Source organism: Carassius auratus, chromosome 6 (assembly GCF_003368295.1).
Source record: "Carassius auratus strain Wakin chromosome 6, ASM336829v1, whole genome shotgun sequence".
NCBI lineage: Eukaryota > Metazoa > Chordata > Actinopteri > Cypriniformes > Cyprinidae > Carassius > Carassius auratus.
The window spans coordinates 15528707-15600269 of record NC_039248.1 but is presented as its reverse complement, the minus strand read 5'-3'; the positions used below and the strand labels follow the sequence as shown (position 1 = coordinate 15600269).

The 71563-nt window shown below is 36.0% G+C and overlaps 5 protein-coding genes across 12 annotated transcripts; 3 read left to right on the top strand and 2 right to left on the bottom strand.

Annotated features, from left to right (window-relative positions):
• Positions 1-24989: 24989 nt before the first annotated feature.
• Positions 24990-31155, top strand: LOC113098321 (E3 SUMO-protein ligase CBX4-like). Its single transcript, XM_026263353.1, has 5 exons — positions 24990-25306; positions 25502-25545; positions 25980-26045; positions 29200-29266; positions 29373-31155. The coding sequence occupies exons 1-5, from the start codon at positions 25238-25240 to the stop codon at positions 30744-30746; spliced, it is 1620 nt and encodes a 539-aa protein (XP_026119138.1). The 5' UTR covers positions 24990-25237; the 3' UTR covers positions 30747-31155.
• A 4709-nt stretch (positions 31156-35864) lies between these two features.
• On the top strand, positions 35865-38729 carry cbx8b (chromobox homolog 8b). Its single transcript, XM_026263336.1, has 5 exons — positions 35865-36051; positions 36160-36203; positions 36466-36531; positions 36615-36681; positions 36857-38729. Exons 1-5 carry the CDS (start codon positions 35983-35985, stop codon positions 37691-37693), a joined length of 1083 nt encoding a protein of 360 aa, XP_026119121.1. The 5' UTR covers positions 35865-35982; the 3' UTR covers positions 37694-38729.
• A 117-nt stretch (positions 38730-38846) lies between these two features.
• On the bottom strand, positions 38847-41298 carry c6h17orf67 (chromosome 6 C17orf67 homolog). The gene is made up of 4 exons (XM_026263345.1): positions 41121-41298; positions 39846-39934; positions 39485-39622; positions 38847-39088 (listed from the first exon to the last, which is right to left on the bottom strand). Exons 1-3 carry the CDS (start codon positions 41176-41178, stop codon positions 39506-39508), a joined length of 264 nt encoding a protein of 87 aa, XP_026119130.1. The 5' UTR covers positions 41179-41298; the 3' UTR covers positions 38847-39088; positions 39485-39505.
• A 2819-nt stretch (positions 41299-44117) lies between these two features.
• On the top strand, positions 44118-54142 carry LOC113098295 (diacylglycerol kinase epsilon-like). Of its 2 annotated transcripts, XM_026263324.1 has the most exons (12): positions 44118-44448; positions 44547-44990; positions 46444-46600; positions 48259-48378; positions 48520-48663; positions 48938-49095; positions 49186-49234; positions 49402-49515; positions 50317-50388; positions 51997-52124; positions 52314-52425; positions 53236-54142. In XM_026263324.1, exons 2-12 carry the CDS (start codon positions 44557-44559, stop codon positions 53455-53457), a joined length of 1710 nt encoding a protein of 569 aa, XP_026119109.1. In that variant the 5' UTR covers positions 44118-44448; positions 44547-44556; the 3' UTR covers positions 53458-54142. The 2 variants fall into 2 exon arrangements, with proteins under 2 accessions (XP_026119109.1, XP_026119101.1); XM_026263316.1 differs by having other exon boundaries at positions 44118-44990.
• Positions 54143-58273: 4131 nt separating this feature from the next.
• On the bottom strand, positions 58274-68090 carry LOC113098250 (E3 ubiquitin/ISG15 ligase TRIM25-like). Of its 7 annotated transcripts, XM_026263267.1 has the most exons (12): positions 67416-68090; positions 66446-66541; positions 66061-66294; positions 65703-65871; positions 65564-65590; positions 65346-65420; positions 63185-63247; positions 61944-62054; positions 61732-61779; positions 61414-61512; positions 60091-60150; positions 58274-60008 (listed from the first exon to the last, which is right to left on the bottom strand). In XM_026263267.1, the coding sequence occupies exons 1-12, from the start codon at positions 68007-68009 to the stop codon at positions 59476-59478; spliced, it is 2109 nt and encodes a 702-aa protein (XP_026119052.1). In that variant the 5' UTR covers positions 68010-68090; the 3' UTR covers positions 58274-59475. The 7 variants fall into 7 exon arrangements, with proteins under 7 accessions (XP_026119052.1, XP_026119072.1, XP_026119058.1 ...); XM_026263287.1 differs by lacking the exon at positions 61414-61512; XM_026263273.1 differs by lacking the exon at positions 63185-63247.
• Positions 68091-71563: the final 3473 nt, after the last annotated feature.

Here is a 71563-nt window from a genome sequence, read left to right as displayed (position 1 = left end):
ACGGTAGATGATATAATAAGCATCATCTTCTGCCTCTCTCCTCCTATCATCTCACTTTCCACTCCTCCCCCTGCATCCCTCTATCCATCTCGTCTCCTGTCCCCTCACTCTGTCTCCTCCCACCTTCTGCTATACTCTCTGCACCTCTGTTGTTTAATGCTGCCCTCTCTCTCTCTTTCTCCTTCTCTCTCTCTCTCTCTCTCTTTCTCCTTCTCTCTCTCTCTTTCTCCTTCTCTCTCTCTCTCTCTCTCTCTCTCTCTCTCTCTCTCTCTCTCTCTCTCTCTCTCTCTGTCTCTCTCTCTCTCAGCCAAATGTCCCTAGACACCCATTAGCTCTTGTTAACCCTGTCACATTGGCAGCAGGAATTAAATGTTTCCAGATATGCATCCTCACATGTTCCTGGGCCCTGAATGCAAAAGATCATTCGTTTTCTCCATCAGACATTCAGTGCCAATTTTGCCTTTTTTTTCTGATCTAAAGGGTCCAGGGCACCTCTGTGTCAGTCTGTTCTTGTAGGTAGAAGCTTATTCATAAATGTGATCATCCTGAATGATTCTAGAGTTTCTGTTTAATTTTTAAAACATGCTCTTGTGTTTAGCTGAGGAGAGCAAATACTGTAACGAAATAATAACACACTGGCAGATTTCCACCATTACACAAGAATCTTTGAATTTGAATTGAATATAAACAACAAATCCAGTTTTTTAAAGTTCAACTCATTTTACTAGACCAAAAACATATTATACCCTCTACCCAGGTGGCAGTAAATTCAATAAAGGCAGATTTTGCTTGAATGCTTCATGTTTTTGAATGACTGTATTTTGAATGTTAATCTTTAGATCACAGAAAATGCTTTATCTACATTCCAAACACAAGCTGCTAAGTGATCTAATTACAGCAACCATAATCGCTCTGTGGATGATCTGCTTTAAAGTCTTTATTTGTACTGTGAAGAATAATTCTCTGTTCTGCCTCTTAAAACAATGTGTAGAGATTAAAAACCAAATGTCTTGTTATTCTTTATTTTTGTCTTTATTGTTATAAAATAAAATTGTATGTATTAAAAAAAAGTATATTTTGTGTGTTTAAATGTTTTGGTATTTTGCAGTATAAAAGCTCCAATTTATTGAATACTTTTGAATTGACATGTTGGTTCATTGTTTGTTCTTAAATAAAGCGTGTTTGATCACTCCCCTAGGCAAATTCCTTATAGCATGCAGTCAATGGGACCTTGAATGCACTGTTACAGTAATCTCAGAATCTCTTGATAAGAATGAAAGGGATTATTGTTTGTGCTTTACTGCGGTTTTTCTGTTGACTCTGCTCTTCGCTTTTCAGTGAATCTCACGTTTGCATGCTGTTTGTTGTAGAAAGGTAAAATGGAGGGTTTGTTTCAGTCAGAACCTAAGCTGTCCTCTCCTGATCCATTCAAACTTAGCAATGACATTATACTGGAACATGAATCCATGAACTCTGATGCAACTGTGGAGAGAGAAATGAAATGCTTTTTTAGGGGTTCAAGCACGCAGTGCTGAAACCCTATTGTATCTATTAGGATTTTTTTTATTATTATTTTTCTCCGCTAAAACTGATCGTGCAGACCAAACCGTAAGGCCTAGAAAGCTGAAACTTGGCCAGAAGGTAGAGCTCCCCGAGGGGACATTCTGACAAAGTCTCAACCCAATTGGCCAAACGGGGGCGCTATAGCGCAAAAAACAATTTTTTTTGACATTTTTGGCCGTAAATCAAAAACCGTTAGCCATAGACTCAAAAACATAGCATCGTTGCAATCCTTGGGTTAGCCCGAGAAAAAGTGTGTGGTGCCTTTTTGGGGTCTACGACGCACCGTTTTCTCGCAAAATCGAGCTATATCCAATACCTACTTTTGATAAATAGTCCTAGGATTTTCAACCAATCAGAACCAAACCACTTCATAAATATTCCCTGGACACTCAATATCAATAATTATTGAAATTTCAATTGTTACGCGAAACAGTACGCCAAAAAGCGTCTCTGCTAACGTTAGTCAAATACTATTTTGACTATAACTCTTGAACGGAATGAGATATCTTCACCAAACTTGGTACACATATGTATGAGCTCAAACTTTGGTCAAATAAAAAATTGCGCATCTCTGCCACTTGGGGGCGCTATAAGATAGAAAAAATACATAAATGGCTATAACTAGGCAACCGTTGGCTCGATCGACTTGAAAATTGGTATGCAGTGTCTTGGTCTGAAGGGGCACAAGTACCTATGAGGACATTTGCATATCTCAAAAAACATGGCTGCCATTGGCCAAACAATTTTAAGCACCTATTTGAAAGGGTTAACGGATGTTGATCGGAACGAAACTGGGTATGTTCGACTCATGAACCTTAAGGTCTGTAAGAATTTTGAAAGAAATCGGTCACTAGTTGGCGCTAACGAGTTTTATGGCTCTGTAATCACGTGGTGTTTCACATATCAACACAATATGCATATCATTTGATAGATCTCCTCATAATGCACAACTTTGCCTCAAGAACCATTGCTGTCAATCAAATCGTTCAATTGTAATTCACAAATATGTTAAAAACCTACTTTTGCGAACTAGTCCTAGGCTTTTTTGCCCGATTGGAACCAAACCACTGCAGTAATATTCTGGGGACTCTATAAATCAATAATTATCAAAAAAAATTAGAATTTTGTCCTTTGGTTAGCTGTAAAGGCGTAATTTAGAAAAAGGGGTGTGGCCAAACATACCCCAAAGCCTATAAAACCTAAATGAAAACTCAAAAATTTATGAAACTCAGAGAAATCATGTAACAGGTGACTCTTGACAAGGCTGCAAAGTTTCATGGAGATCGGACCATAGGTGGCGCTATAACGCTATAACAAAACACAAGATTTATATGGTAAATGGCCTCAAATTGTTTGAAATGCTCATATATTCACTCAAAAACACTAAATCTTCATATCATATGATAAATCTACTCATTCTGAACAACTTTGCCTCTGGGACTGGGATTTTAAAAAGTTACTTTGGCAAACTAGTGATGGGTTTTAAGATGAAAATCAATAAAACCACTGAAGTACAATTCTCTAGACTCTGAAGGTCAATAATTATCAAAAACATGTTGAACAATTGCATTTGGACAACTATAAACCAGTAATTTTATAATATGGTATTTGCATAGTGTACACAAAGGCCTATTAATACAAACAGAAAGCCCACAAATTATCAAAACTGTGTAAAATAATGCATAATTTCATTCTAAACAAGCATGCAAAATTTAAGAGAGATTGGGCAAAAAAACAACAACACTATAACTGTTATGTTTAAAAACACAGTGTTGTTTGAGTAAATGCAATTTATAACCACTAGATGGAAGCGGAAGACTACTAATGGGCTCATTCAGCTAGGTTAAACAGTACTGTTTTCATGAATTCATGCCAAAACATTAATAAATTAACTGTTATAACATTTTAAATCTCATTGAATTGATGTTTTCCATTTTGTTCATACAGATGTATCAGTTTTTTTAAATTTTGCCACATTATGATTACAGTGAAACCTGAAAATGACATCTAAAATCTTAAAAACTAGTTTAATCATTTAATTTCAGTGTGTGTGTCTGTATGTTAGCCTATTCTCCATTTTGGATGTGTTTAACGGTCATCCATACGTCCAGTTTGGCTCTGACCACCTCAGATGCCTTAAATGCTTGAACCCCATAAATGCTGCTTGCAGCTTTAATTGTTTTTGTAATTTCTTCTCTCCTATTGTTTATCTTTGCCTCTGTTTTTGTCTTCTCTCAGCATATTCTCTCTCACACAGTTTCCTTTTTCTGCTGTCCTGTTGCCTTTCACATTTTCACACATGTAGTCAGAGAGCTTTATTTGATATTGTGTGAACACACAACATGTTCTTTATATTTATGTTTAAAAAAAGTGTGTTTGGTGCAGATATAATGTTATAATCAGCTACATGGAGCTACTTGTTACATGCAGCACTGTAAAGTTGTGCTGTGACATGTGTTTGTGTAATGACTGTAATATGGTCATAAATCGAAATCAGGCAGCTCTAACCAAACTGTCAAATAAAATACCACAGCCACAGCCAGAGAGAGTGAGCGAGCAAAACACAGCCTAAGAGAGAGTGTGTATGAGCCATGGAAGTGCTCTGTATGTCAGGTGACAATAATTATTTGTCACTACAATGAGTCTACCAGAGGTAAATGAATCAGTGTCATTATCTCCTGTAGACACTTTCACAAGATTTTACATGAGTGATCATGTCTGTGTAAGGGAAAATGAAATTGGAGTGCTGTGAGTGCATGAATCATCCTTATGAGGAATTTTTTTATTTTATTTTTTATGTGCATATGTGTGTTTGTATGTGCATGTGCATATTATCGACATGAATGTGAGTGTGTTTAAAGTGGGTGAACGTGTAAGTTAAATGATCCTATTGTCAGAACTGTGGGACCCCTGCCCTCTCAACCTGTGTAAGTGTGTGTGTACGTGTCTCATTAGCCACATATCTGTGTTGCTATGGCCTTAAATTAGGACAGTGAGATAAAAATGGCATTAGCATGTGAAAGCCAAGCTCTCTCCTCTGCAGTCAGAGCTGGTAAACACATTCTCTTCTCAAGGCGGAAGGGAAAAACTGCTGTAATTTGACCATCTCATCTCTATTCTGATATTACAGTAAACAAAGCTCCTTGCTCTTATAGAAGCTGAATGAAAATACAAATCTGAGAGCAGTCAGTATGTTTGGGGTTGGGACCAAGAGAATTTTACAGATCCTGGTAGTTTTCTGAACATGAGACAAAATAAATTATCTTAATTACCATGCTTCGGCTGTATTTAACAAGCATGCATTATACATTAAAAATAATGTTTTTAAAGATAATAATCAAGCTGCTTGCAGAGAGAAGGTTTTTGGTGTATCCTGTGCCTGTTTCATGGTGCACATATATGTATTTTATGTCTCTGTTTGTGGGGATCTGTGTGTGGATGAGTTTGCAGGTGGATGTTTGTCTGTAAGTATAGGCTATGCAAGTATGCATGAAATTGCAATAATGTTAATCTGTGTATGAATCCATTGTCAGGTTCTGCTAAAAGGATGATGACAGAAAACTGACAGAATATTAACAGAACCACAGCCATGAGGTGTAAAGATCTAATTACACTTAAATACACAAGCCACAATATGTCTATAATAACTTTAAGATACAATAACATAATCCCTTCATTATCTTCAAAAACAACAACAACGCTGAGAAAATATAAAGGCAGCCAGTTGGTTTTTAGGCTTTGTTCCATGAGACACTCAGAATGCTTTGAGTCTACTTCACACAAGAATAGCTACAGAATATATGCTTCATCCGAATTCCTGGACTTGCACATCAGTATGTGCTGGATTGAAGTAATTTCTTCTCAATTGTTGATGTGATCTGTCGTGGCCTAGTGGTTAGAGAGTTTGACTCCTGACCCTAAGGTTGTGGGTTTGAATCCCGGGACGGCAATACCATGACTTAGGTGCCCTTGAGCATGGCACTGAACCCCCAACTGCTCCCCGGGCGCTGCAGCATAAATGGCTGCCCACTTCTCCGGGTGTGTGTTCACTGCTCTGTGTGTGTGCACTTTGGATGGGTTAAATGCAGAGCACGAATTCTGAGTATGGGTCACCATACTTGGCTGAATGTGTCAAGTCACTCACTCATAAATATACCCTGACATGTTAACACTGTCCTCTGACCAGTGTGTTCTTTTACCTGACATGCACAAAAGTGATTGAACATTACCATTACATTATCATCAACAGTTAAATTAGAGTTTCTGAACATTACCTGCCTGCCTGGAAGTTTCTAGTCTCTGTGGTAAGACCGGGATCAACGGTTAAATTATGAAATTCATAAATCATAGCAGATTTTTATATTTAAATTTTTTTACTTTTTGTATTACTTTAAAATATATACAGAATCCAAAAACAAAAAGCACACTTAAAGTGATGGTCACCTAAAAATGAAAATTGTGAATCCCAGGCTCTTCAAAATGCAAAATGATGTTATGTTGCTTCTTGCTTGTTTCCTGCCACTTCTGAAGCGAATGTAAAAAAAAAAAAATGGCAATAAAAGTGTATTCAGTTTTAAGTAAATCCCAAATACATGAATATGAATGTGTCAACATTTAGAGTTTTCTATGGGTTTTAATGTTCAGTTGGAATCTGTTAGCATATGCAAATGTGAAATAAAAACACATTTGCAGAATCAATTATGCAATTTTCTGCTTGATTCCACACATCTTTGAGTTCTGATATAATATCAGTGCTCCACATTGCAAGTGCAATCCTGTACCAGGTGAGTTTAGAAAAGCCATACAAATGGAGCTGGTTAATAATGCAAATGTAAACATGTATTAATTAGTTTTAATAACATAGTATTATGCAAGGGACTGTTCAGAAATAAGCCTTTATTAATCGATAATCTGTGTCATCAGAGTTTGAAAAGGAATAAAAGCTATTGCCATTTTTGGATGATTACAGAGGCATGTTTTTACATTGAGCCTAGGTTGCAATTATGTCTTTATTCACTTACCTAAATTACTTGCTTTAATCTGTGGAACACAAATCAAGATACTATGAATAAAATATGTCAGTTTTGCTTTGTTTATTGTTTTTTGTTTGGCCATAATGGAAGACAGTGGGGTCCAAACAATTCTTTGAAATATCTTCTTTTGTGTTTCACGGAAGTAATAAATGCACACAGGATTTGAACAACATAAGGGTGAGTAAAAGATGTGACGAAATTAATATTTTGGGGTTTGAATTCAAGTTTGAATTTAGCCTTTATGTTATTCAGACTGCAGGCATTTAATACTGTGAGGGGTTAGAAATAATCCTAACTAGAAGGTTTAATATCAGTCCTGTACTGTAAGCACTGTAATATGAAAGCACCACAGTTCCATTGTGTGTATGTGTGTGAGCAAATGAATCTGTGTGTGTCCTCTGCTGGGCAGAAATGTTTCTTTTGTGTGTGTTCTCTCATAGCCTCTGTGTCTCTGTCAGGGCACTGGGTCAGCAGCAGTCTGTGTAATACTGGCCCATAGCAGCTGGCAGAGCGAGCTGAAAAACCTTTCCCTCTCCATTTTAATTACCTGCACCCATGACCTCCTAGAGAGGGGAGAGAGGGAAGGAGCAAAAAAAAAAAAAGAGCAAAAGCTAGAGGGGGAGGGTAGGGGAGGTTGTGTGTGTGTGTGTGTGAGAGAGAGAGAGAGAGAAACAAAAACAAAAATATTTTCAGAGGAAATTGTAGTCTGGCTTTGGTTAATCTAACTACCCAGCTTCACTGGCAGGACAGAACTGACTTGCTCACGGGAGAAGCCACACACTAGATAGAAAATACATAACAAAAGGATTTCCAAACCCCTGTTTGTCACAGGACAATGTAGCTTAATGCGGTCCATACAATGAATTGAATGCATGTAAATATACTCTAAAATGAGCCTTTTTCATTTCTGAATTTAAATACATTGAAGCCAAAATGATATATATAGCAAACAAAAACTCTTATTTTGTATGCGATTAATCCTTTGACGGCACTAATGTAAGTGTATTTGTAGTATACTGGGCATGATATTTAAAATACAACATTTTCAGGATTTCTCAGAGGGCAGGCTTCAAGTATAACTCGTTTGAAGTAATGGCGCTTCATATAACATTATCCAGAGAAACAAATGTTAATGATAAATCCCCTGTTATGTTTGTACTGGCTACTGTATACAGGCCACCAGAGCACCATACAGAATTTATTAAAGAGTTTGGTGATTTTACATCCGAGTTAGTTCTGGCTGCAGATAAGGTTTTAATGGTTGGTGATTTTAATATCCAGGTTGATAATGAAAAAGATGCATTGAGATCAGCATTTATAGACATTCTGAACTATTGGGGTTAGACAACACGTTTCAGGACCTACTCATTGTCGAACTCATACATCAGATTTAATACTGTCACATGGAATTGATATTGATAGTGTTGAAATTATGCAGCCAAGTGATGATATCTCGGATCAGCATTTAGTTGTGTGCAAACTTCATATAGCCAAAATGTGTTACAAGTATGGAAGAACCATCACTTCTACCATAAAAGACTGCTTTAAGTTATCTTCCTGATGTATCCAAATTCCTTAGCAGATCGAAAACCTCAGAACAACTTGATGTAACAGAAACTATGGACTCTTTTCTAGCATTTTAAATACAGTTGCTCCTTTATGCTTAAGGAACTGTTGTGTTGCCGACCTGTTGTGTCGGCATAGATCCACCAGCACCATGGCCGCATCACTGCCAGACACAGCCTGATCGAACACATTCCTAAGTTCACTTCTGAAAGTTTGGAAATGAATCTAGACAACGATGTCACTGCTCCCATACTGCTGTTCCCCACAGCACCGCTCTACCTGATAGCAGCGTGATGACAAGTGCAACCTTGGATTCCTCCGTGGGAAATGATGATGGCTGCAGAGCGAAGAACAGTAAACATTGAGTCAAATGCACAACAGAGTTCGGGCTCAGAGTTGAGACCTGCACTACCAATGCCTGAACTGCTCGACCGGTTGCCGTGATCTGTTCATCCTGATGATCAAATTGAATGTTGTGCCTCTTAAAGATCACTCGTACTTCGGTTACATTTGCTGGATCCATAAGGGTCAGATCGTTATGTCAGGGTAAGAAACACTGGATCCAGTTGCAAATGAACAATAGTCTTTATTAAATGTTCAAGAGAGCAAAAGAAGCCAGATGGTAGTAGCAAGTCTCCGGTTGGCAGTCACTCCTTGGCAGCACAGGGACTGCAGTGGGAAGATACCTTGAAGACAGGAACTGAAACAGGAACAGCAAAGGAGCAATGCAAACTCAAACCCGTAACTCCAAGCACTACGGCAAGAAACTCCAAACAAACTGGAATATATGGCACTGCAAGGAGCAAGAACAACAGAGAACCAATAACAACGATCTGACACCAGACAAGATAAACACAGGACTATAAGTAGACCCACAGAAACAAGACGCACCTGTCACTGATTGCTGATGGCCAGTCAGAGCAGTGACAGAGAATGAGCAAACGGATCTGCAAAACGTGACAGTAATTGTACTTTTTTTAAATAGTACTTTTAGTTGTAATTGTACAACTAATTTTGAATTTTATGCACTTTAATTGTGTGGAAGTAGTGCTGAAGTCCAACTAAAGATGCACTGAAGTATCTTGTGTCAAAATGTAACTATTGCAAGTATACATTAGGTTAATTTTAAATATCTTACATTTAAAAACTGATATTATTCAAAGATCATACAATCCTTAATATTAAGAAATGTGCATTGTGCTTAATTATCATTATAATTATAAGTCTCAAGCGATATGTCAGTAAATATATTAATAGATTTGAACTATACTTATAATAAATTAAAAAAAAAAAAAAATTAGTGAGGGATTTAGTGCACAATTGTAAGATAATTTATCTCTTTTTTGTGTGTGTGTGTGTGTGTGTGTGTGTGTGTGTGTGTGTGTGTGTTTTCGCATGTATCTTCAGTTTTGCTACTGAAGCCAAGGCTGTGAAGGATGTACTTGCTTTTCTGCTGAGCTCCTCAGCACTTGGATATAATTGTTTTGGTTAGTATTGTGACGCAATTGTGAGTAGGAGACTGCTGCTTTCTGATAGCCTATAATAAGCCTGTGGGAGTGAAGCCAGGCCAATGGTTGACTCACCAACCCAGCCTGAGTCACTCACACCTGAGGACTCTTTTTTTTTTCAAACAAATAAAATTAATTGTAGGAGAAACTGCATGCTTAGATTTTCTCAATTATTTAACATTAATATATATTATTAATTACTATATAGACTGTGCATGTTTACTGTATGTCTTAATGTGTACCTGCTTCCTTTATAATTGAAAAGAATATCCATCTGACATGACATTCTCCACGTTATAAAAGGTCATGATAGAAAACAAAAAACATGCAAAATACATTTTAGCTTGGAATGTCACAGTGTCAATATTCTGTTGGGTCAAACTCTGGAATGTTGCTATTCCTGTGATCTGCACTTAAGTAAATGCTGCAGCTCAAAAGGACCTTACACTTTAAATTCCAAATGCAAAGTGTGTGTTCATGTTACTAAATTGAAGATATGAAATGATCTTGTAGAACAATCCATACACGTGGTTCAACAATAGTTTTCTTGTTTCACAGCTCAGCTCTAGAAGCAGAATTTGCATTATCTACAGTGACTTCTTACCCCTTCGGTCTAATGTGTGTAACTGCTCTAAAGAAAGCAGGGTGTCTTTTTTAGTCCAGCAGGTTCACACTGTGAAGATAAAGATCTGTTTGCTTCAGCTTTCCTATGAGCGTTGCACAGTTCTCCTCCCTGCTTCTTTAAAGGTGTGAAGATTTTACACCCACATATATTTTCAGTATGAGTAGATATTGATGTATGACCTCAAAATAAATACACAACCCTACCACATCTGCAGAGAGTGAGAAACGACAATAACAATAGTAGAGAAACAGAATTTGGAACCATTAAAACAAACAAGCAAAAAAAAAAAAAAACTATATGATGTGTGTGAGTATCGATCATAATCTGTGAACTGTTCTAATGGCTGCAATATGATGAATTATTAAAAAAAATAAACCTAGAAACATGATTACTGGTAAAATTTTAAATTGTTAGAATGCAGTGTTTTCCTTGAATTTTCTGACTTTTATGTAAAATTCTACCTTCCTTTTGTGGGCCTGCTCACTGCACCTCTTCTTTGCTCCTTCTCCCCCTTCATCTCTGGCAATCTAAAGTCCACCAGCAGTGGGAAATTGTTCAAAATCCTTAATCCTTAAAAACACACACTGACACACACACACCCCTAGTTCTCTGGAACAGCTCACTTGAAAGAACCAGTCATGAGAGGTTTGAGTGCAAATACAAGCATATGGAAATGCAGAACACACAAGCGTGCACTTGGATAGCACTAAACACCTCCTCTTGCTTCACATTACTATGGAAATGCAGATGTACTGTGAAAATCAAAATATAGGCACCCTTAGACAAGAATGTCCTTCAAACACACATACACATGTCTGACAGATTCCGGGGCCTTTCATAAGCACTCAGATTGATGTCACATTTCCCAGTGTGCTCTGTGTGTGTGTCTGTGTGTAAGAAAGAGAGAGAGGGGGGGAAAGAGAGAGAGAGAACTTATGTGAGCGTCTGTGCTAACTGGTGCCAAACCAGGGTTGGGTTACACACTGTTAGTTCTGCAGGATCTGAGTTGAAGCCAGAGGAGGCCTTTTAGCCCCTCTTAGGCCTCTGCAGGCACTCTCTGTTCCAGCTTAAAGGAATAGTTCAATCTAAAATGAAAATTCTGGCATTATAATACTCAATATTGGTGACCATTTTCAAACCCATTACTTCTCCGTGGAATACAATGAAGAATTAAGAAAAATGTTTATGCAACTCTATTCCCCACAGTGATTTGGTTTGTTCTCATGACATCTGAACACGAGACATACAGGAACCAGTCATGTTTGATGTTACAAATGTCCAGCTTTCACTATAGTCATCATAAACAATTGAACTGCTGAATAATGAGTAAATAATTATTTAAATTGTGGTCCTTCTCTGAGTTTTCTTTCATCTTTATTTGTCATAGCTTCTGATCACACTTTTGTTTGTCTCCTAGGTTATTGATCAGTCCTCATGGGTTACATATGTGTATCATTTGGTTTTCTTTGTTTGTTCCTTTGTATATATAGCCCTCAGGTTTAGTTGTTCCTGGTCTGTTCTTTTCATTACTTGATTAGTTTGTTTTTCATCTTCTTTGATTGTCTTTGTTATTTTGTTAAATATGCTTAAATTGCTGCATTTAGATTCTGTGTCTACTTGCTTTCACTGTTTAATTGCTTAAAACCTGTTAATTGTTTAAAAGTATGATCCCTTACTAAATATGGTGAAAAACATCAATATATGAAAAATGACATGTCATTTGATGGTACAGTGTTTGAAAGTCAAAGTTTGTCATCTAATAATTAAAATAATAATAACAATAATAACAATAATAATTTACATTCATTCAATTCTCTGTCACTTAACATTTGATGTTTTTTTTCTTAGAATTTCACTGTTATTTACATTAGGGATTTGTTTTATTTCTTATGTTGTTAAATTAATGTTTTTTGCATTTAGCATTGTGTGTTTCCATCAGCCGCGGCGCTACCATTAGGTCCGGGCCCACCCATTTTGTCCCAGGCCTATGAGTAGTGAGAGATTTTCATTCTAGCAGTTCATCCAATAAGCAGCCTGAGGAAAGCTTTGAGTTAAAGCTTCTCAGCCAATCAGCGGCTTCTTACCCCACGTGCGGACTCTGCATCGTCAACAGCAAGTGATCCAATGAAAAGAATGACGTTGGCGGATTTCATGTCGAATCATTCTGAATTTATAAGAAACTGGAAGCGATGGAATGGAGATGATGGAAACTGTTTTTTTTTTGTTTTTTGTTTTTTTGGGGGGGGGTCTTAATTTATTCCAGTTTTCTGGAGGCCCACCTACAATAAAAATCCTGGCGCCGCTAGTGGTTACCATAATGGTGTTTTATGTTTGTGTATGCAAATTCTTTATTAGTATTTACCTCAGCAAGAGGAAAGGGTACCCCCTGTGTTCCTGTGTTTTTAGGGTGGTTGTCAGTATATACATCATACACACACACACACACACATATATATATATGTATATAACAAAAACAGTTTTGGTCATGATATACATTTTGTGTTTTGCAGATTTTGCTGCTTCAGCTGTGGTGGTGTTCATTTATCTTGTTCATAGATTATTGTGCAGAGTTATCAGGTGCATTTTAAATAATTGCTAAAAGCTTCATTGCCCCCCCCCCCCCCCCCCAAAAAATAAATAAATAAATAAATAAAAAAATAAAACTTTTAAATAAAAATTACTGTTTTTGATTCTGACACAAAATGACCAGCTAACATTAATTTAATAATCATATAAGCAGCACTCGTGAAAGAGTGAATGAGTATTAGTCAGGTAAAATCACTATCATATTTATTAGATTATATTGCACCTGAAAGAACCATTTACTGGATTATACATGTCATAAAAGCATCTGCTAAATGCATAAATGTAAATGTTAAGACGTTTGGAGAACGGAATGGAGTCAAGAAGGGAAGCAAAGAAGCCATTTCTTTCTAAGAAAAATGTCAAGGACAGACAGAATTTCTGCAGGAAGTACAAGGATTGGACAGCAGAAGACTGGTGCAAAGTTGTTTTCTCTGATGAAGCTCCCTTCTGACTGTTTGGGGTCATCTGGAAAATCGATTGTTCGGAGAAGAAAAGGTGAACTCTACCATGAGTCCTGTGTTGTGCCAACAGTAAAGCATCCTGAGATCATCAATGTGTGGGGTTGCTTTTCAACCACGGGAATGGACTCTCTTATAATTCTGTCCATGAACCCTGCTATGAATAAATAATTATATCAAAACTTCCTGCGAAAGCGACTTCTTCTAATGATCTTGTAAATGAATTTAGTGAGGATCTTTGTATTTTCCAGCATGATGGAGCACCGTGTCACAAAGCAAGAGTGATAAAGAAGTGGCTCGAAGATCATTACATTACATTTTTGATCTGTGGAAAGGCAACTCCCTGTATTTCAGACCCATAGAGACCCTGTGGTCAGTCCTCAAAAGGCGAGTGGACAAGCAGAAGCCCAAAAATTTTGATCAGCTCTGAGAAATAATAAGGTAAGAATGGTCAGTCAGGATTTGGCCAAGAAACTATTATCCAACAGAGCAAATTGCAGAAATTATGAAAAACAAGGGTCAACACTGTAAATATTGATTCATTATATTTTTTTTCCCAATAAAACTCTATAAAACTAATATGCTTATCATTGTTTTTCAGTATACCATAAAAACGTGGGAAAATTATCTACAAATAATGAAGCAGCAAACTTTGCAAAACACAAATTTTATGTCACTGCCAAAACTTTTGATATGTGTGTGTGTGTGTGTGTATATATATATATATACACACACATACATGTGTAGCTGGGTTTATTAGATTAAGTTATTTTATATATAGGCTTTATTTTTTTATTTTTACAGTTTTAAACTGTAAAATGTACAGGTTCTGTAAAGTTTTTAAGTTACATCTGTACAGTAACACTTTACTTTAGGGACCAATTCACACTATTAACTAGATTCTTAATAGCACGCATATAACTAGCTTGTTTGCTGTTTATTAGTACTAAAGCACATATTGACCCCTAACCCCTAATCTTAACAACTACCTTACTAACTATTGATAAACAGCAAATTAGTAGTTTATTAAAGCAAAAGTTGATAATAGTGAGAATTGGTTTCCAAACTAGAGTGTTCCTCACTTTTTAATGACTATTATTATTTTATTCTGGCAACCACAGCTGACATTTTAGTAAAAACAATTTTTTTGTTGTTTTTGTTTTTTTACAGTGTGATAATTTACAATTTTGAGTACTAAGTAACTGAAGCTTCTTTTTGTTTGTTTTCCTCAGAGAAACACAGCGCATTTAAGTTATGTGACATGAGCACCTCTTTTTTGTATAGAGTCACATGAGGAGCAGATTAAAACACTATTAAAACAGTCTGAAATCAAAAAGGAACGCTTGAGATTCATTGACTGATTTAATGATGTTTTTGAGTCCTGTGATCTGGTAGCAAGTGTCCATGTTTTTTTCATGTCTTTGTTTGAGATGGGAGGTGGGTTAGTTATAGAGTGGCAACAAAGTGTGTGGGATTATGCGAGAAAGAGGTCGGGGTCATATAAATCAGGACCGCACATTAGGACATGTCCTTCTCTCTCTTTCTGAATTACAGTAAACATCACAGGAAACATTCAGATGTATTGATCCTTTCTGAAATCAATAATGTGCATTTTTCCATTTTGCTGAACACGTTTTTGGCAAAATCATTGAGGCTGGACCAGCTCCCTGTCTAACTTGGGGAAACAAGGTTCACTGAAATTTAACACTCAGGAAGGAGATAATTTAGCCATTCAGCCAAATCTGGATATGTACTGGATTTCGTCGATTCAGCTCTAGTTGTCCATATCAGATTAGTTCCATTCACAAATACTCATTTGAATTGGAAATGGACAATGCAGTTGATTACAATTTGAATTCATGATGTATAATATATAGAAATTGTAAAAAGAGAAAAATTTCATTACTCACAATTTTTGTTACATGACATGAAAGTTACTTTGGTTGGTGTAAACTTATACAGCCAGGTTGACTGATTGATATTTAATCTTATTTTTTATTTAAATGAATCCATTTAATTTAAATTTTACAACATGAATCAAATTTTTAGGTTAACTAAAACAACACCACACATTTTATAGTTTGGATAAATATTTAGATTTCAACAAATAAACAAAAAAATATTGTGATCAATATGAAGATAAACTACATTTGGTTTTTAAAGAGTAGACTTATGCGAAACATTGAAAAATATACTTTTTTGGTTAAACTTTTGGTTTTGTTAATAATACGTTTCTCATTAATCATGACATTTCTCGGTAAACATATTGCTTTGCAAGTACTCAAAAACAACCACCATGCATTTCACGTTTAGTCATTTTCCTGAAATATGATAATCCAGCATGTAATTGATATGAAAATTACTTGTCTCCAGTCAGGACTTTGCTGAGGGATCATTTGTGGCAAGCTGCTGATGAGTTTTGACTGTAAGTAAATCTGTTCCTCTTTCTCTCTCTCCTGCTCCAGTATATTAACATGCAAACAGGCAAATTATAGCCTCCCCACAAGTTAGGTACTCCCAATCAATGGCCTTGTTCCATGGGCACGACAGAAAACCAAGGATTTGCATGACAGAGGTGATGGGCACTGGTGCATGAAAGGGATTCAAGTGTGCTAAGTTGGAGATGTTTCAAAGATATGAAGTCCTATGGCAGGTGCACAGGCTTACAGTAATATGTGCTTATTTTAAGTTCACACAACTTATTGTAAAGAGTGGTAACATGTTTGTTACATTAAAGAACTATTAATGCTAAAAACTAGGTTCATGGAAAAGCAGATTTGTGTTTGTAAAAACAGCAGGGTTTGCAAGTGCATTTAAATGAAAAGATATTTAAAAAAACAGTCTGATGTTGATCAGTTTTCCTTTTAATTGACTCTAAACCAGGGCTGTCAGGGTGAAAGGTGGTGACGATTATTGGGGCCCACGACTAAGTAGGGGCCCGAGCAATCTCAGCCAACTGACTGAGGCCAGCCTATAAAGACGCTCAGGACAGATGACAGGTCGACGATGACGATGCTCATCGTCACAAAATGTTATCATTTGCACAGGTTTTTAAGCCTTGCCAATTTAAATATTCAAAAGAGGCTAAAGCATTCAACTACAAGACGTGAAAAAACTCAATTGAGTACTTTCACGCTATGTTCGTGCTTAATTAATGTTAATCCAAGAAAATGAAAGAGAGAAAACTACTCTCTTGACTGAATTAATTTGTAGTTTTAACAAGAATTAATCCCCAGTCAAATAAAAATTTATTCACACACCAGATATACAGTACTTTTTTATATTTTTACTGAGTGCAGGATATTATAGTTTATTTATGTAAGTGAGTATAACAATATAAAGCAAACTGAAATATTATACACAAATATTATATCTTCATACAGTGGACTACCAGTAAAATTTATAAATAAAAAAAATGGGACCAAATCATATTCAGACACTTTGACCTGACCAGTGTTTTTTCTTTAATTACTAATGCAACTTTTTTACACCACAGACTGAGCAGAATGAAGCATTGCTTGGTAATTGTTCAACAAAGTATAATAAAGTATTATAAAAATGTTCATACTAAACGTTGTCTGAATTTTTGGTTGATTGTAATACATTACATATCTTTCTATCAAAGTTATCTGACATTATCAAGATGAATTTGTTCTGACAGTTTAACTCTGAGTTCTTGTCATATTTTATTACCATTTTCTAAACTATACCAAATAAACTATGATTATGTGAGAAATGTTGAAGCTGTATATTTAATTTTTACAGTGAAGACTATGCAGTGCCATTTTAAATGGAAAATAAAACTTAAACATTGTGTAAATAAATAGAACAAACATACAAACTGAACAATTTCAAATAGGACCCACATGGTACACCATGCACTAGGGTCTCACAAACCCAATGTATGGCCCTTTCTTAAACAGTCTTGGAGTGCAGTATTCCAAAATAAACATCAAACACTGTTCTTGCACTTCTTTTGTTTGAGGGTTACCTGCAGGTTGTGGATATGTGCACGACCGCACACACTTTGCTTCAGAACACATTTTGCTCACTTTCTTACCCTGTGGCTGCAAAGTTCTCAATACAGTATTGACTTGTTCTCCACGGCAACCTGCAGAATTCCATCGACTCCCCTCCACGAGCCTGGCGGTCCGTCTCTCCACCCCTCCCTCGTTCGCTTGCTCTGTCTCCATCGCTTCTCCCATCCCCCCATCTCCAGCTCCAGGGATGTGGTGACAATAAATGTGTGTGTAGTTGAGAGTGTGTGTATCATGACTTTAGATGTGCATCATGCATGTGTATGTGTCTGCACACCATGTGTGTGTGTGTGTGTGTGTGCTGTGCGGGTGGCTCATTGCGTAGTGCTGCAGGCAGTGCATTTTAAAGGCTCAGTCACTCCAGCAGTCGTGGTAACAATGACTTCAGCACAGCCATTTCAGAGCGCTAATCCAGAAAACACACACAACCATCCGCATCTGTAAATCAATTTTTCTGTCAATAAAATAGCTTAATAAATTCTGTAAAAATGCATGTGGTGTGAGGTGCACATAATTGCTTTCAAATTTGCACATCATTCGGAATTAGATTTTCTGTATCTTACCGCTGTGCATCTGATTTGATCTCTCTCAATAGAAGGAGAGGGACACAGAGGGTCTGCCTGAGGGATGCAGTCCCGTGAAATGAGTATGTCATTATAAAATGCTTGTTATGGAGCCGAGTACTGATCACGCTGCTCCGTGTTAATGTGGAAATGTGAGGGTGAGTGTAAGCTAATCACCTCCTGCTGATGTCTGACTGCCACACTCGAGGCCATTCCAAACATTTCTCTTAGTCTCCATCTCACTCATTACATGACATTATTTTCCAAAAATTCTTTCAGTTTTAACATAAAGCTATATTAATCAAATGTACACATGTAACAGTCAAGAACCACATGGACTGATGTCTAAGTGTTCTGCTTTCTAATTTTCAACCATTTAAATATAGTAACAGTTGTGATGTGCACTTAAATACCATTATATAGACATTATAGAGTATTAGGTACATTATTAATGACAAGCTGATGGGTGAGTCAGCTGTAGCTACATATATTAACTACACTCTCAGAAAAAAAAGGGACAAAGGCTGTCACTTGAGCGGTACCCTATTATCCTTTAAAGGGTTAGTTCGCCCAATCATCAGAATTATGTAATTACAATTTTTTTCGATTTCTAAACTACAGTGAGCACAAATGGAGCAACATGCGCAAAACTCTAACTACAGTCTGCACTACCAACAGTCACCTGAGCTAAACAGTTCACATCACCTGCAAAACTCATTCCAAGCAACACAACTCTTAACATATGGCTTAAAACAGGCTCAGTGCAGCCAAACACTACACACAACCCTCACTGAGATAACACACACTGTCACTCAGAACATACTGAGAGGAAAAACACCAGCATCAAACACCAACACAGAAAATACTAACTTTTCATCTTTACAGTTTGAACAATTTCAGTGACTAAATACAAAGTAATATTTTTTCAAAGAAAAGAGTGACACTCTTTCACATTATTTATTTACATTTTTTAGAATATAACAATTATTTAAGGTAAATGAAAATTAGCAGTTTGCTTCAATAGTCTGTAGTAATTTATGGAATTACAGTAATGAGGAAAAAAGGTAGAAACTAAAAGAACATACTGTAATTCGAACAAATAATTTTCAGGGCTAATCCTGAAATTGCAATCAGCAGTGTTTGAAATCTATTCTGTTTCAAATGTGGGGTTCACAGTTTTGACAGCAGTGTGTTAGCATTTACAGTTTTTTTCAATCGCTAACAAGCGCTTAACCATACTTCAGATACTTTTTCTAAACTCTTAACACAAACTAACACCTACAAAACACAATTGGCCAAATGGATAATTTTCTTCTCAAAAACACATTTTGTTAAATATATACTAAATCTTCATTTCAAAATAGAACACATCTTTCTCTGCACACACCAACTTTACCAAAACACTGGAAATCTGACTCAAAATTAAATTATTCTGTCAAAGAATAACACTTGTTTTCACCTCAAAAGGTACATGCAGTCAATCAAAGTACACCAGGTTTCAAAATACTGGCTATTGTTGACATTACAAAAACTCAAAAACTTTCAGTCTCAGTTTTACAGGTATTTGCATGCAAAACATGCAATTCTCTGTTTTAAAATAAAACAGAGGGGGGTAAAATAAAAACAATCTCTCACTGCTCCTCTCACTGCTCCTGCTCCTCTCACTGCTCCTCTCATTGCTCCTGGTCCTCTCACTGCTCCTCTCACTGCTCCTGCTCCTCTCACTGCTCCTCTCATTGCTCCTGGTCCTCTCACTGCTCCTCTCACTGCTCCTGCTCCTCTCACTATATCTCTCACTGCTCCTGCTCCTCTCACTGCTCCTCTCACTGCTCCTGCTCCTCTCACTGCTCCTATTGGAATCAGCTGTGGTTGGCCCAATTTACACAACATAATTCAGCTAAGATAAATTGTTTTTGAACTGATATCATTGCAGAAGCAGAGGTTTTTATACTGTATCTAAGGTTTGGAACATTGTTTTTGCTATTGTGGGATGTTGTGTGTTAACATTTGTAAATACTACTAAAAAAACGATCCATAATTTTGTTGGGAGGTATAGCTTGTCTGTTCAGAAAATGTAAGCATTGTGGAAATGTGTTCAATGACTCCATTTTGTGTGAAAACGACATGAAATGTGTGAATGGTATGGCCACAATAGATAGATGCTGTGCTAATTGTGTGTAGAGTTTTGAAAATTGTGTTCAAGCAATGAAAAACGAACTAGAGTTTGGTCCACATTAACTGCTGCTGTGCAGACTGTAGTTAGAGTTTTGCACATGTGACTCCAGTTGTGCTCGCTGTCATTTAGCAAAAACTGTATTAACTCACCCTCATGTAGTTCCAAACCAGTTAGACCTCCGTTTATCTTCAGAGCACAGTTTAAGATATTTTAGATTTAATCTGAGAGCTCTCAGTCCCTCCATTGAAACTGTGTGTACGGTCTACTGTCCATGTCCAGAAAGGTAAGAAAAACATAATCAAAGTAGTCCATGTCAGTAGTAGTCAGAGAATCAGTTAGAATTTTTTGAAGCATCGAAAATACATTTTGGTCCAAAAATAGCAAAAACTACGACTTTATTCAGCATTGTCTTCTCTTCTGTATCTGTTGTGAGAGAGTTCAAAACAAAGCAGTTTGTGATATCCGGTTCACGAACTAATCATTCGATGTAACCGGATCTTTTTGAACGTGTGCACAGAATAATAGTGTTCCACAGTGAATCATTCTGACTGGTCATCATTGTTCAATAATCATGAACATTACCTGCTATTTACAGTGTGTATGCACTCTAAGGGGCTCTGAGCCAATCAAAGTGTCTAACTCAGAGGGCTTGTCTGAGTCATTGTGATGACAATCTGTTTTTCTAGTCTCATGAGCAATGGCAATAAGGCCTTTAAGTTACAACTGAGACAACTGTTGACACTGTTAGTGTGTGTTTGCAGGTGTGTATGTACAATATAATATGTATTAATGTTGCATTTTAAAGGTGTGGCACAAACACGTTTTTATTATTCTATTTCTATTTTATTTTAGAGGGGTTACAATCCTACACCACTACACATTGGAAAAATAGTCCAGAGCAGTCAGAAAAAAATCATATTACAATGACAATATATATACAGTAAACTAAATTACAAGCATCTTATGACATTCCAATATAATTCCAGCAATAGGCAAAAACAGTTATATCCACAAAGATCCCCTCAAGGGCAAGGACACTGATATCAGCTGGGGGGCCCAAAACAATACAAAGTTCACAGGGCACAGAAACCTTATTACTATGGCTATTACCCAATATCTTGTAAGGATGGATGCAAGAACTTGCAAGACAACTTTATATATAAACTTAAGTTTAGAAGGATAATTTGCTTCAGTTTTCTGTTTTGTGATATCACCTGAAATTAGTTAAATCTGTTCATTACAGATAAAATTTTATAAACACTTCTAAGGACTTTTAAAACAGTTACTTTTTTTAGGTGTTTGTTGGTTCAGTATTAAATGTGACAGCAATAATGATATATGACTCATCGTAACTAGGAGGCTTTGTTGTTGTTGTTGTTGTTTGTTTGTTTTTTATGAGGAAGCGTGATTTGAGGTATGCATCTTCAGTTTAGTTGTTCATTACAAACTGGTTGGATTAGTTATGAAGGTGGTATGCATGTTCAATGATTAGTCATGCATCAAACATTTTCCTGGTAGACAAGACTGTTAAGTATCAGATGTGTATATATATATATATATATATATATATATATATATATATATATATATATATATATATATATATATATATATAAAACAAATCTTTACTCTTTTACTTTTTTATAGTTGGGTTTGTTTGTGTTTTTAAATTCCAACCTGCTTAGCTGTTATGCTATGCATTTCCTCAACATTCCATCAAAGTATGCTTTGTAAAGGTGGTGCATTCCTTACAGCCAATGTCAAACAACAAACATCATGCCACTAAGTAATTAATGGGTTATGTTAATAAGTTTGTCTTTATAGGTGGGCAATATGATTTTTATTTTAAAGAATATTCAGCCATGTTGCTGTATATCCTCCTTATATTTAATACAAAAGCTATAGAGTTCTAGAGTTGAAGAGTTATTCCCTGTGCTCACATCTGCACTGTTATGACAAATAATCATCCAAATCTGGTAATTCTGTTCAAGTTATGCAAAAACTCAACATCCATCTCAAAGTTGAACTTCATTGTCATTGAGAACAGGTGTAATAAAATTAGTGTTGACATGGCTGGGAGTTAAAGCCAAGGAAAAATTGTTTAATCTGTGTGTGATAGAGGCTGTGTATTACTTATTTAATTTTTAAGATATTTTTGTTGATTGTGCTCTATGCTAATGGGCAAATAAGGAGTGAAGGCATCAAGGCATCGTCTTGTCCCATTTGCTTAACATAACTGATTGAAAATTGAGCAGGTACTAAGTTTTCCTGACAACTGTGGTCATGTTCTGAGATAAGAAATGACATGACTCCTATCACACAGAATTGTAGTGGTCAGTGAAATTTGACTGACAGCAGCACTGGAATGGAGTGAATACACACATGCTGGACACCTGGAGATTTAATATATCAGGAAAAATTAAGTGCAAAATGTGGGACAACAAGCTAATTTTTAACTCAACTTGTTGCCAAGTTTTCATGCTATCTGGAATATTTGCCCTTGAAATAGTGCAGTAAAAAAAAAAAAAAAAAATCAGAAGTCATGTCTGGATGTTGCATGAATTTGGAACAATGTCAACGTTTGGTTCCACTAGCATCAAAAAAGACTGTAAAGCATAGTTACCTTAACAGTCTTTTTTAGTAACTGCAGGTTACGCATGTCCAACGTTGAAATCAAAGCCAGAAAATTTGAAAGCCATACGTTGTAGGTACGTGACAACGAATTCCTGAAAAAATAATCAGAGGGAAGTAGCTACTACTTTTTTTTCCCAAGGGCATTAAACAACGTTCCATGTTCTCATTGTGAAAAGATATTCCTAATAGACATCTAACTGTGCCTTTACGGGATAGAATAGGCTGAAATACTTCGTTGCATTAAAAGTTTTACCCGACATTTAGAGATAATTAGAGATGCATTTCTCTCAGTTTAACAACCCTTTCCCTTCTCATTAGTAATACGGATAATTATGTTGTTTTTCAGAATATTCAGAGTATGTTATTGTATGCAGTACGAAGTAAGATGAAAGAGAAATGCGTTCTGTAGTTTAATCGGAAGCCACAGTTGTGTTTATTCTTGGTTTTGCGACGATGTTTAAAAACACTTGTATTTTATGCAGTCCGTCCTACATGTTAGGCTGTTTAAGGGAGAGTATGAAAAAAACCCGACTTTTTTATTTAATGTGAAAGTACTTAACAAATAAGGAGTTAAAAGGAACGTCTCACACGAGATACTAGCACAAGAGATCAGCAGGTTGAATATACTGAGATGTTACTCGTTGATGAAACAACTAACTCAGGATTGTCTTATTAGCATTAACATGAACGTTAATATCTAACATTAACTTTGGATCGGGTAGACCATGAAAATGTTACGCTACAGAATTCTCTGTAAAATGACACAGATGGTTTCGTGGGAAGAAACTGTTTGCAATGCGACAATTCGTTGTCCCAGCAAAGATTCATTACAAGAAAACTTTAATCTCTCAGAGAGGTAAATTTTTATTCAACTGCATCATGTCATTGAATTGGTAATAATGATACATATCATATAGGCTGTTGTATATTCAAGTATTTTGCTGCTGTTCGGCAGTCATTGCCTTATAAGGAAAGGCAGTCGTGCCTCTCTGCAATAGGCTGAGAATTGCCGCCTGCAGTTAACCCTTCTCGTGCTGAATTTTTCTTAAGATTTTCATCGTTTTGGGGTCGAAAATAAACCCTATTATGTTTGTATAATCGCATAGATTATTGGGTGTATGTGTGTAAATGCATCAGTGTATAATTTAAGTATAGGTTCCCATCATTGATTGTACATGTCTTATTGTGTGCGCTTGTGTGTGTACTTGCGATTTCTTTCCCACTCGTAAGATGGCACAATACGCGGCTCATAGCCTTTGTAGCATAGACAGTGAATGATTGGGCATTGCCCAGGGTTTTCACACGTTCGTTTGCCACTGCAGTTTATTTTTCACAGGTCTTGCAGCAGCCGTTGGCCGTCAGAAGGCAGATGTCAGATGAGCTGAGAGCTTGAGGCTTTAAAGACCAACCACAGTGACCTACATATTGTACATTCGCGGTCAAATCTCATGTGCATTGAATGTGTACACGAGTTTAAACAACTACGTTGTTAACACAGCTACTCTAATTGGTTACTTATAATCAGACAACGAAATAAGTTATATCTTAATGCAGTTTATTCAAAGAAAGATCTTAGGACATGAAATAACATGTTTAGAGCGAGTAAGTTACGCACGATGAACCTACACAGAATATCACGTTTTAAAAATAAAATTAACCAAATCTAATAACCTATAGGAAATAAAAAAATGTCATTTTAATCCGCCCACTATTGGTCACCAAATGATTATTGAGGATGAACCCCATGTGCCGCCCATTTAATTATTAAATGCATCAGTGGACTGCGTTGCTTTAGTGGAGAAAAATACAAATTAAAATCACATTTCAAAATGTAGTCTCAAAAGATATGCTCTTCTTTAATAATCTTAATTTATGAATGTCTTAGCTTCATGGGTTTTTGTATAAATCTGGGTGTTTGTTCTACATACATAAACAAACAAACAAACAGATTATCTTAAGTCTTCACTTCAGTATGCACTTCTGGCATGTATTCCTTTTTAAAATGTTTCAAAATATTATCTTCCTCAAAGTTGTATCTCCACTGATAAAATTTAAATGGATGTCAAATCCACACAGTTAAAAAAAACTTGCTGATGCTGATAATGATTAAGGCTGCTACATAAACTGCTAAAGGACACCTGAAGAACTAATCAAGCTTAAGTTAAAAAAATTGCCACAAGTGTGCCCCACTTTGCGTCATGAAGGAGGAATTCTCGCTGAGTACTTGAAAGGCTGCAACAACTACTGTTCATTTGCTCAGTAAACCCTCGGCACACCACTGACCAGCCTCTACACCGCCCCGCCTGCTGTGACGTCACGGTCGTGGCTATTTGCATGAAGTACGTTGAACAGCTCATTTGAGAGTTAAAACTGAATCTCGCTTGAGAAGCGAAAGACCATACGGAACAGAAGAGCGCGAGAAACCTGCGCGAGAAGAGCACTCATGTTATCGCGCGCATATTGAGAAGTATTACAGCGCGCGCTGAAAATGGAACTGCCTGCCGCGGGTGAGCACGTCTTCGCGGTGGAAAGCATCGAAAAGAAACGCATTAGAAAGGTTTGTGGTTTTCTCTTAAATACACTTTACATTTATTCATGCTGTTATCCTATACAGCGTTCAGGTAGCGTTTTGTATTTTAAAAGACAGCGCACAAGAGTAGGGATTTGTTTCCGAAACCCGACATAATTGATTATTTATTTTATTCACAGCAATTCCCTATCGTAAATTACTTTGTTTTTATGATGTTTACAGGGAAGGTGTGAGTACCTGGTAAAGTGGAGAGGCTGGTCTCCCAAGTAAGTTTCTCTTCAAGATGTCACTTGCTTTGCTGTTTTAATGTGTTGTGTTGTGTTGTGTGTGTGTGTGTGTGTGTGTAAGAGAGAGTTGACGGTTAACTGATGCAGGAATGTCATAACTTGTGTTCGCGATGGTAAATAATGTTTCAAATTTAAGCTTTATGCTATAAAATGTGGTTCTGTTTTTGAAAAATAACATATAATAATAATAATAATAGGATACCAAAAAGGCAATGATGCGTCTACCATGAAGCATCAATAGCCTATTTTTTATGATCTAACATTCTTGAAGATTAGTTTATTAGGACCTTCTTAGTGGCGTTAGTCCTTTAGATGACAGCCACGTTATAATTCGGATGAGGGAGCTGGTGATAATCATGCTACTCTGCTCACCCCTCTCCCCTCGTTCTCCGCCTCCTTTCCTCTCTTTATAGATATAACACGTGGGAGCCAGAGGAAAATATTCTGGACCCGAGACTTCTCGTCGCTTTTCAAAACAGGTGAGATATTGCAGTCTTGATTTTATGCTCTGAGCTTATACAGTCGAAACGGGAGGAGGGGAGAAGACGCTTTCGCAGTCGCTGTGCTCATGCACATTCTTTTCACTTTCTCTCACTGACAGAAAGGGGGTGCACACAAGAGACGTGTGCGCAGGCGCGCCATATAAATAAATTTAATTGCGCGGTACACCAATGCTACGGCCAGGAAACCAGCCATTAAAGAATGTTTACATACAGACCTGGTCAGAAAATGATCTTTTGAGACGCCTTGTATTCTCTATGGAACCATTTTTTTTTTCTCAAACGCGCCGCATTTTCAATATTGTAAAGTTACTACCATTCATTTCGATGGTTGACTGACCGTACCCGCTTTGGACGTACTCTCTAGACACCCTAAACCAGGGGCCGGCAACCTGCGGCTCTTTCACCCCTCCACTTTGGTTCTCTGTAGCATGGGAATAGAATAAGCGGGAGACATATTCCCCTGACTTTTCTTCCCTAGTACTACTTTTCTCGGGCGAGTGTGTTCACATAGGCGTTTTCAATGGCTAGTGTGAATAAATCTAGATTTAAACGAAAAGAGACAATATAGTCACATCGTTTTGGATACGTTTTATTCATATCTAAAACGATGTGAACATTACTGATAGCTCAACACTCTCTTGCAGTGTCTGTTTCATTCATACTTGAAGCTGGAGGGCGCTCTCTGGCAGAAAGTCCAAAGGGATGCAGAGAAGTAATAACTTTTGAAGTGCAGGAAATACCTAATATGGAAAAAGGCATCCAGCAATAGATACAGTCGGCATCTAGTCATAGCTGGGGGTGTGGCGAAGGCGGAGTCGGCGTGGGGGAAAACACTGCGAGCATCGTGTGTATCTGAATGGCAAAATGCACATATTGAGCACTCATTCCCAGAGACACGTCGAAAAATTTTAGTCTCTTTTAACTTTAATATTCATATACACTAGTCCATATCGATATTTGATTCATTTTACAGCCCTAATATAGATGTATTTATTCAAAAATAGCCAAATCCCGTGACGTTCTGCTTTATACAGCAAACTCTATTTTTGACTGGATTCCGCAATTCAATCGTTTCGCAAACACAGACATGTTTTTTAAGTGGGTTTATGTTCGACACAAGGCTAACGTTACATAGTTTTGCTTCAGGTAGAATGATAAGGCCAATTATAAATGCATGCCACTTTCTGAAACAACCTTACACAGTTTTGATAGCGTTAATAATGAACACGATGCTAATATAGCCTGCCTGTGATGAATGCCGACTGCACACATACACATGCTTAGTCTTGGGATTCCACAACTTCCCTTGATCATCCTCACAACTTATTGCTTGTAGCCGTTTTGTAATCCTTTCCGGCTCTGTATGTTTGTTAGGAACGATGTAGAACTTCAATTCATAATTTGTTAGTTTATTGGAGGTACAGAAAACGACACAGCAACTCTTCGGCGTGATTGTCCCGTTTATTTCAATTGTCGCCAAGGCGATTTTTTCCCCCATGGACTAAATTCACATCACGTGACGGGGCATTCCCGGGGGCGTTCCCAGACCAACCGTCTGTATCTATCGGCGTAGCTAAGCTGAATAACAAGCATAAACCTAATGAAACAGGAAAACGATAATATTGCATGACATATGTGTGTTTTTGAAGTCTTCTCTAGGTAATAAACAAAGTATATGAATGATACATTGCTATCTGACATAGCATTTACTACAGTAACTACAGAAGCTATAAAATATACTATCTGCCTTATTCTGTGATAAAAATTGAAAAACTGTTTGTAATATGTAAACCAATCATAATCATAAAATTGTCATAAATGTAATTATCAATGAAGATTCGGGAGGAGCGCGTCAGATACTTAGCCTAATCATCACAGGTGGACCACAATCAAGTAATCAATCCCACAGTATAAATATCGCTGACTTACCTCTATCCATTGACGGTTTATCAGCATCCCTCCTCCACCCCATCTCCTCACTTCAAGTTCACTTTACAATATACGGGGAAGGGGGGGTACTCTAGTTTCGGGCAATTCCCGAGCTCGGAGCCCTTCCCCGGACAGCACGCCAAATACGCATACCATACCTCAGCTAATTATATGTAAGCGTGAACTAGTGAAACATATAAATATAAAACTTTAGCTATATGCTATGTTAACTTAATTTTAGAGACCAAATAAGTTTTGTGGCTCCACATGAATTTTATTGGTGGGAAAGGGGCCAAAATGGCTCTTTTGATGTTGAAGGGTGCAGAAAGCATTGCAATAGCACAAATACGTATATATTATTTTCTGTCTAATGGCCACACTAATTGACTGCATATCCCATTACAAATATACTGTTTTCCATGGCTACACATGCATTCACGCTTTCCCGAAATTCCACACACATTTTTGTTGGGTATTCATCCCCTTTAACTGGCATCTGCGTGCACCATTAGCAGTCTCCCTCATGACGTGGAATTCTGTTTGGAGTAATTGCACGTGCCCCTTGAGTATAGAACCATTCTAGGTCATCTAGGTTTTTGCAATATTATTTTATAGAAGGTCGATGGGAAAAGAGCTGATGGCCCATTTTTTTCGACAGCCCATATGCATATTTTGAGCTAACAAATAAATAACAGAACCCATTGGAAAAGCCTGTCAAATAATGCAATTTTATACAATACAGAATGATTTATTAATACTTCCTCTTTGTTTTTATTTCTTCCTTTCCAAATGGAATAGTCCACCAAATTAGTAAACAAGTTGTGTGTCGTCTGAAGCAACACATAATGCTCTTTATTTTATGAGTAAATTTTATGAATGCCAGTGGTGTGGGCTATTTAAAGCCAGACCATATTTGAAAGCAAAACAGGCAGAAACTTGACCATAATGCACTCTCAGAAATAAAGTTACAAAAGTTGTCTCTGGGGCAGTACCTTTTCAAAATGTGCTATATTTATAATTTGGGTACCCTTTAGGTATAATATGCAAAGGTGTACCTTTTGAAAAGGTACCGCCCCAGTGACAACTTGTGTGGGGCAAATCTTTTGAATAAAATTAAAAGTTAAATATATTAGTTTGTGTCTTACTTTTAATTTGATTTATTTTATCATGATATTGTATAATCTAAAACTTTTCCATTCAGGGAAAGACAAGAGCAGCTAATGGGTTATCGTAAACGTGGGCCAAAACCAAAACATCTTCTCCTGCAGGTAATTCATCATCACTTACAAAGACATGCCCAATTTGCTTCTGTGAAAGCCATGTCACTAATTGTTTCTGTTGCAAAGCTCATTGTTGATCTGTCTGACTTCTAAGGTACCATCATTTGCTCGAAGATCCAGTGTTCTTACCAACCTTCAGGAGGTGTCACAGGGTGAGGATAACCAATCAAAAACAACTTCAGACCTGGTCCAAAGCCAGCAATACCAGCTTAACAGCAAGAAGCACCATCCCTACCAGCCCAACCCAAAAGACAAGCAGGGAGAGGCACGAATAAATGGGAAAATGAAGCACTACTTCCAGCTCAACAGCAAGAAACACCACCACTATCAACCAAACCCTAAAATGTATGACTCCCTGTATCAGAGGGTCAAGGAGACCAAAGTTCATGAGTTGACTGACAAGGAATGGAACTTTTCTCCAGCTTTACAGCAGAAAGTGATCCAAAGTAAGGATTCTGAGTGCCTCAGTAAGGTGAGGAATATTACAATGGAGTTGAAAAAGCTTCCTAAACTAAATGGTGGAGCTGACTTAAATATGAACACAAACAGTGATGCAAAGGAAGACAAGGCACCGCCCAATGGAATAAGCAGCAAACTGAAGATTGTGAAGAACAAGAATAAAAATGGGCGCATTGTCATTGTCATGAGCAAATACATGGAAAATGGCACCCAGGCAGCTAAAATTAAGAAAGGAACAGCAGATTCTAAGGAAAAAAGGCAAGCACAAGATGACAGCACAGAGAAGATAAAGCACACAAAGAAGCAAAGTCTTATGAAAGTCATAAAAAAGGACAGTAAAGCTGAGTCTGCCTGTTTTAGGCTTTCCAATGGACTATCATATTGTGGAGGGGACAATCCTAAAAAAACATGCTCCATAGTGTTTGAGGCAAACAACTCAAAGAAGCTTGGCAGCACTGGAGATTTTATATCTAATAAACAGCCCTTGCAACTGACAAACAAGTCTGTCAGACAAACCAGTCTGACTACAGTGCCTATTGAGACAAGTGATCAAAAAGGCACCCAGTCTACTCAATATGGTCCCCTCACCTTGCCTCAAAAACGTTGCTACTCTGAGCCAGACAGTGACAGTGGGGAGGCTAAAAGGCTTCTAATTTCTCAGAGTGCAAATGCTCCGAATGCTGACTTCTCTCACTCTTGTAACAGCACCACACACTTCAATGGCCATCAGCAATCTGGCGGACATGACTTTGAAATTTTGGACTCCAACCAAGATGAACCCATAGACCTCAGCTGTGTAAGGTTGAGAGAAGAGAAAAAAAATCCTACACATTCTCAGATTGGAAACACTATAGCGACTGGGAAAGCAGCGGTCTCTGCACCAGAGCAAGTAGAGAAAGAAATGAAAAAATCAGTTCGAAGCTTCACACCTTTTCTTGGGAATATAATTATCACAGATGTCACAGCAAACTGCCTTACAGTGACATTCAAGGAGTATGTTACAGTTTAGGAACATGTGATGATATAAAGTCTATAAAGACTACTGACTAGTTACTGTGAATTTGTATAAATGTAAAGCACATCTAACCGTCAAGTCTTCAAACTAGCCTGAAATTTTTTAAACAATCTAGTGTTAAGTTTTGATAGTTTCAGACTGTGTTTGATTGAACTGATCTGAATTAATTTTCAAATGTAAACATCTAACTATTCCATGTTAGGGATATAAAAAAAAAAAACTGAACAGGTTTTCCTGTTATTAGCTTGTATCATATTAGCTTGAAGCTGTTTGCAGTGCTGCATTTCAGAGCTTAAATATAAGAAGCACTTACTACACATGTAATACTGAGAAACATTTTCTACTGATCTGTCTTTATAGTCTTTTTTTTTTTTCACTTGAAACGTGTTATTAGGTTTGTCAAAGCATATTAAAAGTTTTATTTTACGTTCTGGAGTAAGATCTTTGCTTGTACTGCAACCAGGGGTGTGTGTGTGTGTGTGTGTGTGTGTGTGTGTGTGTGTGTGTTCCTATTAAACTCACACGTGAGACGAGCAAACAGAGCCCATATGAGAGATAGCAAAACGTTACTATCATGTAAACGCAAGACATCAGTAGACCTATCAGACTGAACTTTGCACAGCCTTTATATAACACATGGACTTGGATTTTGTCATGCAGATTTTTTTTTTCTCAATTGTTTTTTAGCTAAAGAGGTTTTGCCTGCTTTTACTCAATCTACAATGCTATATTTTTTTTCACACATGCACACAAAAAAAATTATTCCCAATACTAGGAATAAATAGTTATTTAATGTAACCTATTTGCATAAAACTGCGGCTAAGTTTAGCACAACTCTGACTATTATCATCCGATGAAAACTGGCACGTCTGTGGCAGTAGCTTACAGTAGTGTTGTCTCACTATCCAAGCGCTGTTATAGACTAGGCCTAATTTAAAAGTCCTCTAAAAGATGGATCGTAGGGCTTTACAGATTTTCATTAAACGCTAAGCATATCTATGCATATATCTGGACGCTCATTATCGAGATCACATAAAGCATCCTAAAACAGGGTTGTCAAGAAAGACACTAGGCTATTCATTTTCTTGCCTGTTGAATTATTTTTTATTTAAGGGTTGTCACATTTCTTGCTACAAGAAAAAAATAACCAAGAACAGCTGAACTAAACATCTGTTTTCATGATGATATAGCAGAAAACCCAGAAAAATGAATTCAGTGAGCTCTCGGTATATAACTACAAAAGTAAACAAGAAGGAAACTTTCACCTGGCGTTTTGATGGATTTTCCTTTTGTGTTCAAAGCTCGCGGCTATTTAGAATGATTTTTCCTTAGATCGAACATTGTGTCACAGCGTTTTGGGCATTCACATCACACGATCTCTGAACTTAGGCAACAGGCTACCGTGATATTGCAGAGACGCAAGTCTAATTTGTTACTTCTGCCTCTGTCTGTTCAAGCAGGAAACATTTAGAAGTGGTAGGACAGACTGCGCCAAAAAATAAAATAAATAAATAGCCTAGATGGCCTAAACAACACGGACATTTCAGCAATTAGCAACTTAAAGGCATTATCATATGTGCGTCTGCAGGCACACTGCTTTATGCAGCTCATAAGTACTCCGATTTCGCGTTTATAGATAAAGTGTACACTTTTAATGTCATCCAAACTGAATGTGCCTTCAGACTATTAACTTTGTTTATGCGCACAATATACGGTCCATACGAGACTGACAAGAAGAGATTCATCCCGCAGTCTGGCTATATGCATCGTCAAAGGTTTATAGATACAATATATATAGGATAGAAGACTAATTATATTAGGCTTAATAGTAGTTTTCGTTTTATAAGCTACCATCATTGGGCATGTATGAAGATTTAAACAGCCTATAATGTATAAAACTCGATTCATTTTTTTTCCAGCGCTAACATGGCGGACAGCAAATGTCTCTCTTACTCACGGCTAGATCATGATTATTGTTAGTCTATCCCAGAACTAGGTAGAGGTTGGTTAGATTTGAAATTTGAGTCATAGATGGACTACGGAAAAGCACTTAAGCCTCACTGAAACGGAATCAACCATTTCCTTTGCAGCACTGTCTGAGATAAAGCTGCTCTCGCTGCGGCTGTAAAATGGCTTCCTTTGGTCCATCCACTTTATTTGCGATCAGCTTATGAATTCAGCTTTACTGCAGTACATTTTAACTGTAGCTGGTTTATTTCGCCAAGTTTATTTAAAAGACGACTTGAGCAGCTTAAATTCTTCAAAAATAATAAAAAAAAAATATTCGAGTCAAGCATTAGGTTACTAAATATCACAGATGGCATTAGTAAAAATAAAACGTTTTGATATAGAGTGGTAGCGAAGAGACTTTCTAAAGCTTGAGGTCATTAAAATATGGTCTTGTTTAAAATAGCCCACCTACGATAATAACGTGATCACATTAAATAATAATAATAATATGATGTTAATACAAGTTGCCTACAGAAAAATAACTTATGCTTATGTCTCACTTAAATAATAAGGCTAGCAGTTGGGGTGCTTTTTTAGCTAGGCTATTTGAATTGAATTGAATTGAAGATAACCAAGTTTTGGTAACGTGTTTATATTGGCAAATATAAATTCGTGTGGCTTTATTATTATTATTATTATTATTATTATTATTATTATTAAATCAATAACGTAATGCACGTCTTTTCCGAAATTCGCCTAGGTTAATCTCCATTGTATAATTAGGCTATATAAAATGTTAAATATATATATAACTCGATTTATGGTCTTCTTAAATGTGTCAGTCCTGCACACAATGTGACTTAAATAATCAATAATCCAACAAAAGCACGGAAAGCATATACACATTTTTGGTAAAACAATTTACATCGAAATGTATATTTAACATAATCGAAAATTGCAGGCAGACAGACTGAAACACGGGCAAAAAATAGTAGTGTATTTGCCATTTCCCTTTGCAAATTGTGCAGAATTTCTCATGCTGGTTGCCCAGAAACGAGTTAACCAATAATATCCTTCCAGCTCGATCTAGAGCCCATATACGGATATAACCACTGCAGTATTCCAACCACCAATCATCTTCCGCAAAACCAACCACAAGCCTGCTGTTTACCTGGTTTGCTATGTATATAAAGATTAAAAATGAATACGCAAGCCTTAATTTTATTCTTGAGAAAAAAACAATACAATCGTCAAAATATTTCTTCAAACCAATATTAAACTGTTTATTACTGTGTAGCATTATCTTTACTCACCGAATAACCCCCCAGTAAAATAATTTACAAGCCCAAGTTAATAATCATTATCCCATCGTGCATGTTCATTGTCAAAGTTTTAAGATATTATTTGAATATTTTATTGTTTATAATTTATTGTACATATAATATATATTATATTATGTAGTATATTATTATTATATTATACAGCATCTAAATAATTTTACATTTAAAAACCTGTTACAATTAAGGAACGTGTTAATTAAAGTTATAATTTAGCTATAGAGGGTTTTATTTATTTATTTATTTATTTTACCCGCCAGCCCTGTTTGAAGCCCAAGTGATTGTGCAGAACTGAGCATGAGATTGGTAAACGTTTTCGGAAAACTTTTTCCCTTTTATATGCTAAATACAATAAATGAATGACTGTTTTTCCTTCATATGTATAGCTGGTAATGTTTGCTTGCAATTTCAATGCTTAGGAAAAATGAATTATATTTCTATCTGTAGTCCTAATTTTATATTTACAATAGCTATGTTTTTCAGTAGACCAACATAATTATATTAGATTTTTAAATCGAATTAGGCTATATGGAACACCCAATTATAAAATTGTTGTAAATACAAAATGTATTTTAATAAAATGTATACACTTAGGTCTTTCTACATACTTTACACTAAAATTAGAATATGAAATAATAATAATAAAGTCAATAAATAAAATAGTTTGAGCTAAAATATCGATGTTAATGCAGACAACGTCTGGCCTGTGTAATCAGGGGAACCATTTAAGAAGTTACCTACTGTTGTGCATTTAGTAACTCTTGATAAAAAAAAGATAATAATTATGAAATGTTCCATTCTCATTATTATGCTGTATGTTTTTGTTTCGTTGTCTTTGTTGCTGTCATCTTTTGCGTAGTGTAATAATAAGTTACATTAGCTATTATTATCATCATCGTTTCACATTTTTCAAAATCAACAATTACATTGAGGTATTTATAAATATAGTTTAACATATAAATCTACTAGCTGTTTAATCAGTTTGATTTGTCTGATCAGTGTTAGGACTAAAAGTGTCTATCAATTAATTATTATTTTTATTTCATTTATTAGCTTTTTTCTCGAAAGAGCCATACAGTTGAAGACCAAACCTAAATATTAATAAAAAATATAATCAGACGTGTGGGCTAAATGTAGGCTACTGCATAAAACATATGTAGCCTATGTATATTAAAAAACTAGGCTAACAAAAATCACACCTCTTAGAGAAAATAATGTGGTGAGGTTACCGTGGGCTATACTTAGTTTAAATCATCATCTACTTACAAATTCATCCCGTTCAGTTTATTTAACGGTTTTTAGAAAATGTATATAAAAAAGACACAAAAAAAATGAATGGTGATTTTCTGCCGTAGAAATCATATTTAAACCAATATTAATTTCCATCTATGATTAGTTTGTCGCGGTTAAAGACTTCACGTTCGATTTTGGCGGAATTAGTAAAATACTCTTTTGAACAGTAGAATATCGACCAGAATAAGATGACATACATGTTCCTTTGATAACAGATTTAGAGTAGCCTATACATTTTTGAAGTTTGAAGTATGCCTGTTTTTAGAGTTCATATAGCCTACACGTCCTTGTTCCGCTAACGTTTAACTGATTACGTTTACCTGTAAGTCTTCATGTAACGTTAACGATGAAACTTTAACCTTATGATGTACTCCTACAAGTATTGAGCAGCTCTTTTCATGTTTCTGTCAAGAATGCAGATATGCCACTAAGAGCAAGCCCCGGCCACTTAGCAACAGTGGAGCCAATGAACGGCCTCCAAATCTTTCACAACTACAAGCGGTGCCAAGGCAACATGCTAAAGAACGTGATGACGTCTGGCTGTGCACGAGAGTATTATGGGCTGTATGGAATTCTGAAGCTAGAGCAGGCGGGCCGGACTCGCGCACACGGCTAGCTACGCTGCAAGCTAACGGTAGACGAAGGTAAACATGGAGCTGTCGGCTGTCGGAGAGAGGGTGTTCGCGGCCGAGTCGATCATCAAGAGACGAATACGACGGGTATGTGTTGTGGAAGAGATATCTTGACATTTTTTGCATATATGTGCTAATGTCTTCGGCTCGCGCTGACGAATTCTTTTTTTTGTGTGTGTCTGATGGCACGCGCAGGGTCGAATGGAATATCTCGTGAAATGGAAGGGCTGGTCACCAAAGTGAGTACGTTAATGCATGCCCATCCTGCCTGTTGTGTCTTGCACTTGTGTTTGGGTGACAGTGATGGCTGTCAACCCTACTAGATATAGCGAGGGGCGTACATCCACGGGCAAGTTAACAAGCTGGTTATTACTGCAGACTGGTTTTTGGCAGATGGCATGCTGCAACATTAGCTGGCCCTGCTAACTGGCCGGTAGAGCAGTGGTTTTAAATGCAGCTGGAGATTGACAGTCGTCACGTGAAACTTTTTTGTTCTCACAGGTACAGTACTTGGGAACCCGAGGAAAATATCCTAGACTCCCGCCTATTCGTTGCATTTGAAGAGAGGTAAGTTATACAAATAAATAAATAAGGTAAAATTTCTAAGCAGCCGAACATACAGACGTTTTCACGCTTGTATTTTCATGCAGGGAGCGTGAGAGAGAGATATTTGGACCCAAGAAAAGAGGACCTAAGCTCAAGACTTTTCTTCTAAAGGTTAATTTCATTTATTTAATAAGAAATAAATAATAATAATCCTGAAATTATCTATATTGTGTATAATAGGTTTGCACTCTTTTTGTTTTTTTTGTCAGTGTAAATGAATACATTTTATATAAGGGCATTACCTTGAATTTTGGGCTAATTTTTCAAAAACATGTCTTTTTCACAGGCCCAAGCTAAAGAAAAGGAGAAGTCTTACGAATTTAGGAATGAGTCATCCAGTGGCATTGCATATCCCAGTCCAGAGCCTGTTATAGCCCCTAGAGCGAGAGAAGGACTACGTGCTGTGGTTCCCACAATTTTCCCTCCCAGCACAGTCAACAGAGGGGAGAGCATAAGGATTCCACCTCCAGAACCAAGGGAGCATCGTTTTCCACACTCACCCAGACCCAGCACTGATGCTTTTACCCTCTCCCCAAAAAAGAGAGGACGGAAACCCAAATTACGCTTCACAGATGGCTATACAAGCTCCTTACATCCAGAGCATTCAAAAAGAGCAGCAGACGAAACCATGGCAAGCATTCCTTCCAAAATGGCAAAGTTAGGTTTGGGAGAAGAGGAAGAGAGATGCTCAGAAATAAGTGGGAGAATTAAGATATCTCACAAGCACATGGATGCTACCTTTTCACACAAACAAAACAGAGTTGCTCTGAGCAGAAGTACCCAGCACATTTCTCCAGAGTGGAGTTTGCATTCCAATAGAGTTAGTGCAGACTTACAAGGCCACAGGACTAACCCACAGACACACCACTTTCACCATAAACACCTGAAGCACCATTCAAAACGAAGAAAATTTGAACATGGTGATTCCACCAGCAAACAGCCTTCACTAATTGCCAAAATTCCAGTTTCACGCATATTTGGAGAGCCAGAGGAGGGAGATGCTTGGAGACCCTCCTTCTGCAATGTGGAGAAAGTTATAGTTACTGATGTGACAACAAACTTCCTGACTGTAACAATCAAAGAGAGTAGCACAGATAAAGGCTTCTTTAAAGACAAAAGATGATTATTTACTACAGCCAGTATGCTCCTTTCATATCTTTAGAAGTCCTTTATTATCGAAAATGTTCTGTGTATTGTATACAAAAAAAAATATTACTTTCTTTTCTGTCACTGAAATTTGTATTTATTGTGAAATTGCTGCTTTAAGAAATTTGCATGCGTATACTAGACACGATAAACAAACCCAGAACTGCGTTCAAATACATAAACGAGTTCTCAGATAATTTGTTGTAAGTATTAATTACAAATTGTTAACTTATAAATATATAAAAGTATAATTTTTCTCCCAGACGAATATTAAAACATGTATGTACAGACTTAAGATTTTACATTTTGCACACTAACCGGCATATTTTTACATCATTACCAATTCAGTTATTGTAATTTACGTTGATTTTATTTTGTCATTTAATATTGCCAGCTGTACAATATAGAATACACATTTTTCAAGGTACAGCGGCATTAACAATTTACACGTAAAAGTGCAAAATTAAAATCAAATTTCATCTCAAAATCAAAAGTAAAAAATAATTAGCACGTTTCTTTTGTTTCTCTTCAGTTAAAATTCGTGTTTATAAATATGTAGCCTGATGTTCAATTGTATATACTTAAGACTTCTAATTATTTTGTTGGGTGATTGTAATTGTGATTATCGATGAACTGTGCAAATAAAAGTTATTTAATATGACATTAAATATAAAGCGCACATCCAGTCCTACAAAATCACAATTTTACAATATATGTATATTTGTGTGTGTATTAGTCCTGTAATAAAAAACACGTAAACCGTAATTTGATTCTTATTTGCCCAGTTAGAGGAAAAAACGGCAAAATTTTAAAGTTCCCAAACATTTAACTTATAAAATGTTATACAAAGGTGGAACTTGTTGATTCAATTTTACAGCCTTTTCTGTGTGTTTATGTATTTGTACTTTACGATTTCTTTTGTGACGCGTAACAAAATATAAACTTTCAGTTTTACGTAACACATTCATTGTGCTTTCGATCAATCGGTGTTAGGCCTCTGCAGATATTGCCGTGTTAAGGTCAAACTCTTGGCGTCATCAGTTTTTTTTTTTTTTTTCATTAGTAGGCTTACTAAAACCCGAAATATGAAAATCACAGTCACAATCAAAATTTAGAGCACAACATTTCTATTTTATTCATGAGTCTCTAATTCAAAATGCAATTTCGTAATTCATTTTTATATATATATATATAAAAAAAAACAATTCTAAGATTTTACATCTACGACATCTAAAATGCGTCTATCGATATAGGTGTGTTGTCGTGGATTCTGTGTCCTTGGCCTCCTCGGCATTCCTGTGTCTTTTCGTTCCCATTGCAATTCATTTCATGCTGTATCAGCTTTGTCGCCGCCGGAATTCCTGTCTTCGTCCTGAAAACAAAAATATAATAAAAATTATGCCTTCTTTGAATTTATTTGCCCTCAGATACATTGGGTTTTAGTAGCCTAAATATAAACCGTTTTCCCTGATAAAACAGCATTCACATTTAATATGCCTTTTAAAAGCCAGGGCAAAACTAAGACAAAGTCATTACAGAAAGAAAAAACATTTCATATGATGTAAAGAGTTTTAACAATTATAAATGCCTTCAACCATATTTCTAGATACACTGCAAATCTAATTACTTTCTTCACTTAATTCTCTTTTATTATAAGGAAAAGCGTGAATGTAGGCTATACATTTGACATAATGTGAAGTCATGATAGTAAGCTCAAACATTGCAGTCTTCAGTGAGATACAAAAGCCGAGGGTATCACTATCAGAACCTGTGGATCACAGCAGGCCTGTTACACAGGGTAGCCGTAGTTGCGGTCACAGCGAGGGAAGCAGTGAGGGTTCATCCAATTCTCCATGCTGGTCTCTCGAGCCCTCTGTTCCAGCCTTTGCATATGCAGCATGTGCTCCTGAAATACACGTGAACTCTGAATTCTAGAGTACTGACATGGAGCTGAGTTCACTTATTGATTTGTTAAGTATTTCAGTATTTAAAACCAGCATAAAGCAACATTGTGAACAAATCTTTACAATCACAAAAAAAAAACTACAAGCCAGGCTCCCATGCATCATGCTTTCTTAAGCTTTGTTATTAAGCATGTAAATAAAAGGAGTTTGTTGTTGGCTCCCAACCCTCATGGGTTCATCAGGATGTCCAGGCTTTTGTCTCTTGGTGCGGAGTAGCTGCTTTGCAAAACTCTCCTTAATGATGGGGCTTGCATCTAGGAACATGACATATACGTGTATCAAGGTCACAATTTTATACTGTAATTTCATGGTGAACATGACATATGTATCAAGATCACAATTTCATACTGTAATTTCATGGTGATGACAACATGATTTATTCTTGTGAATACATTTAACTGATTGATTTGTCTAAATAACTAAAGGGTTGCCTATATAATGTAAAACATGTTACAACATTTGATTAATTATGTATAATTGTATGCAGTATACAAATTAGATTATCAAAGACTTTAATTTGTCATTTAATATTATAGCCTACCAATTTCTCCTTCTTTCTTTCTTTTTACTACATGCTAATTTCATTCTTCCCCAGGCGGCCATTCTTCCTGTGAATTTGTATTCTTTCAGATTTCCTCGAGTCCTTTGGGGGTCTAATTTGTATGAATTTTGGTCTTTCTCTTTCCCTCTTTCTTCATCTCGCTCCTTCTTTTCTCTCTCTTTCACACAGACATGCACGCACACACATACATTTCACTCACTTTTTCTCCTGCCTCCCCATTTCAACCCCTCCCTCCCTTTCCCAGCGCTGTTTCTCTATGGAAGAACACAAAGTGCCCATTCATGAGCGCGTCTCCCCGGGGAGCGCGCCCCTGCGCGCGCGTGACCTGGAGCTCTGACCCGCGAGGGGTATGAAAATGAGCCCGTTACGGTAAACACCGACGTGGCAGATGAACAGGCGCACTGCGTTTTTGACAACAGTTTTTACACGTTTCGCTCACATTAGTCTATAATTAGATACGATTATTTAATTTATAGTTTTTTTGTTGATTTTTTATATTTTCAACAGCTAGCCTAAATCAATAGGAATAGAAATATATTGAATAGAATATGATAGAATATGAATATAATAACTACGCAATTTTTGAATTTGTTATAGACATTAGAAATCGTTAAGCAAGTGAGGGGGATAAAAACAATGACAAAGTATTAGGCATAAACGTAATGAACATAATCTCACCAAAATAGAAAATAGCCTAGGTATTTATTTCAAAAGTCATTGTCCAAATATTCCAAAACGCTCTGATTTTACAAGGAAACAAGACTCGCTAAAACAAGTAATATGCACACAAACGTCACAACCCACAGTGATAAGAAAAAATAAACATTGTAATATGCCAATAAAACCCATGGTATAAGATTTCTGTAAGAAAAACATACCAGTGCAGAAGGTCAATAAGACCACGCAAAAAAGGCATACCAACAGCTTCATTTTCATTTCCGTCCGTCCTCAGTTCGAAATAACTGCATTTGAGTGTTAACCCAACTTATGAGGAGGAAAAATACACGTCACCGTCATTTAGAAGTTACCCCCACAGCACCCCTGCTTACATGCCACTGGATAGGCTACAGATAAGACGACTCCTGGCTGCACATCTGGATGAGACTGTAGTTACAGACATTTTCCACAAGATGTCGCCTTTACTTTAGATTAAAGTTCAACGTCTAGGCCTACAGCCCTGTTCCACAATGGTTAAAAAACTGATCTGAGTTACACAACCTATTTGTGTGTGTGTGTGTGTGTGTGTGTTTGTGTGTGTGTTTTGATAGTAATTCTACAAAGTTTATCTCAACCTGACAGTTTACAGCACTTGTCCCTCCTTAGTTAATATTTCTTTTGTTAGCTATATGAAACAATGACCCAGCTTTGTTTGTTACATCTTTTTAGTTGTAAGGGAAGCTGATTATAAGAAAGTTCTCTGAGCTTTGCATTGGTTAACAAACTCTGTTTACAGTTGCTTTGTTATACAACAATATTTTATGCTGCAAAATTAGCTTATTTTTTTTGTACTTGTGGACAGGCACAGTGTGTGCTCAAGGGCTTCAATATCAACACTTTCTTTAGTATTAACATTTTATTACATGTTACATGCTGACTTGTTTAATGGTATGAAGGCTTTATTGGTTGTTGTTTTTTTCACCTTCAGGTCACAGTTTGCATTTGGCGCATGACAAATATAGTATTTTCATAGTAGGCATTTTATTTACTCTTAAATTCCTTTCTTGATGTAGAAATGAGGAACACTGCTATTATATCTTTGCATTTGATTTCCTCTAGGTATTAGTTTTGATTCTGAATTTTCCTCTCAGTAGTTTTAGTTTACTGTAAAATGGATAAGCAGATGAAAATGCTCTTGGTTAGGCAAAATGTTTTACTTCTGTGAAAATTTGCAGCTGTGTTGGCTGTCATATCACTATGTTCCCTGTTTCAACTGGTTTTTGTTCTTGTAAATCTAGATCTCATATAAAAGTAGCCGTAGATCTGAGAGCTCAAGTGCAAAGTATTGTATGACTGTATAGTACTGAGAAACTTTCACAATGGCCACATATCAAACTCAGCGAGTCTCTCAGGTTTCCAGTGTTCAGTTATTTTGTTGTTTGTAGTATTGGTCCTAAATATCACTGTTAAATAACTCACTGTCTCTCTTGGCAAAACATTAGTACTCCAAGTATTCATGTCTACAAGTGAATCACATACTTTATTTACCGGATGCATATACACTGCCATTCAAAAAAAAAAAATTCACTACTTGGATTTAACAAAAGCAAATAGGTAAGATCCTCCCATTGGACAATTACTGCATTGATGATTATGTTGTGCATATATCTCATATGTGCCCAGACAATGAGGTCAGCTGACTACCTGAATATACTGAATGACCAGGTTATTCCATCAATGGATATTTCTTTCCTGATGGCATGGGTATATTCCAAGATGTCAATGCCAGGATTCACCGGGCTCAAATTATGAAAAAGTGGTGATTAGAGTGTGTGACTTTTTTTCTTTTTTTTTTTTTTTTGGACGGGCAGTGTATTTGTTTCATTTCTTGAATTTAGCAGATTAACTATCAGCGACCACAAAAAGAAACTTGGGTCATTATATTACAAGTGCAAACTGTAAGAAGGTGCTTAATCAGACAAATGAAAGTGTTTATTGTTTTTAATATAGCTGAATGATAATTGTAAGAAACCACAGATTGTGATAAGAGGGGAGCAGTTATAATAAAGTCAACTGAAAAAAAGAAACACATAATGGTTAAAACCCAATTGCTATGGTTTTGTGGTTGTATTGAAAAAACAAACAAATAAATAATAGCATCTATGTTTCAGGCATTATGAAACAGCATTTTCGTGTCTATCTATTTCATTAACTGTCAAGTAACTATCCGACTACAATAATCTGCTCTGTACCTGAAAAAGCACAAAGGTGCTTTCGATTGTTATTATAAACATGAAATGACAGCACACATTTTGCCACAAAAAAAAAAAGTGAAGTGAAAGTCATGACATTTGCCAAGTGTGGTAACCTATACTCAGAATTGGTCCTCTGCATTTAACCCAACCAGCACCTCTGCTGTTGGGGCTAAAGGCACAATAGTTAACATGATGATAAATAGGTGGCTGACTTTTACAGTTGTTAACAAGACATAGTAAGTTGGGTGTTCACCTTAGAGATAATCACCATATTTATAATGGAACCATCATCAAAATACCATATTTACTGTAACTACTGTAAAGCTATATTAAATTAGTACTATGGGATCTCTTTCAATGCTTTCAGAATCCTTTTTTTTTTACTTTATTTTTAAAATGAACATTTTAACAATATATTGAACAAAAATAAAATATTGTATTTATCAAAATAAACAGAAAATACTTTTCTAAAGTGATTGATTTGAGCAATAATTCACTTAGATATTCACAACATAGTATTTTAACCAAAGTATTTGTGTTAGTAGGCGACATTGTGCTTTTACCCCTTGTTTTGAGACAAACAAAACAAACATCTTTACGATTTATTCCTACACAAAATACGTTACCCAATTAAATATCAATAAAATGTATATATTTCTGCAACCATACATCATTGGGGTAGTGAAAAGCACACACACCAGGGCTCGTTTTCAGTATTATTAACCATTGCATTCTTAATGTAACATTTATTCTTTGTAAGCCTTTCCTCTGTTTCATTATTATGCCTCATTTATCTTTTTTTCTCACGATAGGCTACATGATGCTTAACTGTCATCATATGAAGCATAAAAATCGTGCAAATGTTAGGCTACTGCTCTCATAGACATCTGTTCTCATTCTGTCTCACGTATTGTTTTCCTATTGGTCACTGAACATTTTCCGTCATAAACCCACGTCATCATTTCCGTTTCCGTATATTGAACTGGATGAATCTTGTAAGGCTTTTAATCGCTTTTTGTGTTATTCACGTGGTTTCGAGGCACTTTTAAAATGCATGGATAACAAAGATGAAGACGGGATCTTTCCCTGGAAAACAAAATGTAGCTAGAAAATATGCTATTCTACGTAAATGCATTTATCTGCTGTAAGTAGCCTACAATTTGTCTTGGTGTACCAAGTGTTTGACAGCAAGGAGGTGTTAACGATGGCTGTGCTGTAACACCAGGGTGACTCAGGTTTGGTGCATTGTCTGGAGATGCGATGATGATGGGCTTAGAAATAAAATATCGTTGTGGTACGTTAAAACTTCTCCACCGTGACTAATGACGATCGCTGGCAATCACTGATTATTTTCATCTGCTCTGACGCATGACGAAATTCCTGTAAAATTAGAATTGTGGCTATGGAGGAGAGTACTAAAGAGCTGAGGGAAGAGTGGACCTTACTACTCTGGACCACGGTTGCTGTTCTGGTGCCAGTGCTCATCACACTGTGGTGCAGCTTTCAGCGTCCCAAACGCAAAGTTCCACTGAAAGATCTGTTCCGAAAGAGCAAACACGGCTGGCACTACACGGACCTGTTCAACAAGCCGACCTACTGCTGCGTGTGCTCTCAGCCCATCCTGCAGGGGGCGTTCTGTGACTGCTGCGGCATATGTGCGGATGAGGAGTGCATACAGAGGGCAGATCGCACCCTCTCATGTAAGGAGATCATGACCCAGAGTCAGACAGATGGGAAGTTTTACCATCAGTGGGTCAGGGGTAATGTGCCCCTCGCTAGCTACTGTGCCGAGTGCAAACAGCAATGCGGGAATCAACCTAAACTCTGCGACTATAGGTATTTATAATCTGACCACGAACTTTCTTTTTTTCGTTCTTTCGTTCTTTCAATTAATTAATAAGAAAAATAAATAAAAATATTAAACTTTTATATTAGACTTTTACCATAATTTTGGACAAAACTGAATAACCGTATAAGGAGAATATGAAAGGGAAACGGATAAAAGAAAAAAATGATATTCATATTTCATTCTTTAATTAATGTAGGAAAAAAGAACTGCATATTCACACGATCAACATTAAAGGTTTCAACATTTAATGAACAGTTTGTGAAAATTAATAAGAATTAATTTATGTGTTGAGGAAAGAACAAGGGAGGTAAATCAAGTTTATAGCTTGGGTTTGAACTTTTTAAATTGAGAAAGTACTAATAGGATCTATAAAAAACAGCAACAAATTATTTTTGAAAAGAACTGGTTCCCAACTTCCTAGATCCTTCATAGTTTTAACAATATTTACAGAAGTCAAAGTCAATATTTGGAAGAAATTGTTAAAAACAGACAAGTGTTTTTACATCTTAAAGCAAAAAGCATGGCAGAATAGCAACAACTTGAGACACTGTTAAGTAGGAGCAGAGAGCACACAGCCTAGAACAGAACTTGAAAGTGTCTTGAAATCCATTTTTGTTGAGGATGTGGCATTTTAAAATAGGCCTATGTCACTGATATTTGAACAAACAGAGCAAACCAGAAGCCTGTCATTTTTGTCTTTTGTTTAATCTTTCTAAAGCATGGTTTGATGAAAGAGTCAGTAATCCCTGTAATCCAGCTATTATGACCTCATTCCTCAGTGTCAAATAGGGTGCACAATTAATCAAAGTTAAGGATGCCAAAATTATGTAATTGTTCAAAGTGGCAATTCATCTTTTTTTCTTTCAACATGTTATATCTTAAGGGATTTTCCATTGTTTTAGTTTTAGTTTAACTATAAAACCATTCATATTTTCACTTAAAAAAAAAAATAATAATTTAAAAAAGAAACCAATCCAATGTATATTAGACATTTGAAGCTTAATACTATAAAGCAGGTTTTTCAGTTAGTGTTTTCAGCTTGTTTATTTTCATATAAAAATACGGCATGCAGTTGCATCAAACAATGGTATGGTATAAATGTAAATTGTGATAATGGTAATTTGTTATCGCATTTACAATTTCAAGGGAATAATCTACAATTATGATTTTTTTGTCATAATCATGCAGCCCTAGTGTCAAAGGTAGTGCTAAATTGGTGCCAGATCCACTTTTGCTGAGGCTCAAACAAAAACATTTGCTGATTTATTTTTTTAAATGATTTGTGCCATTTTTATGATTTATTAAGAGTATATTCTGTGCAAAATAAGAAATCTTACTGTGAGTTTTACTATAGATGGTTTGCCATCAGTACAGCTATTAAGGTATCAGTTCTAAGTGCCCTCACTCACATTTTTTGTGCTTATTTTGAAATATATATAGGTGTGTATGGTGTCAGACCACAGTGCATGATGACTGCATTTCTAGTCTGAATGATGATTTGTGTGATCTTGGAGAGTTCCGCTCTGTTATCATACCCCCGTATTACCTCTATCAAGTCAACAAACTCCGCAGAAGACACCCCGATGAGTACAGCAAGGTGAGGATCCATCCAAACACAAACACCTGTAAAAAAATAAATAAATAAAATTGCACAACAGAGACATATATCTGTATCTTGTTTTAAGCAAGGCACAGAGTTATTGGTCCAGAAACAGCTTTTGTTGAAACCAAACTGCCAAAATGACTAATTTTCTACTTTTTGTTTTGTCATGCCTGTTTTAAACCAGAGGTATAAAAACAGGGAATAAAATGCCTATTTATTTCTACTAATTCATTTCTATTACTTATTTTACATAATAATCTCTAATAGTTAGAGATTCAGACTTGTAGATTCAGACTTGTAACCATCTCTAATGGTTAAGGTTCAGACTTGTAATACAAAGGTTGCGAGTCTCGGGCTGGCAGGAATTGTAGGTGGGGGAGTGAATGAACAGCGCTCTCTCCACCCTCAATACCATGACTGAAGTGCCCTTGAGCAAGGCACTGAACCCCCAACTGCTCCCTGGGTGCCGCAGCATAAATGGCTGCCCACTGCTAGGGTGCGTGTTCACTGCTGTCTGTGTTCACTTTGGATGGGTTACATGCAGAGCACAAATTCCAAGTATGGGTCACCATACTTGGCTGTGTGTCATGTCAGTTCTTTACTTCACTTAAGTATGAAACGTTAAGTGTGTCCCATTTTACATACTTTTACACTATTCTTCACCATTGTTTAGTGAAAGTTCCTGGCATGTTCATTGTGCTTGTTTTTTCCGTATATGATATACAGTAGTTGTTGAGAACTTTAAAGGAGAATTAAAGGGTTAGTTAAACTGAGAATGAAAATTCATCCATCTTCTGCTCACCCTTGAAACATCCTAGATGTATGTGATTTTCTTCTTTCAGAATAATCAAATTGGAGTTATATTAAAAATTGTCCTTGCTCTTCCATGCGTTTCAAAGGGGGTGAGTGGGTGTTTGTTGTCAACAGTTCAGAAGATGTGAAATAAATTGCATGCATCTGTAATAAAACCTCCCTCACACTGCTCTGGGGGGTGAATAAAGGCGTTTTTTTTTTTTAGATAAATATCCAGATTTCAAACATAATAAACACTTTTTTTCTAACATCTGCTGTCTGTTTGATGTGGAAGACAAACAGAGAATTTTAAAGAATTTTTTTTTTAGGTAAACTAACCCTTTAAGTTAGTGTAGTTTTCCTTTATCGATGGTAATTTTTCCGTTTCTAAATGTATTTTATATTGTTGACACAAACACGTAATAATCAAACTAGAAGATTTATAGGTATACAAAATGATTAACCGTTAATCAAAAAGCAGTGAAATACATGACAGGTCAGATGTGTAAAAGGGTTTTAGACTGATATCTTTGATTTTTTTTCAGCATCTTCTGTATGAAAAAAATGCAACTTGCATCTCAAGTAACTGCATTATTTCCATTCTTTAATGCAGTATTTGTAATTTTTTAAGTGACAAATGCTTTTATTTGAAATGAACAGTATTTATAAATTAAACAAATCTATTAATTAAAAGATGCATAAAAAACAAAAAACAGCTGTGAATAAATTACAAACAAAAGAGTTTTGAAACTATGCAACATGTGCAAAATAGATCAATCCTTGCACAGTCAACTAAATGAAAATAATGAAAATAACCTGACCAATTGTTTAATAGTTAATATTTTATTTATTTATTTTAGCTTGCTGCAGACTGTGGGAGTGGCTGGACTCCAGTTCTGGTCTTGGCAAACACAAGAAGTGGCAACAACATGGGGGAAGTTTTGCTGGGAGAATTTCGTACCCTCCTGAACCCTGTGCAGGTGTCACTTAATCAGCCAATTTCTCTCTGTTTCCATACACTCTTGGCTCTTTTTATTTTGTTTGAAAGATAGATCACATTATTCCTAATATCTAATGATTAAAACCACAAGTTTAGTTATTTTGTTTTTTGTTTCTTCCAGGTGTTTGATCTCTCTGAGCTGCCTCCATCTAAAGCCCTGCAGCTGTGTACTCTTCTGCCCCCCGGCAGGGTGCGTGTTCTAGTGTGTGGGGGAGATGGCACAGTAGGCTGGGTTCTGGATGCCATTGATACCATGAAGCTGAAGGTGAGAACTGTAGCCAAATAGTTGAGTGGACTTAAAAATGTAATACTTTGTATTAAAGTCAGTTGTTGTGGATGTAAACCAAGCTTTTTCCCCCCATGTGTTTTAGCGCTGTAGCATATAATGACTTTACATGTACTGTATGTGGCCTTGCTAGTAGGATCTGTAATGTCATTATCTGATGCTTGTATTTACATTTTTTGTGTTATTTCATAAAATTTAATTTGTCAAAAAGGTCAAATATTGTCTGTGTTTGTCTCTTCCTCTTTCTGTAAAGGGTCAGGATCAGTTTATCCCTCTTGTGACTATCCTGCCGTTGGGCACAGGCAATGATTTATCAAACTCTTTAGGATTGGGAGCAGGATATGCTGGAGAGATTCCAGTAGAACAGGTGCTCAGGAATGCTCTAGAGGCCGAGGTAGTCAAAATGGACAGGTAAGACCCTGACTTTGCTGTAGAGTCTTGAATTAGGAGTAATGGATTTTGTTATTCTGCTGTTATATATTTCTGCTGTTAATGTGTTAGGTGGAAAGTTCAAGTTGTCTCCAAAGGAAACTATTTTCGTAAGCCAAAGGTCAGTACATACAATGCATGACCAACCAGCAGGAGAATGTACCCCAGAATGCAAAAAAAAAATTATTTGTATGCCAAGCAAATTTTAACACAACCAATATATTATCCTAAAATCCACATGGAAACACAGTATTTGTTAATTTAATCATGGAGTTGTTTTCTTGCTAGGTGTTGTCCATGAATAATTATTTCTCAGTGGGTCCTGATGCTCTGATGGCACTGAACTTCCATGCACACAGAGAGAAAACGCCCTCCTTTTTCTCCAGCCGAATCATCAATAAGGTCTGAGGCTTTTCCTGTCCATCTTTTATTTTTCATTTCAGGGGATTAAACCGGAAAAGCATCCAAGATTATCTGTGTCTCATTTAGAAGTCTGCATCCTCCAGATGTTGCATTTTAAGGCTGAATACATCATTAGGGAAGTCTCATTTAAGAAAAGTAACCGTTAAATTGCAAAGTGAAAAATAAATTATAGTATTTTAAACCTCACAAGGAATAACAGTCAATTTTATAATGGTTACTTTTCTTAAATAAGATATCCTTAATGATGTATGCAGCCTTCAACATGCGACCTCCAGAGGACGCAGCCTCCGAAATTTCTTCAGTGTAAAGACTGTATATAACTGAGAAAATATCATGACTCTGGAGTTCATTTCTACATCCACAATTATAAAAAGGACCCTTCTTATATGAATTGTCTTTAACTACTGTGTATTAGCTTTTAAATAAAAATGTTTTGATACAATGCACTTATTGTGTACATAAATGTACATATTTTATTTATTTTTTAATTCACTTATTTAGATACATATATACACTGTTGACCCCTAACCCTGTCCTTTAACCCACTCTTAAACCTTACCATACCACACTAAATCTGCCCCTAATGTTAACTATGTCTCACCTCAGTAGCAGCTAAAGTGTTTTGCAATAAAACATGAATGCAGTAAGTTCACTATAGAATCGTATCTATCTACTACTAATAGGATTATTACACAATTTTTCCTGTATCAACACACTGGTAGGTTTGCCCTTTTTATTAAAAACAGAACTGTGTTTGTAATTTAATGTCTTTTCTTACAGGCAGTGTACTTCCTCTATGGTACCAAAGATTGTTTAGTGCAAGAATGCAAAGATCTGGATAAGAGGATTGAGGTAAACATTTTAATTTGCTTACTGAGACAAGTGATTCAAGGCAAAGTGTTTGCTACTTGTTTCCTTTGTTGTTGTTGGCATCACATGATTAGCGTGTTCTCTGGAAACCTTAGCTTTGATATGAACTTCCTTCCTCATTACTGTAGTGTCTCAGTCATGATATAATGATGAAATGCTAAAACCTGGAATACACTACATGACTTTTAAAATCGTAACAAATACAGTCATAGAGGAAAAACTGGCCATCGTACACTAAACGCCTAAGCATCAATGGATGGACTCATAGTCTGAAGCTGAAAAATCATAGTCTGTGATCGTCACACATCATGTGATTTTCAATGAAACCTTTGAACTCAAATCTGCGGACTGGCTCTGACTTTCAACCACTAGCTTCAACTTGTTTTGACTGTAAATCAAGGGACAGTTGGGGCAAAAATTGTGTAAAGTATTCTATTAGAATTAGTGTGTTTTTAAATGAGTATTCCTAAGGTATACCTAGATGGGTTACTATTTCTGGTGGAAATTTAAAATCCAGATCTGTGCACACTCTTAACGATTAATACTGGCCACGACCCATTGCGTTTTGGATGAGGATTAGACTAGAATTACAAACGTGAATTAACAGTTTTAAAAAACCACTGACATGGCGGATATGTGTGACCGATGGACAAGTAGAGTAAGGTGATCTGTTGGAGAAAAAAAAAATATTTAATGCTGTCTGCAACAACATTGAGATCTTTTATAAAGATACATTTATTCATTCATTTTTAAATGTAGTATTATGCAAACACGAGGAGAACTGAAAGATAATTTCTCTCCAATACCAAAGGAAAATAAATTAAACCAAATGTCGGTGATGTTACCTGTGAGAAGATGATTGACAGGTCAGGCAGTTTAAATGGTGATAGAATGGCAACAGAGTGCTCTGTTAAATGACAGAGTAGTATATCCCAAAGCTTGCTTACTATTCTGCTACACAATCAAAAGTATGTACTTTTTCTTCACAAAAAGAGTACATACTTTTAGGGCATAGTATAAGGAGGAGAAAAGGGACACTGCATATCTCTAACAACAGCTTCAAGCAACAGCTCTTTATTGTTACTTTTGCTTACTGATTCCTGGTGCTTTTGTGAGAACAAGTTATGCTTTCTTAAGAGCTGCGTTGTAATTTCTAAACCGCTAGCAGCACCAATTGGGATTGCAAAACATTGCAAACATGATTACTTTTTCTAAAAGGGTTTCCCAAATATTGCCTTCTTTACCATTGTTCATACAAACAGCTACACCCAATCCAAATGCATGTGACAGCAGCTGACATCTGCAGACCCAGCAATGTTTTACATTTTTTGCGCATAAACCTATAATAGGAGAAAGTATTTCAAAGCTAACACAAAATGCAGTTTTTGAGATTGTCACCTGCATCGATGTGCTGTAACCACTGTACCACAGTCCTGACCAAAAGTGTATTTTTAAGCATTAACTACAGAAAAATCCTGTTTCTAATAGATGTAACTGTGAGTTTATGGTTTCTTTTTTTCGCCACACATAGGGAAGATGCTATATTATTATAGTTTTAATGCTCGATGATGCTTAATTGTGCTTCTTTAGCTGGAGTTGGATGGAGAACAAGTTACTTTGCCCAGTCTGGAGGGGATAATAGTGTGCAATATCGGCTACTGGGGCGGTGGCTGTAGACTGTGGGAGGGAATGGGAGATGAACCCTATCCTCCAACACGGTGAGAATTCAAATTACACTTTTTTTTATGCTTTATATACTGTACTATACTATAATATACTTGACTTTGTCAAGATTTGGTTGAAATTAAATAAAACTTTATACCTATAGATCTGGATCAGAGTAGAATGACCTCTGCATATATTGCCTGTTTAATTTAGTATTTTCTTTGTCATTTTTCTTTCTTTAGTGTTGATGATGGTTTATTAGAGGTGGTGGGAGTTTATGGCTCATTCCACTGTGCACAGATCCAGGTGAAACTGGCCAATCCTGTGAGGCTGGGACAGGCACATACAGTACGGGTGAGACTGACAAATGTTCTTTATTCCTACAGTTTAAATGGTGCTTAAGTGCGAGTCATGGTTCATCCCCATGGCACTCAAAACACTACAACATCTCCACTTTAGAGTGCCTATAGCAATTATGTTTAATCAGTTTTTTAAAGTACACCGTCAATATAATCATATATATGTCAATTTAATAAACTGGTTAAAGAGATACTCCACCCCAAAATGAAAATGTTGTCATTGATCACTTACCCCCATGTCGTTCCAAACCCGTCTTCTGAACACAATTTAAGATATTTTGGATGAACACCAGGAGGTTTGTGACTGTCCCATAGACTGCAAAGTAAATTACACTGTCAAAGTCCAGAAAAGTATGAAAGACATCATCAGAAATAGTCCATCTGCCATCAGTGGTTCAACCGTAACATTATGAAGTGACGAGAATACGAGAGTTTGTAAGCGAAGAAAACAAAAATAATGACTTTATGCAACAATTCCTTTGTCAATAGTCTCCTCTGTATCTGCACATCACTCAAACTGCCTAAACTCTTCTGTGTCAGTCACGACACAAGGATGTGCTGTTTTCTTTCAAATCGACGCATAAATACACATAAATGTAAAAACACTGAAGAGCTAAAGCAGTTAGTTTTATAGCTAAAGCAGTTAGAATTTTTTTTCTTTTTTCACGTTTAAGAAATTTGCATCACTGATTATATACTGTTATTTTCCTATTTAATACTGTAAAGATGCTTTGTAATGATATGCATTGCATAATGCACTATATGAATAAAGGGGATTCTTATCCTTTGTTTTTTTTTGTGGTAGCTGGTGTTGAAGAGTTCTCGGATGCCGATGCAGGTGGATGGTGAGCCGTGGGCGCAAGGTCCATGCACCATCACCATTACCCATAAGACCCAGGCCCTCATGCTGTACCATAGTGCAGAACATACAGATGATGATGACTCCAGCGCCTCGGAGGCTGAAGAGCCCTCAGCCGATCACATTGACACAGCTAGCAACACACAGGAAACTGTGACATTGTCTTAGTAAGGCTGTAATCATTCTGTCTGTGCCATTTACACCCCAGAAAGTAGCACAGCATGAAAGGAAGTCACCCTGATCTCATAAATGTAAATGTACATAATGTGCATGTGCTGCTCTAGTAATAACATCTGCAGTGGATATTTCTGGGAGTTTAAAGCCCCTTTCTCTCTCAAGCACAGCTCCTGCAGATCTCAAACTTTCCACAAGGTGTCTATCTCTGTTGAAACCGGTTTGTAGATTTGTGTGCATCATTTTTTTTTCTCCCAGTGATGTTACCCAGAAGCTCAAAGAAGTGGCTCAGGTTTTAGATATTTTGTTCACAATGGAAGTTATATTTAGCTGTAAGCAATCATAAAAAATAAAATTCAGTCCAGTGGAGAATGTAAAAAACAAAGCTGCTTCGACACAAATGTTTTGCACTGATCTTGAGTGCCACAGGTCTGTGAAAATACAACTCACTACAGAAAAATTGTATTTGAGTTGTATATATAAATGAAACTGTGCAATAATTTTGTTTAGGCTGTTATGTTTTGTAAATTTCTTTTGTGAAACACCTTTGCACTGCTTGAATCTAGAGTGGATTGTGAATGGGCGTGCCATTGATATCTTATTCTTTTGCAACTATTCCTTGTGTGTTATTGGTTTTGTTTATGAAATGGCAGTAAAATGTTTCAGAGCACTGGATTAAGATACCGTTCTTTATTTTGTTGTTTGCATATGCTGATTATCAGCCATTTTTGTTGTTTTATTCAATGTTCATTTTCTCCACATTTCCATAGATTTGTTAAGTTTTTATGCATCCTGCTTGTGTAAAATAGACTTTGCCTAGAATATAACCATCCTTATGGCGTTTCTAAGTATTTTCTTTAGTCCCACTCTTCCAAGTCTTTCTGCTTTCAGTGTAGTTGTGGCATAAGAACAGTAAAGTTATTGAAAAACTAAGACGAGATAGAAAAGAAAAAAGCTTTTGGAGTGGTAGTATGTAATGTCACAAGTTTCATATAATTATATCTACATCTGAGGCTTTCCTAATGGTAACTCTCCCAGAACTAATGTCACCTATCTGCAGGAGTTAGACACATTATCCATTTTTTTATTATTATTATTATTATTATTATTATTATTATTATTATCATTATTATATATATATTTTTTTATTAATAATGAGGTTTTGCTATTGTAATGTATTTGAGCATTTATAATTTTGTTTAGTTAATTTGAACTTCAGAGTGATTTTACTGAAACAATCTTACAGATTGTTAAAGAGAACTGTAGATGGCAGCCATTATTCACAGATAATTTTGAAGGCAATTTTGATACCTTTTTTGAAGCCAAAAGGTTTACAAGAGTGTTATATATGTTATATAACAAGAGTATATATATATATATATATATATATATATATGTGTGTGTGTGTGTGTGTGTGTGTGTGTGTGTGTGTGTGTGTGTGTGTGTGTATATATATATATATTTCAAAGACTAAATATTTTCCCGTTAAATTATGTTTATCAAAATGTAGACTGCTGTATTCGTATTAAAAAAAGTTTAATAATTTAAAAAGTTGAGAATGCTTCTATACCTTGAGAAAGGATGTCAAAACTGTCATGTTGTCATTAGAAATTACTTTTTTGAATATGTTTGTGTATAAATACTGAAGCAGTGGTTGCAATGAAAAAATTTTCTTTACAACTGTAATTGCATTCTTTTTGTTTTTACACATGCTCTAAATGTCTAAATGTGCAGAAATGTTAATCCATACATTTATGACCTCAATGTTAGATTATTGTAATGCTTTATTGGGTGGTTTTCTGCACGCTTAGTATACAAACTACAGCTAGTCTAAAATGCAGCAGCAATAGTTCTTACTAGAACCAGGAAGTATGAGCATATTAGCCCGGTCCTGTCAACACTGCACTGGCTCCCCATCAAACATCGTATAGATTTTAAAATATTTCTTATTACTTATAAAGGCCTGAATTATAATTGATTTGAAATAGAATTGTTTGAATGAGCTCTTGTTACATTTTAATCCTCCACATCTGCTGTGTTCTCAAAACTCAGGCAATTTGATAATACCTAGAATATCAAAATCAACTGCAGGTGGCAGATCCTTTTCCTATTTGGTGCCTAAACTCTGGAATAACCTACCTAACATTGTTCAGGAGGCAGACAATCTTGCAGTTTAAAATTAGGATTAAAGACCCATCTCTTTAACCTGGCTTACACATAACACACTAATATGCTTCTAATATCCAAATCTGTTAAAGGATTTTTAGGCTGCATTAATTAGGTAAACCGGAACCGGGAACACTTCCAAAAACACCCAATGTACTTGCTACATCACTAGAAGAACGGCATCTACGCTAATATTAGTCTGTTTCTCTATTATTACAAGGTCACCGTAGCCACCAGATCCAGTCTGTATCCAGATCAGAGGGTCACTGCAGTCACCCAGATCCAGTACGTATCCAGACCAGATGGTGGATCAGCACCTAGAAAGGACCTCTACAGCCCTGACAGACAGCAGAGACCAGGACAAATAGAGCCCCATATACAGATGCCCTGTAAAAACCTTGTCTCAGACGACTACCGGGACAAGACCAAAGGAAACAGATGATTGTTCTGCACAATCTGACTTTGCTGCAGCCTGGAATTGAACTGCTGTTTTTTCCTCCATTCTGTCACCGATGGAGTTTTGGTTCCTTGCTGCTGTCGCCTCTGGCTTGCTTAGTTGGGGTCACTTCATTCACAGCAATATTGTTGACTTGATTGCAAATGATTGCACAGACACTATTTAAACGGAACAGAGATGATTCAATTCAATTCAAGTTTATTTGTATAGTGCTTTTTACAATACAAATCGTTACAAAGCAACTTCACAGAATTTGTTTCTACAATATTCAGTAGTAGCTTATAAGTGGTGACTGTCAGTTTGTGCACGTATGACAGGATTTTTAGAAAAATGAATACAAGACGTAGTCAGCCAGACGATGAACATTACTAATATTATTAATAATTATTAATTATTATATGTTGCAGTCACACTTGTAGCAATATTTGTTAGTTCTGTTTGTTGATTAAGGGTTAGCATCATCTGGGGTCCTCTGAGGGTCAGCATCATCTCTTCTCAGGTGTTCTGGATCCAGACCTAGTAAATCCTAGGTACCACGGGATGTAAATCCCATGGCAAAACATAGAAACAAAATAGAGACATCATTAGCATAGCTGCTGATCCAACAAAGTAAAATTAATTAGTTTAACCCAAGCTAATGAATAAGAATGCACATTTGATCAGATGCAACTACACTCACAATTTAAAAGATACATTATTCGAATGCTTGGTGAAAAAGAGATGCATTTTTAATTCGATTTAAACAGAGAGAGTGTTTCTGAACCCCGAACATTATCTGGAAGGCTATTCCAGAGTTTGGGAGCCAAATGTGAGAAAGCTCTACCACCTTTAGTGGACTTTGCTATCCTAGGAACTACCAAAAGTCCAGCGTTTTGTGACCTTAGGGAGCATGATGGGTTGTAGTGTGGTAGAAGGCTAGTTAGGTACGCAGGAGCTAAACCATTTAGGGCCTTATAGGTAAGTAATGATAATTTGTAACTGATACGGAACTTAATAGGTAGCCAGTGCAGAGACTGTAAAATTGGGGTAATATGATCATATTTTCCTGACCTTGTAAGGACTCTAGCTGCTGCATTTTGGACTACCTGTAGCTTGTTTATTGACGAAGCAGGACAACCACCTAGAAGTGCATTACAATAGTCCAGTCTAGAGGTCATGAATGCATGAACTAGCTTTTCTGCATCAGAAACAGATAACGTTTCGTAGCTTGGCAACGTTTCTAAAATGGAAGAATGCAGTTTTTGTAACATGGGAAATATGATTTTCAAAAGACAAATTGCTGTCTAATATAACACCCAGATTTCTGACTGTAGAGGAAGTAACAGTACATCCGTTTAGTTGCAGATTGTAATTTACAAGATTCTGTGTAGTGTTTTTTGGTCCAATAATTAATATCTCTGTCTTATCCGAGTTTAATTGGAGAAAATTATTTGTCATCCAATCTTTCACATTTTGAACACTCTTAATGACATCACTGAATTCAATGATGAACTGCCTTTAACTGTCATTTTGCATTATTGACACACTATTTTCCTAATGTTGTTCAGTTGCTTTGACGCAATGTATTTTGTTTAAAGCGCTTTATAAATAAAGGTGACTTGACTTGACTTAAATGTCAAAGGGGTTTAAAATGAATAATATTCTCATTGGGAATACTGATAGTTTATCATTTGAAACGTTTGTGAGTGTTAGATGAAATGGGATTCTCTGTATTGAATAATGAAGTTTAAAATATTTTCTGTAGACAGACTTCTCTACACTAGAAACATGACACAAGGTTAACACCCATGGCATATGTCTTGCTTTAAAAAAAAAAAAACTTGAATGAAGCCTAGTTTTTATTTGACAGTAGCTTCTCCTGGCATTGTGTTTAATGTGTAACTAGGCTTGTTTGTATACCCAGATCACATACCACCATATATTACAAGTTGGAGACGATCGAGCCAAAACATTTAATTAAGTTAGAACAAAGAATTCCTTGATCAAAAATTTTGCTTTATTTTTTATTGTAATATATATATATATATATATATATATATATATATATATATATATTATTCAGCACTGAAAACAATGTGAGACGCACAAATGAACAATCACCATTACAGAAGCAGGATTAAGTCACCCCATAACAATTTCACAAATGTGATCAATACAGCAGAGGAAGAGAGAGAGAGAACAATTAATCTAGATTATTTTATATTTATTCTTATATGAGACTTGGTCATGTAATGCCTTTATTGGTATCATTCTTATATTTTACTTTATATATATTCATCTCCCCAACAATGTACAAGATTTCCATTTAAATTTTTTAAATAATCAGTTACTCTATATGATGTATCAACCAAAATTGTAATATTGCATAAAGCAAACAATAAATGTATTACTACTAAACTTTAACTAAAGCTTTCTTTCCACTATTAACATTTTTAACACATTAAACACTTGGGTTGACAGAATTGCACATAGTGAGGATACTTTGATCAGGAACCAATAAAACTCTCACTGTCGGTGGACTTTGGCCATGTGATAAAACCAACAAATGTCAAGTGCGATCATGTGATGAAGTTAAACACTTCTAACAACTCACAAGAAATACAAAATTCACAGAACGGAGTAAGATTGAATTGCGTCAACATTTGTAAACCTCATATGTACACAGAAATTTACCTTTTCTGAATTACTGACGTCAATCGTAGCAATTAAGTAAAATATTTTTGAATAATAAACGATTCAAGTGACTGTTGTCTTGCACTGTTTTCAACTTCAGCATAGCTGAGCTAGTGTCTCTTGCACCTTCTTAAGTAGTTTCAGACTAAACCAATATTTAATTTACTTTTATTTGGTTAGTAACCATAAAATAGGACAACTCTAGTCATTATAGCAAATGCAATACAAACCCATTCACTTTTATGAGGTTTATTTCTCAGACAGCACCGTAGTGTTGACCCACATCTGGCCTGTGTGAGATCCATGTGGGCCATATGCTGTCTGGGTTTGTAGTGACAGCTGGACTGCATTAGCGTGCCTTTAGATATCATCCATAGATACATCAATCTTTTTCTTTTTGGTCAACATTAAAAGACATTACCAAACATTTATAGATTTATAAACTGCTTTAAGACTGCTTTATGCATTCTGTACAGTCGCAACACACCTACATTAGAATCAAACCTGTCTTGATTAAACCCGATAAATTTATATTCTGTCATGTTACTCATGCTCCTGTCATTTCAAAAGACTTCTGATCATCTGTGGAACAAAAATGAAGATATTTATAATATAACGTAATTATTCTGGTTGTGTGGACTCACTGAATGTGGACAGAATATTAAAAATATCTTAATTTGTGTTCCAAAAGAAATATCAGTTTGACTTAGATACTTTCAATTGTTGAGCTTGCACAAAGTGACAGAAGAGGTATTTGAGAAGATCCAGAAAGCAGGATATACAGCCTCAATAAAAGGAAAGACAAATGTGTGGAAAGGGTAGGCCCTGTCCTGTACATTATAGAATGTTGCACTTCCCTGATCACAGTCCAACAAGACGCCCACGCGGCTCGGGTTGGGATTCTGCAGCACCGTCTCGATGCTGTTGTGCCATGCAGAAAGCTTCACGTTAAACCACTCCACACACCAGGAGTCTGCATTACGCCCCAGACGGCTAGACGGACCCTTACGGTCAATTCTTCCATATGCAAGTCCCAGTCCGCAGAAGTTGTTACTGCTCATTTTGATCTCCCAATAATGACGGCCCTGAGAGAAACCCTTTGTGCAGAGCACCTGGGAACAGACAGAAAAGCGAAGGGGAATATCTGGATAATGAGCTGGGTCATCCGAGACTGTGGCTTTGGTGTTGTTTTCAGTCAGCAAGATTCGCTTGTGAGCTGTTCTGACGTCAAAATTGAGGATAGTGCCATCTAGACAGAAGGAACAAGCATATAGATGTAAAAGGTGATAAACATGAACAAGTGGATAAAATCTAAACTATCTCAAACTCACATTTAAGAAGGTCACTTCGTTTAACAGAGTTTAGCACATCTGGTGAAACAGCAGGTGGATCTGTAATGAGAGAAAGAGGAAATAAAAAGATTTCAGAAGCCACTAATATATTGCCTTCAAAAGGAATAAAACGTCACTCATTTCATTACTGTATTAGTATAACAAATGCAAACAATCAGGCATGCATTTTCAAATATTTCTTCGTCCATGAGTTCCAGACTTAAGGCAGTCATTGCATGCAGATGATTCTCAACAAAATATAAAAACATTGAACATTTTATGATTATATTTATTTGTCCAATTATATTTGAGGCCCTGAAAATTGTGTACGGTGTATAAAAATAGCTGTAATTCCTAAGCATTTTATGTTTTGTTTGTTTTTTCGTTGAACCCCTTGAATTACAATAAAGTCTGTTGTGTTAGTGTCCATATATATGGACCTGACTGTGCGTGCGTGTGTATGTATTATATATATATATATATATATATATATATATATATACATATACATATACATATACATATACATACACACACACACACACACACACACACACATACACACAGTACAGACCAGAAGTTTGGACACACCTTCTCATTCAAAGAATGTGAAATCTACAATTTTCATAGTCATGAAAATAAAGACAACTCTTTGAATGAGAATGTGTGTCCAAACTTTTGGTCTGTACTGTATAAGTAAATAAAACTAGGGGTGCTCCGATCACGATCGGCCAATCGTTATGCGCATCTCGTCAGTAAAGCCGGTTCTCTAATCAGCAGTTAATTCCATCAGGTGCGTGATTTCACATAGAGCAGCTGTTACTACACAGAGCCGTTGTTAATAGAGAAAATGCGCAAATCCACTTCATTTTCAGCGTTTTTTGGCGCATCTTCTCAGTTAACAACGGCTCTGTGTAGTAACAGCTGCTCAATGTGAAATCACACACCTAATGGAATTAACCGCTGATTAGAAAACCGGCTTTACTGATGAGATGCGCATTAACGATCGGCCGATCGTGATCGGAGCACCCCTAAATAAAACACACAAAAATCTATATATTTTAGTGTGTCAACAATCAGTGCCTTTTTTGAAGAATACACATGTGCATTATTAATACTACTTCTTTGTGTGGGAACTTCACCCCTGCCTGACATTCAATAATATAAAAACGCCTGGTCTGATATATTTCTTTTCTGCTTCTAGAGCAGCATCTGCAATCTATTCTGGAAATACAGTAAATGGTGTAGTTTTGGAGCACAGACCCCATACAGTAAAGATTCAATTTTGGAGGGCAAGATTGAAGAAGAACTTTTTCCACATACTTATGTCAGGTATGTCTACAGTTTTAACTGTGATGTCAAGCAAGTTTTCCATGCTTTTGGAGAAAACAGGATTTGCTCCTTTAGAAGGATTCCTAGATCCTGGCAAAGAGGATATACATATAATGTTAGAATCATTTCTAAGAAACATTAATTTGATTCACATTCCTTTTTAGAACAATTTGAGAAAATCTCTGTGAAACATAAACTAACACAGGCCCCTCAGTTTTTAACATGTTTGAATATGTTCATCACACATAACCGTAATCAGGCAAACATTAATAGTCAGATGTAAAATAATGGGGGATAGTCAGAGCTTACTGTTTGGCTTCTGGTCTTTGCGATCCTTCTGATCTTTAGCAGGCTTGCCTATCAAGAAATAGAAGAACAATGAGAGGAAGGGGTACATTTTAATGTGTGTTTTTTATGGCTCCAAAATATAATTTAAAAATATTATAATATATATATATTATATATATATATTATAATATATATATATATATATATATATATAAAAAAAGCAGATGACTTGCTGAAATTTTTCTGTTTAGTTCCTGGAGCCTTGGCTTTGGGACCACAGGTTGGACTGGGAGATATCAAAAGTGCTGAAGGGTCAAACCACGCAACTGGTGCCTTTTGCATCCCTTAAAAAAAATCAAATATATAATTAATAAAAGAACAAATAAATATGTGATTTAAAAACAGCAATATTATGTATTCTTTTATTAATATTACAACAAAAATTAAAGTCAATGAAACATTACTTTAAATAACTTAAATAGCATTATGCTGGTAGCGGTAAGGTAAGGTTTTTGGCCTGTCCCATACTATGATTTTTCTTTTTCAGCAAGATTTTTAATTTGCAAAATAAAGCCAAAATTATATAAAAATCACATTTGCAGATCGTTTTAAATTTAATTGTTAAGCAATGTTTTTGGGATAGGTGTACATTTTTCTATAAATTAAAAATAATTTTATTGGTGTCAGCCTCATCAAAAAAAAAACAGTGTAAAATAATGGCACATTCAAGTGGCATCACCTCTGGGAGGTTACATCTCTCAGGATTCCAACACTTAAAACATAAAAAGCATGTTTCTCGCTCTTCTCTTTAATGTTGTATTTTTCTAAATTCAAACACTTATTTTACACATATAATATAATCAATATCTACAAGTTTTGATGTGTGTAACAGGGATTTTGTGTCACCCTTCCAAGTTTTTTTTTTCATGCAACCATCTATTTTATTTTGGACCTTTTTAAACTTTTTTAATATCACAATATCTCTTAAAAAAATAAATAAATAAATAATTTTTTTATTGACGTGGTACCCTTCCAAAATTAGGATGTTCTTAAAAAAATTTTATAATCCCATTGAAAAAAGGGACTAAAATGCTGCTCATATATGTGAAAACTATCACATAGTTCTTATTAAACAATAGTATATAGTAACACTTGTGTCTGTAACAGGGTTGACCAAAATACCAACATGAGGTAAAATAATAAATTGTTAGCTTCAGATGGCACAATACACTTTTTTTTGTCATTTTAAGGTGTCTTCATTTCATGGATATTTAAAAAAAAAGTGAATTAAATATTTTATTTTTGAATTTTTACAACTGGAAAAGGCACCGATTTCATGTAAATACCCCTAAACATTGGGAGAAAAATGATTTAAAAATGAATGAGAAAAGATAGTGATAAATGGATGGGTTTAGGTTATACTGAATCAAGAGGCACCAAAGGCCCATCCAATTGCATGCGAGTTCCTACTTACACAAGTCTCTTGGATTTGGCAAGAGGGGAGGAATCTCACTTGGGATTCCAGGGAATTGGTTTCCTAGACCAAAAGGATTAGAAAAGCAGTTCTAAATCTACTGGCAGCAGTTTTATTAAGAATAATAAGGCCCTATGGCTAGGTGATTTTTATTTTATTTTATCAATTAATTTAAATTTAATTGATAAAATAGTTTTGCCACAACTTTATTTCAGGAATCACGACTGTAAATAGTAATATTACCAAATGTTAAGAGTTAGACACGTTGACAATATGCTAATGATAACAGTTATAGTTTTTTTTACAGACGCTAGGACACATTTCTCAATACCTAGGTCACGTTTGCAAAACTCTTCACACAGTGAGCACAACAGAAGTCTATGTGGGCTAAACCGAGGATCAATTATCATTGCTTTGGCACAAAATGCATTCAATGACTTCATCTCTCAAATTTCATGAATTCTTTTCTCACTCACACACAACAACTGCCAAAACTCTTTGTACACACAGGCCAATTTGCACATGCTTACATACTGTTTTCAAAACTGTTAAACTTATGTTCAAAATGATAACAGTACAGAACTGAATAAGACAGCAATTTGCTACATTTCTACAGTAATATTTGAATGAAATATATTTTAAATCTTAAAATTAAATGCTATAAAAACAACTGGACATTTAGTAGATTAGCATTACTATTATATCTATATCAGTGGATGGTGTGTATACAAATTCCTCTATTTTGGAATTAGTGCAAAAAAATAAAAATAAATAAACAACAAAATATTGACGAATTCTGCATAATGTCTGATTCATTCAAGTAACATATATTGCAGTGAATTATAAACATAGATATCTCCTTGTTTTACTCAAGAAAACATTCTATAATGCTACATGTTGATAGTGTTTTTTAGGTCATTGTTTTGTGGGTGACAAAGTGTCTTTGTCGACTGTCAACCTTTGCTAGTGTTCTGGAAGAATGAGTTGATTTGAGACCTGCATAAAGTGTTTTGGTAGTTGTAGTGCATTTTGAATGTGAAATGAACTGCTTTGCCAAGCTGAAAGTTGGTTAGGAGAACTGTGTGAAGAGTTTTGCAAAAGTGACCTAAGTATTGAGAAATGTGTCCTAGCGTCTGTAAAAAAACTGTAAGAGAAAACAATAATCTGACCGCATGAAGGTGCACGTGATTAACTGCTCATGTGTGATGCACTCCATGAGGGACCGGAAGAAGAATATATTTCTAGGTGCTATTCACACAGATTGTTGAAAAAGATACGACAGGGGCAGTGGGATAGGAAAAAAATGCAAGGAGATGGGAGCTGAACTTCTTATAACTTGAGCACTGCATTTTTAGAATTACATTTCATGCACATATTAGTGCTATGGTCAAATGCATCCATCAAGTGCATGTTTATAGAGAAAAAAACTGAGCAGTGGATTGCAAAAACATGTAAAGAACTAAATCAGATTTTTCATGTTTGCATGAAATAGTCTACTGAGACAATAGTCTGCTGGTCCTACACTTTTAGTGATGTTGAATTACCCTGAATTTTGACCTTTCTTTTTGCATTTCTTATATTATTCCGTAACATACAGGTTTAAGACAAGCTTGTACAAGAAGTTCCTTCATATTTCATGCATATTTACTGTAAAAATGATATCTAACAAGTGATTTGTTTTACATTTATATCATGTTGACAACTTAGGCCACGATCAGAGAAAACACGTTTTTTTAGGTTTGAAAATGGACTGTGCAGTGCACTGCTGTTTTTTTTTTATGTTGCTAGCCAACCACTGAATCAGCTGTCCTGTCAGTCTAAACCAGGATTATAGTGCAAGCGAACCAGAATCTTTGATTTGCTGTTAAGTAAACTGCCATATTAGCAGAAACTTTTAACATGGTAGTTGTGGTCAGTTCTGAGTAACCTGCGACAGTCTCCTCCATCATTGAAGTCTCCAGACATTCTAAGCTACTGTAAACTTCCTTACATGTAAAATTTATTCAACTGGACAATGGAAAAAAATGCAAATGACGCTGGAGCGTTCAGAGCACTCCTGCAAAATGCAAGGCACAGCAGGTGGCCAAAACACAAAACACCTGGGGCACATAAACAGCACACAAATGCTCACTGACAATAGAAAACAATTTTAAAAAGGCACCTCTCACTGGAAAAAAAGCATTCTGTCTGATCGGGTCCTTAATGTGTGGTACACTCGGAATGGGACTTTCTTTAACTAGATAGAGAATGTTAATATAGAGAATGTTACTTGAATCATATTACATTTTTAAGGTGATTAAATGTTAGTTAATTGTGGTTACATTTGTAAGAGCCAAGAGGATTTAAATGTAAATAAATAAATAAATAACACAGTCTCACCTGCGCCAAGAACAGATTTCTCAAACTCTGTAAAAACATATGTACATCAAAACTCTTAGCATGCACTATGACTCTGTATGGTGTTGCTGTACACAAACATCAAAACATGCTGAACAATTTACACAAGCTCTGCACTTACCTGGTTTAAGTAAAGAGATTCTGTTTTCTAATGGCTGCTCCATTAATCTGGTGATCCACTCCTTCAGTGCAACTGCAGAGGAATGATAAGCTATCACCTCTTTACTTTCCACATTCACACGAGGGTTATGGGGCTCAAAATTTACCACAGAGGGCAAATCCACAGAGGCCTGAGACAGAGATTGGTAAAGTCAAGAATACAAACAAAGTCTATGTAGCCTGTCTTGAATTGACTCTTTGTAAGAGATCTAGACCAGCACTGAGCTTCACACACAATATTTAATCATATATCTAAGGCACAAATAACAGTAATAAAAATATATTTCAATATTTGGTCACATAATCACACTCTACTTCACCTTTATGAATGCTAGTGACTGCGACTGGTCCAGCAGAATGTTGATCTCAGATTTGGTCCTACTCATCTTCTCGATGTTCTCATTAAATTTCTTTATCATGGTGACCAGTTTGCTCTGACCTTTTTCCTGTTCCTTATCGATAGTAAGCATGGCTTCTTTCTCATCTCGGTCAATCATTTCTCTAATCTGCCTGTATTCTGTCTCAAGAAAACGTTTGCGGGTTGTAGCTAGGTCCTGGAAAAGCAAAACCAAAGGAAATTAAAGCTCCACATGCTGACCTACAGTATGTGATAGTTAAAACTGTATATGCACATCTTGTCATCTCTTACAGTCCACTCATCTTAGTCTGCTAAAGATTCCAAAAGAAAAAGAAAAATTTCCAAACCTTTAATTTGACTTGTTGCTCCTTCATTTGTGTAATAACCTGCTGATTCTTGTCCATTTTGACATCAAGGATGTTGAGCTTGTCAGTCAGGTCAGTCTAAAAAAGTTTTAAGAATAACAACAATTTTAGGGAATCCCTTCATTGCCGTATGTTTAAGACCACACAATCCTGCTAGATGTTTACATCGCTGCTTCCCGAGACTCGAACCCACAACCTTTGAGTTACAAGTCTGACTAATAGAGTTGTAATCTATTGCTCTTCCTGTTCCATAATCGATGAACTTTGCAACATTGACAGCTCTTGAACTGAACTGAATCAACAATGGACTTAATTGAGCTGACGAATCTAGAGCTGCTTTAAATAATTAATTTAATCTTTGATTACATTTGCAACATCCTCTGTCATTGAACTAAATTTAACAAACATTGAACTGGTTTACTTTTTATTTATGATGCTATCTTCTAACTGAATTCAATTGAATTTATAATTTGGTGGACTGCAACACTGACAATGTTACGGAACTAAACTGAATCAGCACTGACCTAAATTAAGACAAATAATGACAACTGTCTTCTGTTGAGCTGCTCTTCAGCCATTTTAGAATTTCAGGGTTTTGGTGAAGCTAATTTGAAACGATCCGTATTTTATAAAAGGGCTATATAACCGTGACTTACAGAATGCTGATATCCGGGTACACCGGTGTTGTACCCAGTTCGGATTCCTACTTGGTAGGTTTAGGAGTAGGTGTGGTGGAGGGATTAGGATTACGGAATAAAATAGCGATTTGAGTGACGTATAACATTAATTTGGCAAGGGGTCAGAAATCGAGCTGCGCTCTTGCTCGTGTGATATTACTTGAGTAGATTATGCTGAGGTAAAAAAAAAAAAAAAACTTATCAAGATTATCCATGATGGGTCATTTGTTCACATCTGTCTCTACATTCAGGTTTACAAATAGGCCCTAAATTACCTTTTGTTTGAAGCGTCGCTCATCTGCCGTGATAAACTCACAGCCTTTATGCATTTCCTGCAGACAGGTACTGCACATAGAGTTCTGGTGTTGATTGCAGTAGAACTCCATCAGTTTGCCATGATCTGAACAGAGACGCTCCATCAGATCTGGCAACGGATCAGACAGTTGATGCGCCCGGAAAATGGCATTCTCCCTGTGGGGCCTTACATGCTCCTCACAATAAGACGCCATACATGTCAGACAAGTTTTGACGGCTTTAGCTTCCATGCAGTTATCACATTTGATTACATCTGGATCTTTCATTTTCACCTCAAAATGTTCCTTGACTGGTTCAGAGACGCCTGCTTTTATTCTATAGGCGTCGAGCACTGCGCTGAGGACGGTGTTCTTCTTTAATTCAGGTTTACTGGTGAACACCATTCGACACTGAGGACAGGACAGAGATGATACCCTGTCGTTCCATGTCGCTTCGAGACAGTTAGCGCAGAAACTGTGTCCACAGATTAAACTCACCGGGTTCTCGAATAGACATAAACAGATACTGCATGTTAATTCGTCTTCAAGACCCAGCAGAGACATATTTTCCGCCATTGTGACACGTCCAAGTTAACAGCGATCACTGAGTCAACACACTTCTCAACTGCGCCCTTTACAATGAAAACGAAACTTAACTAGGCGGAGGCGGAGACACGAAACTTCAATGGTCCACGTGACACAGAGTAATGAATCAACTAATGAACTAAGAGTCTTCGATAGACTAAATATAAAAAAAAATACCTGCGATTGCTTTTTGAGTGCACTGATATCCTTAGGTCATATGTAGAAAATGTTTAATTTAAATAATTACATTCTTTCATGCTACATTCAAATGTTCTAAAACAGTTTATATAAAAAGGAAATGTAATAATAATGTTTTTTTAATTTAAAAATGAAACCAGTTTGTTGCGTTGTGTCTCTGTTTATTTATTTATTGCTTAAACGTACAAATATCGTTCTCTCATGTTTCTCGAATGTACACAAGAGGGTGCTGTTTGATTATAAAATCGTTGTTTGAATATTTGGTTGGTAAAAACAAGACTGACAGTCTATGTAGAATTTGGAAGATTCTGAAGAACTTTTTGAAGAATCATTTTTGCATTATTATTATTTTATTAGAGTATAGTTTCTACATCAAGGTGTTTATTATAGTTGCCACTCAATTTCACTAGTAAGTCCCTTCAGCAAATTGCATTCATTGAAAGAGATCTCTGAATCTGTGATTGATCTCATAGGCTATATGAAAGACTTTGGTGAGTCAAGGTGAATTATACTTTAATCTGAAGTTTTTTGTTTTTATTCTACAATCTGTATTTAGTATTCAACAACGTATTTTATATGCTATTTATTAATTTCTCTTCTGGTTGCAAATAGATATTCACAATATATATTTACATGTATAGGCCTATTTAATTAATTAATTCATTCATTCATTCATTAGCCTATTTGAATTAATTATGGCCCAACTTTGAACAGAGATATTTTGTACAAGCACACTTTTATGGGGACATTTTCAGAACCTTTGAACAACATATACTATTATAATACTTAAGTTGTAATATATAATTATAGTCTCATTGGCTGAGCAGTCCCCTAATGCCTCCATTCCTCTCTTGTCCCCTGATTCCAAACACATGATTCTGAATACTGGTTATAGAGTATTAAATGTAGAGAATGAAAGTTAAGAGAATAAAAATTCCATCTACACTTGACCCAACACTAGCACTCTCTATTCTATTTCTATTCTGTCTACTTGTTTTCATTTTATTAATTAAAAACATTGACCCTCTAACACTATTCTATTTCTGTTCTATACTGGTTTGCTTTTTATTTATTATAAAAAAAAAAAAAAAAAACTCGACCCTTAATACTAGCACTCTCTATACTATTTCTATTTCATCTACTTGTTTTCATTTATTTATCATAAAACACATGACCCTCTAACACTAACTTGGCCCTCTATTTCGGTTCAATCTACTACTTATTATTTTTATTCATTATTAAAATAATGCTACATGTACTGCATTAGATTATCCAAGTCACCGCACTTACATAGTGTTGCTCTTTTGTTGCTTTGATTACTTCTATTGTCCTTCAACTGTAAGTTGCTTTAAATAAAAGTAGCTATTAAATGATACATGACTATTATCATTTTAATTAAATTATAATTTAAGTACAATTAGATTTAGAATGTTTATGGAGTCTAATTGCCTTTTTACGTTTATGTTAACTAACTTGCTTAGTGACTTGCTTCTGCCCTAAATTGTAAATGATCCACAGAGGTCTAAATAAAGGTTCTTGAGTGTGTGTGGTCACATGTTTACTGGCTGTCAGCCTGACACACTTCCTTTCTGTATGTTTTCACACAGATTCATATATTTTATTATTTTATTTTTCTAATTAATTACTTGTCCTTTAATCTATGATACATTATTTTGTTGTTTGATGAAAAATACAGCAGGCCACTTGGCTTCAAAAATTCATACTGAGTTTGCCTCCATGCATCACACTGAGACCTGACAATAACTCTCAGCGGTGTTAGTGTGATCACTGACTTTGACATCTTCTGGCACGGTGTATGACATGTTTGGCACCATGCTTATCTTATATTGGCAGCTGATACGTCTCAGTAATAATTAATCCAGTGTTAAATGCTAACCTATTTACACATGGAATCTATGACCTTTCGTTTTGCAGGAAATACTCAAGGAAACTGCTAAATGTTATTAAGGACCACTTGAAATTTTAGCAGTACATTTAGCATTAAAAAAGTCCATATAAGGATGTTAAACAATGCATCACATTTCTTTGGACTTCCTGTTTCAGCTTTAGTCTTTCACCCAGCAGCAGCACACCAGCCTTTTAGAGTGAAGAAGTTTATAATGTCATTTCTGTCCGCAGAGGAACTGCATTATAGGAACTAGAGACAAAAGAGAGGAAGAATACAAATTCAAATTCTTGCTTGAACAAAAGTTGATGTTTGGGTTCAGGATGACCCCAAAATGTCATTGAGTTGTGTGAGGGTTTGGTGGGTTTGATATTTGTGATGTGTTGAGTGTCCAGATGCTCACAGCAGGGATAACCTCCACCTCCTGCAGACTGTGTCCATTTGGTTTGTCCAGAAACACACATGAGCCTTCATTAACACCTTACAGTGCCACTGGTAAACACATTCCATTTCTCCATTCTTGTACCCTGACTGTGATAGACAAAATCTATAGGGAACAGAAGAATCCTCAGTGGTTTTAACCCTGCATACATTTTAAAAATATTGTTACAATAAAAAAAGAAAAAAAAGTTAGTGTAACAGCCTTTACAAAACTAATAAGTAAAATTTTGTAGCTTCATTTCCACTTTATGACTTTATACTTACTGGTAAATAAATAAAAGTGTTTTTTTTTTTAAAGTAGGCACTTTACGGATAAACAAATAAATACACAAATAACTCACCATGACAACTGTGATATTCTCTATATGGCTGCATTAATATAACTCATCCTTTATTTTCTTTGTATATGAAATTTAACTAACACATGCAAATCACATTTTAATGCTTGGAAAATAATAATAATGTTTTCACACATATTTTAAAATTTCCAGGATTTAGTGGGACCAAAAGAAAGCATTTTTTTCATACCTTCATTATTTACCATTTTTCTCTCTGATTTGCCAGCAGAGCGATTGTTTTCATCATGTCCTGTTCATTCAGATCAATTAACCTGCACTTTGATGTGAATCTTGGGCTCATTGCTTTGTTTTTCATGTCAACTTAAGGGCACTATACTATGTTAGATTTGTAATTTGCCTGTGTGTATCTGAGTGTTATTTATTTATCTGACTCAGAGTGTGAAAGTGCCATTCTCAGAATTTCTTCTGGGTTTTATGCCACCCATTCTTCATACAAACTTCCTACATTTACTGTGTTGTTTTCCTATTTAGCTTTTCCCTCTCTCCACTCACAGACACACAGACTTTCTTTAATTAGTTGCAGAGTGCTCTGTGGCGTTATGGTTGAATGAAGGTGCTGTCACATAGACTCAGTTCTGTACTACTGCATACGCACATACACAAACATTTCCAGTGAATTCAGCACAGTAATTGATTGTACT

What these genes read in the sequence shown, in the direction of transcription:
- cbx8b (XM_026263336.1), top strand. Translation starts at nt 35,983, where the DNA reads ATGGAGCTGTCGGCTGTCGGAGAGAGGGTGTTCGCGGCCGAGTCGATC. An exon ending in TGGAAGGGCTGGTCACCAAA is followed by an intron (nt 36,204 to 36,465) that starts GTGAGTACGTTA and finishes TTGTTCTCACAG; the next exon opens with GTACAGTACTTGGGAACCCG. An exon ending in TCAAGACTTTTCTTCTAAAG is followed by an intron (nt 36,682 to 36,856) that starts GTTAATTTCATT and finishes TCTTTTTCACAG; the next exon opens with GCCCAAGCTAAAGAAAAGGA.
- LOC113098321 (XM_026263353.1), top strand. Translation starts at nt 25,238, where the DNA reads ATGGAACTGCCTGCCGCGGGTGAGCACGTCTTCGCGGTGGAAAGCATC. An exon ending in AAAAGAAACGCATTAGAAAG is followed by an intron (nt 25,307 to 25,501) that starts GTTTGTGGTTTT and finishes TGATGTTTACAG; the next exon opens with GGAAGGTGTGAGTACCTGGT. An exon ending in CAAAACATCTTCTCCTGCAG is followed by an intron (nt 29,267 to 29,372) that starts GTAATTCATCAT and finishes CTGACTTCTAAG; the next exon opens with GTACCATCATTTGCTCGAAG.
- LOC113098250 (XM_026263267.1), bottom strand. Translation starts at nt 68,009, where the DNA reads ATGGCGGAAAATATGTCTCTGCTGGGTCTTGAAGACGAATTAACATGC. An exon ending in GAAATCTGTTCTTGGCGCAG is followed by an intron (nt 65,421 to 65,563) that starts GTGAGACTGTGT and finishes TTCTCTATCTAG; the next exon opens with TTAAAGAAAGTCCCATTCCG. An exon ending in AACTAAACAGAAAAATTTCA is followed by an intron (nt 61,780 to 61,943) that starts GCAAGTCATCTG and finishes ATTTCTTGATAG; the next exon opens with GCAAGCCTGCTAAAGATCAG.
- LOC113098295 (XM_026263324.1), top strand. Translation starts at nt 44,557, where the DNA reads ATGGAGGAGAGTACTAAAGAGCTGAGGGAAGAGTGGACCTTACTACTC. An exon ending in CCCTCCTGAACCCTGTGCAG is followed by an intron (nt 48,379 to 48,519) that starts GTGTCACTTAAT and finishes TGTTTCTTCCAG; the next exon opens with GTGTTTGATCTCTCTGAGCT. An exon ending in ATCTGGATAAGAGGATTGAG is followed by an intron (nt 50,389 to 51,996) that starts GTAAACATTTTA and finishes GTGCTTCTTTAG; the next exon opens with CTGGAGTTGGATGGAGAACA.
- c6h17orf67 (XM_026263345.1), bottom strand. Translation starts at nt 41,178, where the DNA reads ATGAAAATGAAGCTGTTGGTATGCCTTTTTTGCGTGGTCTTATTGACC. An exon ending in CTTATTGACCTTCTGCACTG is followed by an intron (nt 39,935 to 41,120) that starts GTATGTTTTTCT and finishes TCATGTTCCTAG; the next exon opens with ATGCAAGCCCCATCATTAAG. An exon ending in ATCCTGATGAACCCATGAGG is followed by an intron (nt 39,623 to 39,845) that starts GTTGGGAGCCAA and finishes CGTGTATTTCAG; the next exon opens with GAGCACATGCTGCATATGCA.